The sequence below is a fragment of the Pelmatolapia mariae genome, linkage group LG16_19 (genome assembly GCF_036321145.2).
Source record: "Pelmatolapia mariae isolate MD_Pm_ZW linkage group LG16_19, Pm_UMD_F_2, whole genome shotgun sequence".
Classification (NCBI taxonomy): Eukaryota; Metazoa; Chordata; class Actinopteri; order Cichliformes; family Cichlidae; genus Pelmatolapia; species Pelmatolapia mariae.
The window spans coordinates 24,725,330-24,797,418 of NC_086241.1; the positions used below are offsets into that span (position 1 = coordinate 24,725,330).

At 44.4% G+C, this 72,089-nt stretch overlaps 2 protein-coding genes across 2 annotated transcripts; both read right to left on the reverse strand.

Moving 5' to 3' along the window:
* Nucleotides 1-1,203: 1,203 nt before the first annotated feature.
* Nucleotides 1,204-15,072, reverse strand: LOC134644488 (C-type lectin domain family 17, member A-like). Its single transcript, XM_063497573.1, has 8 exons — nt 14,981-15,072; nt 14,805-14,906; nt 14,495-14,650; nt 12,076-12,218; nt 3,738-3,841; nt 3,288-3,372; nt 2,658-2,779; nt 1,204-1,237 (listed from the first exon to the last, which is right to left on the reverse strand). Exons 1-8 carry the CDS (start codon nt 15,048-15,050, stop codon nt 1,204-1,206), a joined length of 816 nt encoding a protein of 271 aa, XP_063353643.1. The 5' UTR covers nt 15,051-15,072.
* Nucleotides 15,073-50,486: 35,414 nt separating this feature from the next.
* LOC134644198 (neurogenin-1-like) lies at nt 50,487-51,129 on the reverse strand. Its single transcript, XM_063496990.1, has one exon. It carries the CDS (start codon nt 51,121-51,123, stop codon nt 50,542-50,544), a length of 582 nt encoding a protein of 193 aa, XP_063353060.1. The 5' UTR covers nt 51,124-51,129; the 3' UTR covers nt 50,487-50,541.
* Between the last annotated feature and the right edge of the window lie 20,960 nt (nt 51,130-72,089).

Below are 72,089 nucleotides of genomic sequence, written 5' to 3' on the forward strand. Positions count from 1 at the left end.
ACGGTCACCAAATTTCAAATAACAATAGGGATGAGAAAAAAACAGTTTTGTGTTTTTCTTTTCAGGACATGGTGGTTTTTAAATCACGCTTGCATAAATTCTGCAGATGGCAAAACACACCAGTTCAGAACTCCTTCTGACCCCCTGTGGCCAAAACAAGTCATTAGCACATATCTTTAAGCTTTTGGTCATGCAGATCCAGCCACTGACATGTAAGCTCACCATTGTGTTTAACAAATATCTTTTGGAAATTCAGTACAAGGAATAAACTGAACCAAAGTGAAGACTTACGTCAGAGTCAGTGGAGTCCCATCTACCCATTTCCATGTTCCCTCTTGTTCTTTGTCATTCAAACCAATCCAAACTCCTTCTGTGGTGATTGTAGACAGGAAGTTCTGTTTAATATGAAGGAAAAACCTTTTATTTTACTTCAGAACACAGGCCCTTTCTCAATTCTAAGTAGGCGAGTACGTACTCGTGTTCTCGGCGAGACCGGACTTGCCGAGACCGCACGGGAGTACGGACTTACCGAGAACGCGAGCACGGACTCGCGATTTGTACAATTGGAACACCAGCGTACTTGATGAAGTCACAGGTCCGGAGTTTTTACTGCTGTCCCCTCTTAATTTAACTGTGATTAATATGTTATGAAGCTTAACTTTAATCTTAGCCAAACCGATTTACTCAGGAACAAATAAAACACTGAAATAAACCAAACATTAACATTTAGACGTTATCTAAGTGACTTATATATCATGTTTAACCTCAGTAACAAAATGTCTCCATTAATAAAAATAGTGTACATGTATGCCTTAATAAAAAACAAACAGGTGAGATGTTAGAACGCTTTTATTTTTATTTTAGTAGACACTCAAAAATTACAATAGACAGCTGCTGGGGTTTGGAAGAGAACTGAACAAGTATTTAAAATATAATCTGATTATTTTGAAGAAGCCTTTAGGATCTCCACGTATTAACATGCTGCTAGTTTTAGTTTGAAAATGTTTCCTCCTGAATTGAAAAATATCTGAGCCAAAGCGATTTACTCAGGAACAAATAAAACACTGAAATAAAGCAAACATTAACATTTCGATGTTATCTAAGTGACTTATATATCATGTTCAACCTGAGTAGCGAAGGACCGCGGAGAGGAGGGGTGGGGGTTGAAAACGATGTGCGGGAGTCCGCTGCTCTCGCCGGGCTCTAGTAATCCTTGACCTCCCGCTTTGCTATCAGGCTGGTGGTTAACAGACGTCTCCGAAAACATCGGAGCACGTTTCGAAATATATGATATCTTGATAAACCAAGAAGATATTTGAAGTTTACACAGCTACATTCTCGCCTGAAAATATCTTAAAAGTTTATTTTGTGACCCAGAAGTAATATTTAAAAAGTTTTTAGCCGCGCTCCTCCGCCATTGCCGCGTTTGAGTTATGGACGAAATGCATTCTGGGATATTTAGCTGTACCAAGTCCACACAAGTCACCACCGATGCATGCTCGATAAAACAGGCGGAATGAGAACACATCCAGGAATTTTTCGCATTGTCGGCTTGATGCGTACTTCGAATTGGAACAGTACTTGGTCTCCGACTGATGACGTATCACGAGTACACGAGAACGCAAGTACGCACAAGTAAGCATATTGAGACAGGGCCATAGTTTTGGTCTATGCAGTTTATTGTATCTAAAAGTCTCTTTTAAAAATCCAAAGCCAACACTAATTAAAACTTCGAATTTTCTATAATGCATTTCGTGCAACACTGAAGATACAATTAATGACAGCTCACACAGCAAAACACTCACTCATTCAAATCTTTAATTTATTTTGTCATATTTTTTTCAACAATCAAGAAGTCATTGCCACCAAAATCTCTTCATACTATCTAAATAAGTGTGGTCAAAATGTTAATATATTCTGTCAGTGGACTCTTAGAGGTGTCTGCTCATGTCATAAATCTAATACCCATTTTTACTAAAACATAAATTTTAATAAAACACGTAGAATATCACAACCAAAAATCATGTGCTGTGGAAACCAAACATAGTGCAATAGTATTCTGTAGGTTACTGGACTTGCTGTCACTCCTGCCCCTTAGCCAATGCCTCATAGCAAATGCTCTTTCCTGCAATGTATGCTGCATCCCCTGCATTCGTTAGCATCTTTTCCATATCCTGTTTTCCTTATCCTTGCTACACTGCCACACTTCCTTATTCTTCCTCTGCATCTTCTTCCACTGACAGGTTGTTTCCTCCATACAATGTCTGTCTAAACAGATTTCTTTGATACACTCTAGTACATTAAACATGTTTTAAAATTCTCATGATTTTTTTTTTTTACTTTATTTTGTGTTAACACTACAAAAAATGTATACTTTGAAATTAAAACTATTCAGCAAAAATGAAAAGGGGTTCATTAAATTCTGTATAGAATCAGAGAAATCTAATCTGTCTAATAAGTGTCTGTCTCACACTGTGACAGAATAATAGTTGTTTCAGTGTTTAAGGTCTAGATATGTGTTGATTAAATGTTGAAAGGTTAATGGAAACATTTTGCTGTTTTTCAAAACCAGAAAAAGGTATTTACATTAAAAATAGGAGCTTGAATTTCAAAATGTATTTACAGCTCAATAACACACACATACATAAACACTGTACCTGTTCTTCAGGGCTGTTAATAACCACCAGATCTGCTCCTCTGTCTCTGCAGTCCCTTCTGGCTGCATCCCAGGAACCAGAGCTTTCAGAGAGGAGATAGCAGCTATGGTTGAATCTCCATCCTACAGAACATGTTTTATCTGAATGAAATTACAGACAAGTAATATTTGAGTTATTGATTGGTCTTTTATGAACTGCATAACAATGCTTATTTGATTTCTGTTTAATTAATTAAAATCCTCCAAAGACTTGATCACAAAGATCTAAGCACAGTTTATTCACTTGAGACTCAATAATAATAATAATCATAATCATAATATAACACAAAATAAAACTTGCAATTTACTAATAAAACATTTAACAAATACAACAATGAAAACATTAAACACTAGCATAAAAAACAATCAGAAACCCCAAACAAAACCACTTATTTTGAGCCATGCTGGTGTTTTTATCTTAGCCACAAAGCCACCTCATTTTATAATATAAAACAGAGGACAATTGAAATCTAGAATTATAATCAGAGATAAAACTTCAAAACTATTAATGAATAAATTATCTTAAAGAAACTTTACTTGGATTTGGTGTTTTTTCACAGATCCATTGAAGAGAATCTGTCGAACACCAAACATCATCCCAAGACCTTCTCTCATCCTTTCTGACATAAGCACAGTCCTGTTTTCCACCATTATCAGGTTGTGTTGTTGCCCAGTACCTAGCAGGTCAGTGACAACAACATTATTTTTTTTATTATTATTGAGGAAAAAATGAGCCTTTGTCTTTGGTGTTTGTGTGAGGAGTTTTGTCAGATTGATTTTCCATCAGCAGCTTTGAGATTTTATAAACACACTGTACATTAAGATTGCCAAATTACAGATAACAATGGAGAGAATATATATTTTATTTTACTTTTACTACACAAAGTATACAGAGAAACACACAAGCACAGACTGCACAAACATCTCGACTGATAACTACTGCCTTGACTCATTGTGGCAAAAAATTTTGGAAATCTTTTGGAAATTTAAAAGTAATGAATGAACTAGTAAAGTAATGAACTAAACCAAAGTGAAGGCTTACATCAGAGTCAGTGGAGTTCCATCTACCCATTTCCATGTTCCCTCCTGTTCTTTGTCATTTAAACCAATCCAAGCATTTTCTGTGGTGATCGTAGAGAGAAAGGTCTGTTTAATATGAAGAGAAAACATTTTACTTTTGAACCACAATTTTATCTGCATATTTTATTTATAAACTATAGAATTATTTTATGTCATAAGTTGCACCTGAGAAAAAACATAATCATAGCAAATAATTTCATTTCACAGGCGCAGTTAAATTCCTCGCTCCTAAATTCAACAAGCCACATGCTAGAACATGCAAAAAGAAGCCATCACAGAAAAAGATTGTCTGCTTTGCATACACTGATATTTGTTTACAATTTGAAAAATTGTTTGCCAAATAACTATCAACATCAAAAGGAAAAACTGCATGAACTTATTATTATAAAATGTGAATGGATGTAAACTGTGCCTATGTTGCTGCCTTTGAGTGCACTTTGATCAGTCAAACACAGCTGTACACATCTGGCTGCAGAGCTTCACTGACTGTGGGTTCACGTGCCACTGTAATTCATCTAAATAATATTAAAGATTCTCTGAACAGTTAATCTGTGGACTAGTGCCTAATAAAACAGTTATAACTGTTACTATCATTTTGTGTAAATCTAAAGGGTCTTATAGCTACTAACTAATCTCACAATTTTCTGTTATTAATCGCTATTAATTGCGATGAATCGCAATTATTTGATCAATAGTCTGGCTCCAATTCCATTTTTTCAACTTTATATTTTAAGCTTGTAACAGACATTTATGCAATACAATGAAGTAAATGCAGAATAAACACAAAGAATGTATGCTGAAATTCAAAGAGAACTTTAATAGTTTTCATCAATCTTTAACACAGTGAAAACTTAAAAAACCTTCAAGGTCATCAACAGTTACTGAACCCAGGCCTAAAGGTTAAAGTGAATACCATAACAGAATACCATAACAATAAATGCACAAAACTCAGTATTTAAAACACAAAAAGACAAAGCTGAAAACCCAGAATGTTGAACGTTTTTCACTCCAAAGGAGCAATATGGCTTAGTCCTTCTTTGCACTCAGCCAGTTACTAAGGCAGACTATTTTGTTTACATTATCTGATGACAAAGAAGCACGCTTATATTGAATCATGTGACCTGAGAGTGAGCATAAGCTCTCCCAAGGCACTGTGGTTGCAGGGGTTGACAGGTACTTGTGTGTAATAGGTGCCAGCCTGGCATGTGCTCCTTCTCTCTTTAACCACGTAGGAGACTACATCAATTTTGGGCTCTGCTTTGTACAGATTCAGACAGCGGTCTATAGGGTCTTCCTCTGTATCTGAATCAGAAGAACCCAGCACACATGCACACCAACCATCTTGCTCTTCTTAGGTGAGTGTTCCTCTGTTGTCTGAGCAGATGGTTGGTGTGCATGCATCTCTGCACACCTCTCCTCTTTCGTCTTTGGAAAGGCACTTAAGGTCTTTAAACCTGGGATCAAGTGCAGTAGCGATCTTCAGCCATGTGAGATTGCTGCTGTCCCTCCGCTGAGCTAGGTCTGTGGTAAAAACCTTCTTAAACCTCAAAACGTAGACTGGGTCATCATCTGAGGGCTCCATAATCCTGAACAAATGACTCAAGGCTGACAACTCCATGGAACAGGAGACATACCGCTCTCCCCCCAGCAGTTCGGTCACATACCTGCAATAGAAAGATCAAGTCTGCATTTTTCTATCAATCACACAGAGACAAACATAAATAACACATATGAAAATACACAGAGAAGTGGAGGTGGAGAACATACTTGAAGACAAAGCTAGAACACGGAACACAAAGGTAGACACACAATCACGAGAAACAAAATGATTTACCTGCAAAGTTCAAGTAGTTCCTCCAGCTTTTGCAGTCTGTGAAGCTCCTGGTCAGTCAACATGGTCACCTTGCTGTTTTGCTGAGCCAAGATGGTGGTCAGCACAGATTTGTTTCTCTGGATCCGCTTGATCATCTCTAGGGTGGAGTTCCATCTTGTTGGAACGTCCTGAACAAGCGGTTCTGTTTGATGTCCATGTGCAGCTTGCTGTGCCTTTAATTCCTGAGCGTTTGCTGGACTATGCTTAAAATGTCCAACAATCTTGTGACATTTGGCCAGAGCCCTTTCAAATGTGCTGTCATTAAGAGAAACTGTGACCGTTCTTTGCAGAATGTGGACCATGCAGGGCATGTGTTCAAATGGAAGTAGTCTGGCGGCTGCAACCATGTTACGAGCACTGTCGGTGCAAAGCGTGGTTAGTTTGTCCCTGATTTTTCATTCGTTTGCAACACTCAGAAAATGGTCAGCACACACCTCAGCATAATGCCTCTCTTCAGTTTTACTCACTGTTAGTGCAAACGATTGTAAAGTCCAGTTGTTATCAATATAATGTGCCGTGACCCCCAAGTAATTATTGTTGTTCATCGAAGTCCAGCGGTCTCCAGTGAGAGCGACGTTCCTTACTTGCACAAGCTTACTGGACTGCTGAGCCCTCTGGTCCTCTTACAAAGCATGCAGTCTCGACACAGTGGTTCCTCTCGAGGGCAGATTGTAACATACATCTCCTGATGCAGCGCGAATGACTTCTCTCAATCCGTCATCTTCTACTATGCTAATTGGTCGGGGGGTTTTAGCTATCCAAATTTCCAAGGAATTGGTTAATTTTTCTCTCACATTTTTTGTTATTCGTCCATGAGCACCATACTACTGAAGCGTAGACTGGCGAGGTCCCATAGAGGCGGATTCAGTTGGTTGTTTTGCTCTCAGGTGATATGCCAGTGGTGAACTGCTTCTGTGGTACTTGAATTTAGCTTTGCAAACTGTGCACCTTACTCTCATTTTGTCCAACAAGCCATCAGGCAACTTCTTAAGGAGAAACTTTCCACCAAAAAGTCCGTCCTCGTCCATGCTTGCGTGTGTTAGCTATAGTAGCATGGTATCACTTCTTCTTCTAATCATTTCTGTCAGGCCAAATGCCAGCATATCACAATGTTACTCATGAGCTTCTCCAGAGCTGCTCATGAGTTTAAAGATCTTAGATTACAGGAAATTAAAAAAGAACAAAACTGTGCTAATTGCGTTAAAATTTTTAACGCGTTAAATGTTTCACGTTGATCTCAACAATTAACGCGTTAATTTTGACAGCACTAGTTTTTATGCTTTGTGATTATATTGTATCTGTGCAGCTAACCAGCAGATTTACTTTAGTCATGTCTGCTGTAGATCCATCAGTGTTGGGGAGTAACGGAATACATGTACCGCCATTACGTATTTAAAATAAAATATATGAGTAACTGTATTCCGTTACAGTTACCGTTTAAAAAGGTGGTATTCAGAATACAGTTACTTTGTTGAAATAAAGGGATTACACAGTGGTATTTTCCTGTTTCATATTCAGCTATGCCCTCTCTATCTTTGGTTTCCACGCCCCAAACAAAACACGAATTAAGAGGCTCTAATGCCTGTGTCTCAATATCGCGGCCCATGTCACCTCTACTTGCAGCCCGCATAATGACGTGAAGGAATATTTTAAAAAAATATTCACAAAAATGATTTAATATGAAGGCAATAGGCAGAGTGTTACAGGCATAGCCCTAAAGAACGTAGCCTCATGGGCAGTGTAGTCCGTGCTGCAGGGAGAATGGACTGCCATACCCGTTATGTGTCTGTGAGCGCGAGGAGGGAGAAAAAGGAAAAATATGAGCTGTCACCGAGCAGAAACGGGAGCTGGAAGCATGCAAATATAATAATAACCACTGCAGCCAAAAAGAGTGCCTGACAAGCCCAGTTGTCAGTAAGCTATTAAGACTCGGCTGTACACTTTTTTCGTGTTTTTCTCCGAAACAATAAGTTCCGTTGGAGCAGCCTTTCAACGCCTCTCTCTGTCTCTCTCTAGCAAAGTTGACCCAGACAACAAAGTAAAGCTAGTTTTCGGCTACGAGCCCGACACGGAACCCGACGTATTACCCAGAGGTCCCTTTACTACGGTTCGGAGCTGCGGACCTGTTTTATATACGCGCAGAATAGTTTTCTATAGGAGATCGCTGCAAAAAGTGCAGCCTTACCTAATGTCCACCCAACTGTTGCTCATTTTATATTAAAACTCTAGTCGGTATTGGTATGGCGAGTAACCTTCAGTAAAAGTAATAATTCACACAGCAATAGTACATTCATGTAGTTGTAAAAAGCATCATAATATAATAGGTAATCCAAAGTATTCAGAATACGTTACTGTCATTGAGTAACATAACGGAATACGTTACAAAATACATTTTGGGGCATGTATTCTGTAATATGTAGTGGAATACATTTTAAAAGTAACCTTCCCAACACTGAGATCCATCACTCTGGTCTCAGGTCTTGGACCAGCACACATCTATCTGCTGTCTGTTGTCACTGCTCAAATATTTGTTGTACAATTTTTTTTTAAGTATTAAAATTTTAGTTTGATTAATATTTTTATTCAGTAAAAAAATACATTTTTACTATAGTAAAATGTATAAATATTCTGCATTAAAACAGTCTTCAAACTCTATATAATTGTTTGGTCTTTAAATTGTACACCACAACTGAAGCTAAATCATACCACAATTTGTTAGTTGATTCATATGAATCTAATTGTGAGACATGGGATGTTCTGTGCACCGGTGAATGTACTGATTCATCACTGGCTTCACTTTAATACTGAAAAACATCTTAAAAAACGTATAATTCTAGGGCACGTTTTGAAGCACTCCTGTCCAGTTATGGTATGTGCAGTTACATATGTTTGATGCAGACTGAGCAGCTTTTTGTTCAAAGGTTTAAATGTCTGTATTTTGGCCAAAGTAAAAATTTGGCCCTTAGAGGTTCTGATGCACACTTCTTTTCCTGATCCTCGTTATGTGTTTTTTAAGTCATAAAAGCTTTGTAATACTGTACAACAGATTAATGGGACAGCTGTGACGTGGCTTCACAACTTCAGAACTTGCCTTAGATCACTCTGGTTTGTAGGATTTGTTCAGCAGTAAAGTAATACAGTGATGGTTGTTTGCATTTCCACTGCTACGCATCAAACATTAACTGTTGATAATTTGGTAAACTTTGTCTTTCAAAATGTAAACAAATACGGACACAAGCAGTGCCTATGTCACTTCCACTGTGTAACTGAGTTTAACGCAGTAACCTGAAGTGTCCATCAAGGTGACCAATCACATTAGGACCCCCCTTCTCCTTTGCACTACTGCCCCCAATCAGTCAAAAATGAGTTGATTTGCACAAGCAGGATTTCTCTCCAAGCACAAAGAGCTAAACACAAGGGCGTGAAACAGCAGCACTGTTTTGCTGAAGATAAATTTCACAACAACTCATATAGTAAATCACTCGTTAACCTGCAGCATGCTGTAAATCTTTTTCAACAATCAATAAATCCTTGTCACCAAAAACTTGTTGATGCTGTCTACACAAGCTCAAGATTTTAATATATTCTCTCAGTGGTGTTACTGCCCTGGCCATGTACAGAATCAGTGCGTGTCAGTATGTCTTGTTTGTATTGTTTGTTTTTCATATGTGTGTACTGTGCCTTTAAGAGTGTCGGCAGGCCCCTCCTTGGGTGAGCTGTTTTGAGTTGGCTTTGAGCTGGCAGCTCCTGATTGGCCCCACTATCAACAGGCTGTGTTTTGTTTTGTTTTTTCATAAAAACCTTTTTCCTTCATAAACAGGTTCATAAAAAATTTAAAGACATTTTGCTGATGCACTTTAATTCAGCAAATGTAATGTAAAATAACCATATTCATCATGGTTTTTTAACTTTATTCTGATTGTGTTAACGTTAAGAAAAATGTTCATTTTTTAATATTAAAACTATTCACCAAATAAGAAAAGAAAAACAGAAAATGTCTTTTAGTAATAGGATAAGATGGCCCCAACTGACAGCGTGCTTAGTGAATACCTCAGGCAGCAGAAACCCAAGGAAGAGGAGGAAGGCGAGGAACCATCATGGAAGGACAGGCCCCTCCATGGTATGTACCACCGGCAGATAGCGGAGGTGGCTGATATCAAGAAATGCTGCCAGTGGCTGGACAAAGCTGTACTGAAAAACAGCACAGAGGCACTAATCATGGCAGCACAGGAACAAGCTCTGAGCACAAGATCCATAGAGGCTGGGGTCTATCACACCAGGCAAGACCCCAGGTGCAGGCTGTGTAAAGATGCCCCAGAGACAATCCAGCACATAACAGCAGGGTGCAAGATGCTAGCAGGCAGGGCATACATGGAGCGCCATAACCAAGTGGCCGGCATAGTGTACAGCAGACCTCCCCAAAGTGTGGGGCGGGCCCCCAGAGCCATTGCAGGGGGGGCGCGGTATGAAAAGGGGGAGGGGGGGGGGGACAAAACGCTTGGACACTGCTAGCACGGGGCGCCTACACAAACGCAAATCAGGAGATGAAGCATTGCTGAATATGTTTCCAAACCAACTTCATTCTAAGCCAAAGACTAGAATGATGAAGCATATCTTCACTTTGGTTTCACCTGCACAAGTGCCAAGGTAGGTCTCCCCTGCAGAATTGGTTTTCCCTTCGTCAGGAGCACGCGCTGGGTTACAGTATCCCACATTCTTGATTTTTAGTTCACAAACACTTGTTGTAATGACTAACTACTCCTGACATTTTGGAGATTTTAGCTCTTTGTACAGTAAAGTTACAGCGGGATACAAATAATATCAGGCTGATCCTGCCACAATTTGTTCCCCCGGTTCAAATCACGGACAAACAGCATCCAACAGTTGTTTATGTTTATAACCCATTTTGCAGAGGGATTGAAAAATGTATTGATAGCAATGTTGAATATTATTACACAGGAAAAAAAACAACTACATGTAAAATAATCACACCGTGACGCCTCTGCCTTTCTAAATGGAGGGACAGTAGTTGCGTGTGTATATGTTAGCGTGTAAAACCTCCAGATAGTCAGATTAACAGAAACAGTATTTTGTCTCTACCTGCTATTCTGCAATTCATCTCATGTCAACAATAACGTGGCGCACAGCGTGACGTGAAAGAAGGCACATACCTTTGACGTTGCGTGACGAACTCTGTATTCCTTGTCCACACGTAAATGCAAAAAAGGAGTTTTAAAAAATCTCCGTTTTCGCTGATTCGAAACACCGTTTACGGAACAGCTGCGTTTTCAAAAATACCCGTGTAGGTGTGGAGTTAGTAGTTTATTTTCTTACTACCTGTAATTTATTGCAGATTACTTGTATTTGCTTAATTGTTTACTAAATGTTTGAGGTGTGAAATAAACTGCAATGGAGCAAAATATGGGTGTGTGTGGTTGGAGGATGTGTGTGTGCGTGTGCGCGAACATTTTTCTTGTAAAACAAAGGGGGGCCCAGCAAAAAAAGTTTGGGAACCACTGGTGTACAGGAACATCTGTGCCGAGTACAACCTGGAAGTCCCGAGGTCAAAATGTGAGACGCCCCCAAGGGTGGTGGAGAATGACCGAGCTAAGATCCTGTGGGACTTCCAGATACAGACGGACAAAATGGTGGTGGCTAACCAACTGGACATAGTGATGGTAGACAAACGGAAGAAGACGGCCGTAGCGATCGATGTAGCGGTTCCAAATGACAGCAACATCAGAAAGAAGGAACACGAGAAGCTCGAGAAATACCAAGGGCTCAGAGAAGAGCTCGGGAAGGTGATGGAGGGTGAAGGTAACAGTGGTCCCAGTGGTAATCAGAGCACTCGGTGCAGTGACTCCCAAGCTAGGCGAGTGGCTCCAGCAGATCCCAGGAACAACATCGGAGATCTCTGTCCAGAAGGGCGCAGTCCTAGGAACAGCTAAGATACTGTGCAGGATCCTTAAGCTCCCAGGCCTCTGGTAGAGGACCCGAGCTTGAAGGACTGACCACCCACAGGGGCGGGCGGGGAATTTAAAAAAATGAAATATATATATATATATATATATATATATATATGTATATATATATATATATATATAGATAGATATAAATAAATAATTACGGATGAGGGTCAGGATTCCCAAAATGAATTTAAAAAATACATCATTAAATAATTAATGAAATATGTCAATAATTAATTAATTAAACGTGTCATTAATTAAATACTATTTGAAATAAATAAATAATTTATTAAATGTTTTAAATAAATGAATAGGCATTTAATTAATTACTTAGATATTTATTTATTTAATTATTTCCATTTTAATTAATTAATTAATTAAACATTTAATTAATTATTTAATGGTGTGTTTAATTAATTTATTTTTTCACTCCTGGCCCTTCATATACATAAACACTGTACCTGTTCTTCAGGGCTGTTAATAACCACCAGATCTGCTCCTCTGTCTCTGCAGTCCCTTCTGGCTGCATCCCAGGAACCAGATCTTTCAGAGAGGAGATAGCAGCTATGGTTGAACTTGCTCCATCCTGCAGGACATGTTTTTTCTGGAAGAAATTACCAACAAATCCCAGTTCAGCAAGTTACTGAATTATATTTAAAGAACTCTATAACAATGCTCATTTGATCCGTTTAATTAATTGGAATTTTAGTACTTCAGTAGTTTTGCTTTTATCAATCACACCAACAAGAACAGTAAAGCCAGAGGGACACATTTCCTGCTGGGAAATTAAAACAGAGTGGACTGTGTGAAAAAATAAGACAATGAAAACACTCTAGACTAATTTGTGTGATCACTTTGTTGGTGAAAGTTGGACCCAGATCCAATTTATCAATGATGTACTTTTTTCATTTGCCAAATATGGTAGTGTTGTGATCAGTTTCATTTCTGATACTAAACTATTATTGTCTTGGCTGGAATGACCATGTTGCTGATGAGACTGACAACAACTATTATGACTGCATGGTGGTCAGGACTGTTGTATTAGCACTGGTGACCTGACCAGGCTGTACGCTGCCTCTCACTCCACAGCAGCTGGGATAGGCGCCAAACCTCCCAAGACCCTGAATTGGATAAGTGGAAGACAATGGGTAGATGTGTCTGTTAACCCACTTTCAGGCCTTGTGTTCACACATTGATATCTGAGGCAATGTTTGAACATCTAAAAACATTTTAGAGATAAAAGACTGAAATTTTCACGGACCTTTATTATCATCAAAATAAAAAGTCCAGCACTCCTGCAAAGAAAAGTGCTTGTATGAATGTTCGACTAGGTGAATGAGGCATGTTGTAAAAAGTGCTTTGACTGCTCAAGCAGAGTAGAAAAGTGCTATATAAGAACCAGTCATTTAGTTTTTGAGATATTAATGTTCAAACATTGCCACAGATTTCAATGTGTAAAAAAAAAAGAATTAAAAATAAATTAATGAACCATTTTTCAAAAGATATATATCTTGAAATATATGAAGCTAAATTATCACAGAACCCATTAGATATGTTCAAACTTTGAACCATAAAATTTGTATGTAAACGTGTTGGTCAAGCAGAATGTTTTAAAAAAAACATCTGATTTAAGATGGAATGACTGTAACTACCTATTCAATTCAATTCAATTCAATTCAATTTTATTTATATAGCGCCAAATCACAACAAAAGTCGCCTCAAGGCGCTTTATATTGTACAGTAGATCGCACAATATGTGATGCCTCAAAGGCATTTATGCCATTTATCTTTAATGTTTGCTTTAAAATAATTCATTTGTATGTATTTAAGTTAAAAAGAACAGTAAAAAGAGGTTGCTCTAAGAGGGAGAGTGACATGCGGTCATGCTCTGAGGCTTATCCACAACCATCCACTTGGGAACATTGTTCAGGCAACGCCGTAAGTGTATATATTTCATGATGAAGGTGTTAAAAAGGCATAAATAGCGGTATTTGTTAAAAACTATATTTTATTTGTAATTTATGAAGGTTGATTTGTACATGTTAAAAAAGGCAGTTTTGATGATCATTACTGTTGCTCAAGCTAATACGAAGATGTAAGGTCACATTTTGAGTTATTTGCAGTATTTATGTAAACATGGTCATTTTTTCTATTCTGTATTTCCTTTCAACTACAGTTTTCACCGCTTGTCAAATGAAGATTCTGAGTAAAAAGTCAACTCTACTCAGACTCCTGTATTCATTGACAGAGGTTTAGCTTGGTGTTTAATCAGAGTTGCTACACTCTGCAACAGAACACTACAACCTATGTTAAGGTCTATTTGTTGTAGACTCATTAATTTATAAATATAACTACAATTTCTATAAAGGAATCAATTTCAGCATTTTTGTACTGGTTAGATTTTGTGATGTGGTTCATGGTAGTACTACTGGGGTTAGGTTAATTGGTGAATCTAAATTGTTCATAGGTGAGAATGTAAGTGGGAATGGTTGTGTGTTTGTGTGTTTCTATGTGTTGGCCCAGCAACAGACTGGCCACCTGTCCAGGTTGTACCATGCCTCTTGCACTATGTTAGCTGGGACAGGCTCCAGTGACCCTGAATTGGATAAGCGCAAGAGAATGGCTGGATGGGAATAAATTAAATGCAATATCCTCCAGCAACTTTCTTGGGTTGACTTTATGAATTTTGAAGAATTTCAGTGAGTGCAAAGTCTTAAAGAGCCACAATCCCAAATGACAATGCATATTTGGTCTCTTAATGCAGCATTTAAGTTTGATTAATTTAAGTTAATTAAATTTCTTCTAAGTCAGAGAAAAGGAGAACAGTATTTGCTAGAGAATTGAATCACTGTAAAGACAACGGTAAATAAAAGGACTCACTCTGTTTGTACAAACTCAGAAGCCCTTCAAGCTCTTTGAGATTTTCAGAGAGGTTGGCACGCAGCAGGTCTCTTTCCTCAGTCATGACGGCAAGTTTTTTACTCACAGTGGAGAGATTTGCATTCAGGCTGTCTCTTTCCTCAATCATAATGAAGTCTGAAATAAATAAATTAGGACAGGTTTTTGAGACACAAAACATCTTGTGCATTCATACTTATACTGCTTCTGGTTTGAACATTGCTTAGTTTGTCAAATTTTATTTAGTACTCAGTGGCAGTTTGAACAATTATTTATGAAGAATCAGACTCACAGTGGACACCATGAGTGACAAATCTAGTTAGAAGTAAAACACCCAGCAGACTCCAAAACACAATGACATCTAAATAACGATTCCCCTTACAGCTCTTTGGACCTGAAAAGAGAAGAAAAAGAACTGAATTATACAACAGTAATAAGAGCTGTTAAAATAAATCTATCACTTCGTACCTGTGTGATGTGTTGACGGTTTTGGGTTGTCTTGTTCAGCAGATTCAGAATTGGCAGAAATTTCCTTCATTGCTCACAAGCAGGCAAATTATTTCCTAAATGGTGAGATCTGTAGCTCAGCGCTTGTAACCTGAAATTATCAGTGGTTTCAAGTTCTTCTTTTTTTGAACTTCCGAGGATGTCACACATTTCAGATGTTGTTGATATGATTTTCACAGCACTACTCAACCAGTAAAAGTGGATTTGATAATTTTGTATATGATAGTCATATGAAAACTAATAAAAGTTAAATTTCTTTACGCAGTTTTTTTTTAAGAACTTTAAAGTTTCAGATTTTTAAATAAAGAAAATGATCAGAGAGTTAGTAATTAAAGCTTTAGGCTTCTGACTAAGACCTTTAAGTTCTTATTTAGAAACTATATAGAAACATGCTAGATAGTATTTTTGATCACTTTTCAAAGATGGATTATTTACTGTCATTGCTGCAGAGACATTTGTATGATATGTGATTAAAAATAACCTCAACACAAAAAAGTGCTGAAAAAGGGGAGAATTTCTCTCCCTCTCTCTTACTTTTTAAAACATCGAGAAGCTTTGTATAAACATTATAATTTCTTGGAAACAGCACAAAAACAACAGGTCAGCTCCTATAAATGTTAGATTAGCACAAGTGGAAAGTGGCAATTAGGAGATCTTTATCTGATTTAGCCTTTGACCAACAGGTTGTGAGAATCCTATTTTTAACTACCAAGAGTGCCACTACCATGCTAGTAAATGGCAACAGCCTCCTGAACATAAGCAAATACGTAATACACAAATACATAGACATGGAGAGGGAAAAGGAACAAATAGGTAGAAAAAAAATGGAAAAAACATGGGGAAAAAGGCAACAAAAAGGACAGGGGGGACCAAAGCAAGAACAAAAGTCAAGTATAACCTATTGAGGCCAACAGTCTGAAGGCAATGATGAAATATTAATTCATCTGATATTCAGTGTAAGTGTAAGTGCACGTGGCACCAGGACACTCTAGACCGCAGCTCGTAAGTGAAGGGGTGGCAATGAGAATCAGCACCTCCAAATCTGAGGCCATGGTCCTCAGCCAGAAAAGGGTGAAGTCCCCACTCTGGATCAGGGATCATTTCCTGCCCCAAGTGGCAGAGTTTAAGTATCTCGGGGTCTTGTTCATGAGTGATGGGAGAAGGAAGCCGGAGACTGACAGACGGATTGGTGGGAACGCCTTGGTGTTGCCCTGGACAAGCTGGAGGAGGTTGCTGGGTAGAGGGATGTCTGGGTTTCTCTCCTTAGGCTGCTGCCCCTGTGACCCAGCCCTGGATACACGGAAGAAGATGGATGGATGGATGGATGGATGGATGGATGATATTCAGTGTTTGTGAATGTTGTGGATTAAGGTGTCTACTTGTTCTGGGTTATGGTGTCCATTTAGTTTTTCACCAGACTTCATAGCAATAGTGGATGTTTATTTTTTTCGCATGACTATATATTGTAACTCATCCAGTACAGAACTGCTGTTGCATAATGTGTCCGTACTGTGGGTGTCCTTGTTATCAAATTATGACTGGCTTTTGCCAGGAAACAATGTTTCATCACTAACATCTTGCTGTTTCCTGTAAGTCCATGCTCATCCTCCGCATTTGTGAGCAGTGTTTATTTTGTTTTGATCTTCTTAAATTCATGGAGAAACATCATATTTTATAAAAGCATTTAACATATTTAAGGACACTTTAATGTAAGCAAACCATCACACCCAATAGGCATTTCATAAAATTTCTGTGTATGGTAGAGTCTATTGTATAGACTGTATACAAATGATGTACATCACTGGGGCTGAAAAGCAAAGCGTATCAAAAAGTGCTTTTAATGCATTTCTAATGACCATGAGAGGATGACTTATCTCAGTTAGGGATGGGTACTGGTATCCGGTGCCATTATGGCACCAGTTCTGAGATAAACGGTAGTAACCAGACCTAAAAGCAGCGCACATTTCGGTGCTTTATTTTGGTGCTTTTTTTTCCTGCGATGTCATACACTTTGGATTCGAGCCAATCATTTTACCTTTTCAAGGATAGTAGGTGGGCCCAGGTACGTACGTTTTTTTAGAGCAGAGCTACAGATTAAAAATGCCCAAGGCGAAGCGGTCAAAAGTCTGACTGTACCTCACAGCAAAAGATGCAAACTCAGCAGCCTGCAACAAGTGCTTTAAGATGATACTGTGCAAAGGAGGTAACACCTCAAATCTGATGAAACACCTGGCGATGCATAGCGTTTTTTTAAAAGCCAAGAAATGCACAGTATTTGATCAAGACCTCACACTGAGCACATCTACTGCACTTGTGGTGCCTGTTATCGGATCCGGAGTTAGCAACATCCCCCAAGCCCTGCCAGCGTAGCAGAAATGATGAGGATGATGATGGCAGCAGCAGCCGTTCTTCTCTGCGTGAGTAGCTTAATGTTGTTCGTGTGTAATTTACGTTGAGTAGGCTAACCACGCTATTAAATTAATGCATGCAAGGTGAACTAGCAAACACCGTCGTAGTTACATGCGACTGTCTTCTTGTTTGATGGCAGATACTCCCTTCACTCTGGCCAAAAAGGCTAAAATGACCAAAGATCCAAAGATGTTTTTGGACAAAGTTTGTGTTTTTTCCATTGTTTAAGCACTGCTTCCAGCCAAGAGTGATACCATATATGCCCTATAGCTGCAGAAAAGGCTAACATTATTATCTTTTTACAAAAAAACAGCTAAACATGAGAGGTTTTCGGACAAAGTATGTGTTCTCCATTCTTTAAGCACCGGTTCGAGCACCGTTTAAGCACCGGGACTGTTTCAAAAGTACCGATTTGGCACTGGTATCGGATAAAACCTAAACGATACCCATCCCTAATCTCAGTGCAGTGTTAAGTCCAGTTATATAGGAGGAATATTGTGTATATTAACTGAAAGAACACATCATTGTTTTGGCGTTGTTAACAGTGTTAGTGCATTGCAAAGTAATGTGTTACTGTAATCATATTAAATTTTTCAGTAACACAGTAATGTGACACAGTATTGTATTAAATTAAGTAACTACATCGTAGCTGGTCCAGAGGCTGTCCGCGCTGAGGAAGAAGTCCAGTCAGCGGCCTAGAAGGTGACCACTGACGCCAAACCAGACATGGACGAGGAGGTGGCATGGCAGCTGCAGGACCAGACGAGGCAGGACCAGATGAGGCAGGACCAGACGGCGACGTGGCAGCCACAAATGATGGAGCAGGTGGTAGTGCTGCAGGCTGGATGGATCCCATGGACCCTCCAGCGGGGACTGCTGACAGCTGAAGCGATCCCTGAGACCCTCCAGCGGACACTGAAGACAGCTGAAGCAATCCCTTGGACCCTCCAGCGGAGGCTGCAGACAGCTGAAGCGATACCTCGGAACCTCCAGCAAAGACTGAAGACGGCTGAATGGGCCCCTTGGACCCTCCAGCGGAGGCAGAAGACGGCTGGCACGGTTCTTCAGAACCCCCAGTGGACACGAGGAAGTGCTGGCTGGAAGCCGCGGAGTGCTGGGTTGGCTCACCTGAGCCTGCAGCAGGAGCAGATGCAGGGCCAGAAGGTGTGGGGACCCCTGGCTGTATAGGTAGTTGAATAATGGCAGTTCAGTATGAGTGGCAGACTGAACTGGAGACTGAGCTAAAGACTGCACTGGAGACAGCGCTAAAGACTGCACTGGAGACGGAGCTAAAGACTGCACTGAAGGCTGAGCAGGAGACTGAGCTGCGGGCAGAGCTGCGGGTGACTGAACAGGAGACTGAGCTGAGCTAATAACCAAAGTGATGGTTGAGGTGAGAATGGAGCTGGTGGTGGAGTAGATGACTGAGCTTCAGGCTGGGCAGCTGACTGAGCTTCAGGCTCAGCAGAGAGATAAAATATTAACCATCCGTCCATTCGCTTCCGCTTAACCTTTTCAGGGTCGTGGGGGGTGCTGGAGCCTATCCCAGCTGTCATAGGGCGAGTTGCGGGGTACACCCTGGACAGGTCGCCAGTCTGTTGCAGGGCCAACACACAAAATATTAACTAAAATTCTAGAAAAAGCACATTACATAAAAGTTATAAATTGACTTGCGTCATTGAATGAAATCAGTATTTGATCCCATAAAACCCAGCCAAAATTCAGGGCATTATGCCACACAGATTGCAATCACTCAGTCAATTGTAGACAATCCTCATCTCAAATGAACACAGAATCAATTTCATTTTTCTCCATTCCAACCTCTCCAGCCTTTGGGCGAGACCAAAGAGCTGTCAAAGGGCATTGGGGACAAGATTGTCGACCTACACAGGGATGAAATGGAGTACGAGACCACCAGCAACTAGCCTGGTGAGAAGGTGACAACTGTTGGCGTTCAAATCAGAAATAGAACAAATATAAAATGACGATCTATCACCCCCGTCTGAAGCAAGATCTTCACCCCTGATGGGGATGATGATCATGAGAAAGGTGGTGGATAATCCCAAAATTAAAATTTTAATCATCTGAAGGCAGCTGGGACCACAGTCAGCAAGCACACCATTAGTAACACACTTACACCAGTGGTGGGCAACTCCAGGCCTCGAGGGCCGGTGTCCTGCAGGTTTTAGATGTGTCCTTGATCCAACACAGCTGATTCAAATTGCTAAATTACCTCCTCAACATGTCTTGAAGCTCTCCAGAGACCTGGTAATGAACTAATCATTTGATTCAGGTGTGTTGACCCAGGATGATATCTAAAACCTGCAGGACACCGGCCCTCGAGGCCTGGAGTTGCCCATCTCTGCACTACACAGTAATGGACTGAAATCTTGCAGTGCCTGCTAGGTCACTCTCCATGTACAAGCCCATCTTAAATTTGCTGGTGAACATCTTAATGATTTATAGAGAAACTTGCAGAAAGTGCTTTGAAAACCAAAATCAAACACTCTGACAGACTGATATACATACAGAAAATAATTGCTTCAAACCATTCCTTCTAAAGGTGGTTCAACAAGTTATTGAATTATAGTGTCTACTTAATTTTTTACAGGACTTCATATCATCCCTGTGAATTTTTTTAACGACTGTATGTTGTAACTCAAGTAATGCAGAGTTGTTGTTGCATAATGTGTTTTTACTGTGTATTTTGTTTTTACTGTGTGCATGCTTGTTATCAAAGTATGGTTAGCTATTGCCAGGAAACTGTGCTATGTTGCTATCTGTTAAATATCGGCACATGTGGTTATTATCATACCATGGTCAGGGTTTAATCAGCTTGCTGTTTCCTGTAAGCCCGTCGTCATCCTCTGTACTTTGAATGCTGTCAGCAGTCAAAATAACAGAGGAGGACACATTAAGTAATATTAAAAGATTTTATTCACTTTATTTATTTATCTACCACTAAAAGTAATTCCAACTGGTCCAACCAGTGCTGCCACATTAACATTACATCAAATCAAGAGTACTTAACTCCCTGGTATAACTCTCAAACGTGCACCTTAAAGCAGATAACTCGCAATTTAGAAGAGCATCATTTAGCCTGGAGAAATAGTTTGCTGCTTTGTAAGAAAGCACTCCGCAAAGCTAGAACATCTTACTATTCATCACTGATTGAACAAAATAAGAACAATCCTAGGTTTCTCTTCAGCACTGTATCCAGGCTGACAACAAGTCAGAGCTCTGTTGAGCCAACCATTCCTTAAATGTTAACTAGTAATGAATTGATAAACTTCTTCACAAATAAAATTTTAACCATTCGAGAAAAAATTAGTCATAATCATCTCACAGATGTAATTTTATCTACAGCTACTTTCAGTACCATTGATATTCATTTATAGTCTTTTTCTCCAATTGATCTTTCTGAGTTAACTTCAGTAATTACTTCCTCCAAACCATCAAAGTGTCTTTTAGACCCCATTCCTACAAGACAGCTCAAAAAAGTTCTACCATTAATTAATGCTTCAATCTTAAATATGATCAACCTATCTCTAATAATCGGCTATGTACCACAGGCCTTCAAGCTGGCAGTAGTTACCTTACCTAAAAAGCCATCACTTGACCCAGGGGTCTTAGCTAATTAAAGGCCAATCTCCAACTTTCCAAATCCTTGAAGAGTAGTTGTCAAACAGCAAACAGATCATCTGCAGAGGAATGGCTTATTTGAAGAGTTTCAGTCAGGTTTCAGAGTTCATCACAGCACAGAAACAGCTTTAGTGAAGGTTACAAATGATCTTCTTATGGCCTTGGACAGTGGACTCATCTCTGTGCTTCTCCTGCTAGACCTCAGTGCAGCGTTCAATACTCGTGACCATAATATTTCAGGTAGGCCATGCATGGAGAAATGTAAGAAAAGAAAAATATCTGAAGAAAATAGAACATTTAATGATGCCTGGGCAGATTTATTTGCATTTACTTCTGACGAGAACGGCCTAACAGTATGCCTAATTTGTAGATTGTCGATCTTCGGATCCACTTGAGCAACTATTCTCCACCATGAACTATGATAAAAAAAAAAAACGCTCACACCTCACAGACGACAGCTTACAGTCCTGTGTAAAGATGAAAGTGACTATAGCCCTTGACTATAGCCCTTGTCTGCAGACGCTATGCGTAGAGGTTCAGGAGCAGAAGTCCCATGGTAAACATATCACGGCAGACTCGACGATGTTTGCATTAACATGCTTTACAGCTTCTCTTTATTGACCACTTTTCACACACGGTTGCTGTACACATGCAGGCTAGCACAGACTTTTTTTTTTTTTTTTTTTTAAACCTGTCCCGTTTGGTTCTTTTGCCATCAGAATTATTGTCTAAAGGCGAAGAAAGATGCCCAACGGATTTACTTTACCAAATGGACCATCCCAGCCTTGCCGTAATGGTCCATTTGATTTACCTTTTATTGTTTATTTTATTTTATTTTATTTTATTTTTTTTACTTTGCTAGATACGGGACAGGGGAAAAGAAAAGGGAGAAAGAAAGAGGGGGGAAAAAACAAAACAAAACAAAAAAAAAAACAGCGGAGAAGAGGGACTGGGATAAAGGGCAAAAAACAAAAACCAACAAAATAAGCAGATAAAAAATACATATATCGATCACCTGGATCACCTGTTGAGAAAGAAAAAAGAAAACAAGCAGAAGAAAACGAGAGTAATAGAATAAACAACATCACAATGATATATGGGAATATAACACTAAATACTTAATATTAAACATTATTGTGCAGCACGTAAGATCGACAGCGCACAGTGTGCTTTGAGGTAGGAGCCAAAAAGGGTGTAGTTTGTGTGTGTGATCACCTGTGTGTACACCTGTGAGCATGAGCGCGCTTGTATTTAAAAGGTTCCTTAATGTAATGATCTGCTAGAGGGTGTGGGGGGCCACAGTCCCATCCTCCAGGGCATGAAGCAGGTATGGAGGAGATCAAAACTCCAGACATCCAGAGGCCCCCAGAACACAAGAGACCAAGGAAGACCAACAGAGGGGCAGCCACGCCACTGTCCCAGAAAGAGCTGAGGAGAGTCCCAGATGAGGGATCACTCAGCAGCCACGGAGCAGAAGCCAGGGGGGGTTGCAGTGACGTGCCCGTGAGCTCCGCCGGCAGCCAGCTGTGCCTGAGTGACCGAGCCCCAGGCCGAGAGGCCGAGGGCACCCCACCCCCGAAGTGGCCCGAGCGAGCCCCAGGTTCCAGGCCCCGATAAGCAGCCACCAAGGAGTGAGCCGGTGTGTACCCGGACGCCCACCCCCGGACACAAAGAACCACCAACGCATCGATGTCTGAGGGCGTCTGCCACCGGCAGGGGAAGTGGTGGGGGGAGATAGGCCTCCAAACCTTGGAGGGCCTGAGATGTCCCCAGAGAGGTGGCGTCTGATACCCAACCTGACATATAGACACAGACATACAGGCACACTCAAATACAAACATCCATTCCCACCCTCATGCTCTCATAGGCAATTACTCCACACTCATCCAACGTGGAGACAGACATAAAGAGACGCTGTACACACAATCACACTCCCCAAGCGTACTCTAAGAACCGGGTCTAGGTACCCTTGCCCCTGGAGGGGGAAACTGCACCCAGACCCAGGTGGTGTTACCCTTTTCCCTGCAGTGGGGAGAAGCAGACTGCCCCGACTCCGCAGCAGCAGGGAGGCCCCACACACCAGACCCCAGTCGGACGGCCAACTCCTCCTCCTAGCCCCCCCGCTCCAGCAGGCCGCAGAGACCGGGGGTGTGAGAAGACTCCAAACCTCCCTCTACCCGCTCATATGTAGTGTTGATGTATATGTGTTCTAAGGTGCAATTAAAACCCAGGAGGGCATGGAGCTACCTGCCAGAGAGCAGCAGGTAAGCGCATAGCCCCTCCTGATAGCCCTCAATGTCTAGGTGTATTTAAAATTGAGAGGTGGGCAACGACGCCAGGGGTGAGGTGTACACCCTGATGGTAATTTGGAGTCCGTGTTGTGAGCCCACCCCCAAGATCCTATATGTATGTGTTATGAGAGTGTGAGTAATGTGAATGTCTAAGTTGTGAGATAAAATTGAGGCACAGGCAGCCAGAAGGGGACAGAGGGGGGGGGATGCCTCCTCTGCACCCTGGTGACACACCCCTACCCCAAGGCCCTGCATGTGTGGGTGATTGTGGTGGAGCGGGAAGAGGGAGGCAGCTGGAGATGGGGAGGGAAGAAAGGGAGGGGCAAGTGACCCCTCCCTGGGGCCAGCTCCCCGGCTGACCCCAGTAGGCACCCCCATGCTCTGCAACCCGCCAGGGAAAGGGGGCCCAGGCCCATCCGGACCAGGGCCCAGTGCAGCAGCGCCGCCCGGCCCCACAGAGCCCGGGACAGCCCACCCGACCCCACTACAGAGAAAACTGCACCCACCCCATCATCCACTCATCTTCCAGACTACACAAGACAATAGACGCCCAGGCTGAGATCTTCCTCCACCTCTCCTATATCTCCCCCTCCTGCAGAGAGAATTCCTGAGGAGAGGAAAGCTCCTGCAAGATGTGACAACCTCCCCCACCAGTTGAAGAGTCCCCCAGGTGGCTCGATGCACTGGCGGCACCCTGCGCCAGGACTGGGCCCCCATACACCCACCCGCCCACAACCCCAGCAACACACCAACCAGGACCCGAGCCCCCGAGGCCCGGCCAGGGCCCCAGCCCAGAGACGGAGCGCCCCCAGAACCTCACGCCCGTCCCGGACCCACCCAGGGGCAGCCAGGCTACCAGGTCAGTAACCCACGTCCGTCAGCACAGACCCTCCCCTAGCCCCGCTGCACGCAGCCACGAGGAAACCGTCACCTAAGAGCCAACAGAGCCCTTAATTGGCCATGACCGCTACCCCGGGTTGAGCCCCCCAAGGAAGATGCTCCTGGGGAACCCCCCGACGCCCTAAGCCTGTCCCTACCCCCACACCAATCACAACAGTGAAGGTGGGACCAAACTATGACCCCCCAAACTATGATGGAGCTGATCAAAGGAGCCCAGAGCAATTGATCTGATGTGGTGGCAGAGGCTGTATCAAGACTAATGTAATCTAATAGATAATTTCTATACTGGTTAGAATTAAGATTATTTTTATTTTTCCAGTTCATGAGGACTGTTTTCTTGGCTATGCATAGGGCAGTGAAAACCATGTGGGCTATATTCTTTTCTGAAGTGACATTATCTAAGCTGCCCAACAAACACACTAAAGGAGAAGTTGGAATGTTACATTTCAGACACTTCGATAAGTCTTCACATATCTCACGCCAAAACTTCTGAACTGGTGGACAGAACCAAAGAGCGTGGATATAATTGTCCGGTGAATTGGTTTGGCAGTGTGAGCAGTTGTTGGTAGACGTAAAGCCCATCTTGAACATCCGATGACCTGTATAGTGCACTCTATGTAGTATTTTGTATTGAATTAATTGAAGACTGGGATTTCTAATTAGATGAAAGGTTTTTAAGCAAATCTGAGACCAGAAGTTTTGGTCTAAGTTAACTGATAAATCCGCTTCCCATTTTGCAATAGGAAGTGATATTGATTCATCTATTTTAGAAAGCATTCTGTATATTTTGGATAGTAATTTGGGGGTTTTAAGAGTAAGAAATTGAACCACACTTGGTGGTGTTTGTAGTTCAACTTGACCCGGTTTAAATTTCTTTTTTACTATGGATTTAATTTGTTGATATTCTAAAAATCTTTTCTTGTTGATCCCATATTGTGTAACTAGTCTGTCAAATGAAATAAATTCTGTTCCTTCTAGTATATGTTCTAAATATTTGATTCCTTTACCACTCCAATCTGAAAAGTTTATCATATTATTGTTTTGTAATATGTCAGGGTTGTTCCAGATAGGTGTACGTTTGCATGGGATTAATGAAGACTCTGTCAACTTCAGAAACTCCCACCATGCTGTCAGAGAGGAGCTAATGTTGACGCTTTTGAAGCATTCATGTCGTTGAATGTTTGAGCTGATAAATGGTAGATCTGAAATCTCTAGATTATTGCAAAGTGCTTGTTCTACATCTAGCCAAGGTTCATCTAAGAGGGTATGTTTTAGCCATCCTGAGATAAATTGGAGCCTGTTGGCTAAGAAGTAGTGCTGAAAGTTAGGTAGTTCTAATCCTCCTTTATCCTTGGTCTTTTGTAGTGTTTTTAAGCTTATACGTGGGGGCTTATTTTTCCAAAGGAATTTGGACATATATGAATCTAGAGATCTGAACCAATCTTGTGGCGGTTTAGTTGGGATCATTGAGAATAAATAATTTATTTTTGGTAAGACCATCATTTTTATAGCGGCAACCCTTCCCATGAGTGATATGGGTAGACATTTCCACCTAGCCAGATCGCCTTCTACTTTCTTTAAAAGTGGGATATAGTTTAATTTAGTTAGATCTGCAAGCTTGGGAGAAACATTAATACCTAAATATTTTATATTTCCCGATTGCAGTGGAGTAGAAGAGGAATTATGGAAGGAGCAATTAATCGGAAGGACTGTAGATTTTGACCAGTTAATTGAGTAATCTGATATTCTTGCAAAAGAGTTTATCAATTCAATCACCCCAGAGATATTGGTTTGTGAATTTTGGAGAAAGAGTAGCACATCATCCGCATAAAGGCTGATTTTATGTTCCACGTTCTTGCATTTTATGCCCTTAATTACTGAATTCTGTCTAATTGCTGCTGCTAGTGGTTCAATAAAAATTGCAAACAGTGAAGGGGAGAGTGGGCATCCCTGCCTGGTGCCCCTCAGGAGACAGAAGCTGGAGGATGTCTGGTCATTTGTTCTGACACAAGCTGTTGGGGAATTATATAATATTTTTAACCAGCTGATGAAAGAAGATCCAAAACCAAATTTGTGTAAAGTTGCAAATAGAAATTTCCAGTTAACTCTGTCAAACGCTTTTTCTGCATCTAAAGAAAATATTGTAGTTTCAAGGTTTTTACTGTATGAGTAGTCTATCAAATTAAGTAATCTACGTGTATTTGTTGATGAGTGCCTACCTTTTATGAAACCAGTTTGGTCAGGATGAATTAAGAGGGGGGTTATTTTCTCTAGTCTCTTCGAGAGAGCTTTGCAGATTATTTTAAGGTCTACATTTATAAGGGATATTGGACGATAGCTTGAGGGATATACAGGGTCTTTGCCTGGTTTTAGCAGGAGATTAATGTTTGCAGAATTCATATTTGATGGGAGTCTGCCATTTTCTTTGATTTCCAACAGCGTTCTGTAAAAAATTGGGGCTAAAATCGTCCAGAATTCTTTGTAGAATTCTGCAGGAAAGCCGTCTGGACCTGGAGCCTTATTATTGGGCATACTTATCAGGGCTTCCTGGAGTTCACCTGGTGTCAGTGGCGAATCCAATGCCATTGCTTGAGAGTCTAATAATTTTGGGAGAGTTATGTTGTCTAAAAACTGATCAATTTCCTTTTTAGATGGGTTTATTTGTGGTGAATACAACGTTTTATAGAAATCCCTAAAGATGTTGTTTATTTGTTTCGGGTCATATACTGTATTCCCAGATGAGTCTTGAACAGCACATAGAGTTGTTTTTTCTTTATTTATTTTTAGCTGGTTTGCTAGAAATTGACCGGATTTATTACCATGTTCATAATTTTGTAAGCGTAGTCTTTGTACTAAGAATTTTGTTTTTTTTATCAATTGTCTCATTTAATTCTAGTTTTGTTTTGCGTATTTTGTTCAATGTTTCCTGATCTTGGTCGGACGCATAGGCTTCTTCTAGTGATTTGATGGTTTTTTCTAATTCCTGGATATTTTTGTTTTCTTTTTTCTTTTTATGTGATGAGAAAGAAATTATTTTACCTCTCATCACAGCTTTCCCTGCTTCCCATAGAACAGAAGCTGATGTTCCGGGAGTGTCATTAAAGTCTAAATATGAAGTCCACTCTTTTTTAAAATATTTAATAAAGTCTTCATCTTTAACCCTCATGCTCCCCTTCGGGGCAGCCCCAGACCCCGGGGGTCTCAGAGTACCCCACCCTCAGTAGAGACCGGTGAATGAAAGTGTTAACCCTCATGCTTCCCTTCGGGGCAGCCCCAGACCCCGGGGGTCCCAGAGTACCCCAACCTCAGTAGAGACCGGTGAATGAAAATGTTAAAAAAAACCAGAATGATCATTTGGGGTCGAAGAGTGCCCCAGAGCGATTCTAATGGGTTCGTCAGGGGATCGGGAAAGAAAACGTAGCACTTGGGGACCACGCACAGAAGCTGCTGTGGCACCATGGGGGTCATTGATACCCCAGTACATGAAAATGAAGCATAATCACAATAATAATAATAATAATGATAATAATAATAATAATAATAATAATAATAATAAGAAGAAGAAGAAGAAGAAGAAGAAGAAGAATACAACACACAGATGCTTCTGAGTTTTATTTTATTTTATTTGAAATTACACTCACGATACAACTGAGGCAATCTGGAAGGCAAAATAAAAGTCAACAACGGGGTTGAATCAGCCTTTCAAGACAAACGAATCTCAGTAGATATGTCAAGAACAGGTTTACATGAAAAAAAAAGAAGGTTTACATTAAAAAAATATCAACAAACTGTCTGTGTTTCAGGCACTCGGTGCTGTACAGTGCCTCTGGTGGCTGTGAATACATGATATAAATCTCACCGTAGGATGCGTGCATTGAAAGAATCAGCCTTTTGTTACAAACGAATCTCAGTAATCTCCTTTGTAACACTCTGTGACCAGCCGCAGCTGGCCGATTTTCACCACATCCTCTCCCACCAGTTTGTCGCCCTCTGCCTCTTTTCTGAGACAGCTGTCGGTGAGAGACTCGGGCGAAACGTCCTCTTTGAAAGCGTACGCATCCCCCAGGATGGTGTTTCCGGACGCACTCTTTCTCGAGCCTGTTTTACCGACCAGAAGGAGTCTCAGTTCTTCACGGGTCGCAGAGCCTGCGGGGTTGGGGAAACGATGGTTACATTTGAATCATTCTAGAAAAAAACAAAACAAAACATGAAACACTACGTTACACTAGGCTATTCTTTTGTTATCTTTGTATCGATGTTGACAGCAAGCAGTTTGTCTACATAAAGCGAGTACCACAAGCAGCACACAACCCTGGGATTGCACTTTACCTTTGTATCGATGATGACAGCGAGCAGTTTGCCCACGTAACGCGAGTAGCACAAGCAGCACACGTCCCTGAATCCGGCCTTTGGTCGCCAACATTTTCAGTAAGCTAAGAAAAGGAGAAAGGAAAAAGAGGTGAAATTAAGGCACATTCAGGGAAAGTCTTTCAGATCAGATTACCAAGTTAAACCACACTGAAAATACGCGTTGAATAAACCATGACCCCAAACTGGTCGGTTGTCCCACGTGTTTCCCCGTAGCTACTCCGGGCGCGCACACAATGAGCCCTGGTTTCGCGACGCAGGCGTAGCAGCAACCTCCTTCTCCTCCTCACTGCCTCGTGTGTGTGTGTGTGTGTGTGTGTCTGTGTGTGTGTGTGTGTGTGTGTGTGTGTAGGAGGTACTGGGTTCCTCAAAAATGGTGGTGTTCGCGTAACCCGCCCTCCGCAGACCTAAGCGTACGCTACCGAGGCACTTGAGAACGATGTAGAGGGAGCAAGGATGAGGAGGAGGCAAGGAGTGTCTGAAGTCCAAACGGAGGGCGGTGTTCGCGTAGTAGGCAGGCCACAGAGCTGCTCTTTCACTAGCGAGGCGCTTGAGAAAGATGTAGAGGGAGTAAGGAGTACGAGGAGAAACGGAGAGCCCGAGGTCCAACTAGAGGGCGGTGTTCGCGAAACCGGCCATCCGCAGGCCTAAGCATACGCTCGCGAGGAGCATAAATGGAGGGCCATGTTCACGTAATGGGTAGGCCAAACGGCTGCTCTTTCACTAGCGAGGCACTTGAGAACAATGAGAGGGAGCAAGGAGGAGGAGGAGACACGGAGAGCCCGAGGTCCAACTGGAGGGCGGTGTTCACGTAATAGGCAGGCAAAACAGCTTCGCTTTCACTAGCGAGGCACTTGAGAACGATGTAGAGGGAGCAAGGAGGACGAGAAGCAACGGAGAGCCTGAGGTCCAACTGGAGGGCAGTGTTCGCGTAATAGGAAGGCCAAACAGCTTCTCTTTCACTAGCGAGGCGCATGAGAACGAAGGAGAAGGAGCAAGGAGGACGAGGAGCAACGGAGATCCCGAGGTCCTCACCGAAGGGGGTGTTCGCGAAACCGGCCCTCCGCAGACATAAGCGTGTGCTAGCGAGGAGCATAAACGGAGGGCGGTGTTCGCGTAATGGGCAGGCCAAACAGCTGCACTTTTACTAGCGAGGCACTTGAGAATGATGGAAAGAAAGCAAGGAGGACACGGAGGCACGGAGAGCCCGAGGTCCAAATGGAGGGCGGTGTTTGCGTAATAGGCAGGCCAAACAGCTGCTCTTTCACTAGCGAGGCGCAGGGGAACGATGTAGAGGGAGCGAGGAGGACGAGGAGGCATGGAGAGCCCGAGGTCCAACTGGAGGGCAGTGTTCGCGTAATAGGCAGGCCAAACAGCTTCTCTTTCACTAGCGAGGCACATGAGAACGAAGGAGAGGGAGCAGGGAGGACGAGGAGCAAAGGAGATCCAGAGGTCCTCACCGATGGCGGTGTTCAAGAAACCGGCCCTCCGCAGACATAAGCGTACGCTAGCGAGGAGCATAAACGGAGGGCGGTGTTCGCGTAATGGGCAGGCCAAACAGCTTCTCTTTTACTAGCGAGGCGCTTGAGAACGATGTAGAGGGAGCGAGGAGGACGAGGAGCAACGGAGAGCCCGAGATCCAACTGGAGGGCGGTGTTCGCGTAATAGGAAGGCCAAACAGCTTCTCTTTTACTAGCGAGGCACTTGAGAACGATGTAGAGGGAGCGAGGAGGACGAGGAGCAACGGAGAGCCCGAGATCCAACTGGAGGGCGGTGTTCGCGTAATAGGAAGGCCAAACAGCTTCTCTTTCACTAGCGAAGTGCATGAGAACGAAGAAGAAGGAGCGAGGAGGACGAGGAGCAACGGAGAGCCCGAGGTCCAACTAGAGGGCGGTGTTCGCGAAACCGGCCATCCGCAGACCTAAGCGTACGCTCGTGAGGAGCATAAACGGAGGGCGGTGTTCGCGTAATGGGCAGGCCAAACAGCTGCGCTTTCACTAGCGAGGCGCTTGAGAAGGATGTAGAGGGAGCAAGGAGGACGAGGAGCAACGGAGAGCCCGAGGTCCAACTGGAGGGCGGTGTTCGCGTAATAGGCCCTCCACAGACCTCAGCCTACTCTCGCGAGGAGCATAAACCGAGGGCGGTGTTCGTGTACTAGGCAGGCCAAACAGCTTCTCTTTCACTAGCGAGGCGCATGAGAACGAAGGAGAAGGAGCAAGGAGGACGCGGAGCAACGGAGATCCCGAGGTCCTCACCGAAGGGGGTGTTCGCGAAACCCGCCCTCCGCAGACATAAGCGTATGCTAGCGAGGAGCATAAACAGAGGGCGGTGTTCGCGTAATGGGCAGGCCAAACAGCTGCGCTTTCACTAGCGAGGCACTTGAGAATGATGGAGAGAAAGCAAGGAGGACATGGAGGCACGGAAAGCCCGAGGTCCTCACCGAAGGGGGGTGTTCGCGAAACCGGCCCTCCGGAGACCTAAGCGTACGCTAGCGAGGAGCATCTGAATGATGTAGAGGGAGCAAGGATGAGGAGGAGGCAAGGAGTGTCTGAAGTCCAAACGGAGGATGGTTTGGACTTCAAACCATCGAGGAGCAGACGAGGAGCAATGGAGAGCCCGAGGTCCTCACTCAGGCCCATTTACGCGTAACCCAAGGCCCATCCGGCAAAGCGCTCACCTGCGAGGAGCAGGAGAACGGAGCAGAAGGAGGTCGCAGGACTAGGAGGCAAAGAGAGTCCGAGGTCCTCACTTAGGCCGGTTTACGCGAACACTGCCGAGAAGGAGACGACGATGATGATGATGATGATGATGATCTAAAGTTGAGAGTTGTTTTTCTCCGGCGGTTCGGGGTCCTTCCAGACCCCAGTGTTTGTCATCGTAACTTACGAATGTGCATTGGGGTTGCGAAATACCCCATCGCCATTACTAAGGGGTCACAGTGTACCCACGGAGTAGAGAGCACTACCGGTCCTTACTTAGGCCGGTTTACGCGTAACTTGGGGCCCATCCGGCAAGGTACTCGCCTTCGAGGAGCAGGAGAACGGAGCAGAAGGAGGAAGGAGGACCAGCAGGCAGGGAGAGTCCGAGGTCCTCACTTAGACCGGTTTACGCGTAACCCGGGGCCCGTCCGGCTAAGCCCTACCCTGCGAGGAGAGGGAGAACCGAGGAGCAGGAGGTAGGAGGACTGGGATGCAGGAGGCGTCCGAGGTCCTCGCTTAGGCTGGTTTACGCGAACACTGCCCTCTGCAAAGCTAAGCGTACTCTAACGAGTACTCTAGCGAGGCGCAGGAGAATGATGGAGAAGGAGCAAGGAAGACGAGGAGCAACGGAGAGCCCGAGGTCCTCACTTAGGCCCATTTACGCGTAACCCGAGGCCCATCCGGCAAAGCGCTCACCTGCGAGGAGCGGGAGAACGGAGCAGAAGGAGGTCGCAGGATGGAGAGGCAGGGAGAGTCCGAGGTCCTCACTTAGGCCGGTTTACGCGAACACTGCCGAGAAGGAGACATTGATGATGATGATGATGATGATGATGATCTGAATTTGAGAGTTGTTTGCTCCGGCGGTTCGGGGTCCCTCCGGACCCCAGTGTTTGCCATCGTAACTTTCGAATGGCGGTTCGGGGTCCCTCCAGACCCCAGTGTTTGCCATCGTAACTTACGAATGTGTATTGGGGTTGCGAAATACCCCATCGTGGGTACGCTTTGACCCCATAGTAATCGTGGAGTAGAGAACATCCCTGCTCCTGTCGAACGCCGTTTTACGCGTAACCCGAGGCCCATCCGGCTAAACGCTCCCCTGTGAGGAGCAGGAGAACGGAGCAGAAGGAGGAAGGAGGACTTGGAGGCAGGGAGAGTCCGAGGTCCTCACTTAGGGCCATTTACGCGAACACTGCCGAGAAGGAGACGACGACGACGATGATGATGATGATGATGATGATGATGATGATGATGATCTAAAGTTGAGAGTTGTTTCCTCCGGCGGTTCGGGGTCCCTCCGGACCCCAGTGTTTGCCATCGTAACTCACGAATGGCGGTTCGGGGTCTTTCCAGACCCCAGTGTTTGCCATCGTAACTCACGAATGTGTATTGGGGTTGCGAAATACCCCATCGTGGGTACACTTTGACCCCATAGTAATCGTGGAGTTGAAAACATCCCTGCTCCTCTCGAAGGCCGGTTTACGTGTAACCCGAGGCCCATCCGGCTAAACGCTCCCCTGTGAGGAGCAGGAGAACGGAGCAGAAGGAGGAAGGAGGACTTGGAGGCAGGGAGAGTCCGAGGTCCTCACTTAGGCCCGTTTACGCGAACACTGCCGAGAAGGAGACGACGATGATGATGATGATGATGTGAAGTTGAGAGTTGTTTCCTCCGGCGGTTCGGGGTCTCTCCGGACCCCAGTGTTTGCCATCGTAACTCACGAATGTGTATTGGGGTGGCGAAATACCCCATCGTGGGTACGCTTTGACCCCATAGTAATCGTGGAGTAGAGAACATCCCTGCTCCTCTCGAAGGCCGGTTTACGCGTAACCCGAGGCCAATCCGGCTAAACGCTCCCCTGTGAGGAGCAGGAGAACGGAACAGAAGGAGGAAGGAGGACTTGGAGGCAGGGAGAGTCCGAGGTCCTCACTTAGGCCGGTTTACGCATAACCCGGGGCCCATCCGACAAGGTGCTTGCCTTCGAGGAGCAGCAGAACGGAGCAGAAGGAGGTAGGAGGACTAGCAGGCAGGGAGAGTCCGAGGTCCCCACTTAGGCTGGTTTACGCGAACACTGCCGAGAAGGAGACGATGATGATGATGATGATGATGATGAAGATGATGATATGAAGTTGAGAGTTGTTGCCGTGGCGCTTGGGGGTCCTTCCAGACCCCAGTGTTTCCCATCGTAACTTACGAACGTGCATTGGGGTTGCGAAATACCCCATCGCCATTACTAAGTGGTCACAGAGTACCCACGGAGTAGAGAGCTACCCCAGTCCTCACTTAGGCCGGTTTATGCGTAAACCGGGGCCCATCCGGCAAGGTGCTCGCCTTCGAGGAGCAGGAGAATGGAGCAGAAGGAGGAAGGAGGACCAGCAGGCATGGAAGGTCCGAGGTCCTCACTTAGGCCGGTTTACGCGTAACCCGGGGCCCGTAAGGCTAAGCCCTACCCTGCGAGGAGCAGGAGAACCGAGGAGCAGGAGGTAGGAGGACTGGGATGCAGGAGGCGTCCGAGGTCCTCACTTAGGCCGGTTTACGCGTAACCCGGGGCCCGTAAGGCTAAGCCCTACCCTGCGAGGAGCAGGAGAACCAAGAGGAAGGAGGTAGGAGGACTAGCAGGCAGGGAGAGTCCGAGGTCCTCACTGAGGCCGGTTTACGTGAACACTCTCGAGAAGGAGACGATGATGATGATGATGAAGATGATGATGTGAAGTTGAGAGTTGTTGCCTTGGCGCTTGGGGGTCCCTCCAGACCCCAAGGTTTGCCATCGTAACTTACCCGATCGATGGAGGGTTACAGCCGATTAGGTGCCTTTGTCCGACGCTGTGACGAGACCCGCTATAACCTGACCCCCATCCGCCCCCACCCCGAGCCGGGGCCCTGTTTCGCGACGAGACCTGGGTCTGCGCTGCCGGGGTCTGTGTGACCCCCCCCCCCCCTCCCTTTTTTTTTTTTTTTTTGGTCCAGGGCGCACAAGGGTTAAGGGATCGAGCGCCTGAAACACGGACAGTTTGTTGATATTGTAAAAAAAAATTCAGCCACAGGGGGGCGTTTTAAAAACGCACTCCCCTGTTGCGCATGTCCCTAATGGTATGCCCCCCCGTGCATCATCATTTCCCTCCGCGGATACCACGCCCATTTAAATTTTTCTCCTAGTTTCGTGCAGGCTCTATCATGTTCGTCCACAGGAGGCGCTGTACAGCACCGAGCGCCTGAAACACGGACAGTTTGTTGATATTGTAATAAAAAATACAGTCACAAGGGGGCATTTTAAAAACGCACTACCCTATTGCGCATGTCACTAATGGCTGGCCCCAAATGTAACCACATGTCGCCTGCTTTCCAATCAACTATCTGAAAGTGTACGAATATACGCAGCGATACTTTCCTGATACCTTGTTTGCGTGAGTGTGAGAGTATGGATCCTTATGATTATAACCATGAATGTTTGTAACATCTTACAGAAAGTGGCCTATGTAGCTGATATGTTGAGCACAACACACCCTTTAAGCGTAATCGCTTTCAACGCATGGAATAGTTTTCATGTATCAAAGAATCTATGCGTAGTGTTGTACAGCACTGGTGATTCAAATCAAATCAAATCAAATCACTTTTATTGTCACATCACATGTGCAGGTACACTGGTACAGTACATGTGAGTGAAATTCTTGTGTGCGAGCTTCACAAGCAACAGAGTTGTGCAAAATACAATAATGTAAAACAAGCAAAATATAAAAATGGCTAATCTAAAAAGTAATAAATATATGTACAATATGTAAAGGTATATACATTACTGAATGTGTATACTAAATATGTTTTTCTACGTGTGTGTGTTTGAGTGTGTATATAGTATGTATATACATGTTTTACAAATGAAATAAAGCAAACAATAAAATAAGATATATAAAATATACAGAGGTTGGTATGTGCAAAACAGTGGTATTTATATACAGTATGGAGTGCATAATGTTGAAGTTCCAGTAGTGAGGGTGAGGTGTCTATGAAGTGTTCAGCAGTCTGATGGCATGATGGAAAAAGCTGTCTCTCAGTCTGCTGGTATGGGACCGGATGCTGCAGAACCTCCTTCCTGATGGTAGTAGTCTGAACAGTTTATGGCTGGGGTGACTGGAGTCCTTGATGATCCTCTCCGCTTTCCTCAGGCACCGCTTCCTGTAGATGTCTTGGAGGGAGGGAAGCTCACCTCCAATTATCCGTTCAGAGCACCGCACCACTCTCTGGAGAGCTTTGCGGTTGTGAGCGGTGCTGTTGCCGTACCAGGTGGTGATGCATCCAGTGAGGATGCTCTCAATGGCACAGCGATAGAAGGTCCTGAGGATGCGGGGGCTCATGCCGAATCTCTTCAGTCTCCTGAGAAAGAAGAGGCGCTGCTGCGCCTTCTTCACTGTTTTGTTTATGTGTACTGACCACGTAAGATCCTCAGCCAGATGTACACCAAGGAAGCGGAAGCTGCTCACTCTCTCCACAGCGGCGCCGTTGATGGTGATGGGGGTGTGTACTCCTCTGCACCTCCGGAAGTCCACTATCAACTCCTTTGTCTTTGCGACGTTGAGGGTGAGATGGTTGTCTTGACACCAGTGGGTCAGGGCGCTGACCTCCTCCCTGTAGGCCGTCTCATCACCGTTGGTAATAAGACCCACCACTGTAGTGTCGTCCGCAAACTTCACAATGATGTTGGAGTTTCTAGTGGCCGTCCAGTCGTAGGTGTAGAGTGAGTACAGGAGACGGCTCAGTACACACCCCTGTGGAGCACCAGTGTTCAGTGTGATGGGGGATGAGGTGGTGCTGCCCAGTCTGACCACTTGGCGTCTGTCAGACAGGAAGTTAAGGATCCAGCTGCAGAGGGAGCTGCTCAGTCCTAGATCCTGCAGTTTCCTGTCCAGCTTCGAGGGAACGATGGTGTTGAATGCTGAGCTGTAATCTACAAACAGCATTCTCACATACGTGTCTCTCTTCTCCAGGTGTGACAGGGCAGCATGGAGTGTCAGGGCTATGGCATCATCAGTGGACCTGTTGTGGCGGTATGCGAACTGTAGAGGGTCCAGTGAGTCGGGTAGTGCAGAGCAGATGAAGTCCCTGACCAGCTTCTCGAAGCATTTGCTCACGATGGGGGTCAGGGCTACGGGTCGCCAGTCGTTCAATGAGGAGATGGTGGAGGATTTGGGTACAGGGACGATGGTGGCCATTTTGAAGCAGGCTGGGACTACAGACAGAGAGAGGGAAAGGTTGAAGATGTGTGTAAACACTCCAGCCAGCTGAGCCGCGCATGACTTGAGGACGCGGCCGGGAATCCCGTCCGGACCAGTAGCTATGAAGAATATGCATTCTTAACCTTGTTTGCTTGCGTGACCATATGTATTCTTAGGAGTATAACCACAAATGTAACCATATGTATTCTTACGATTATAACCACAAATGTAACCACATGTCGCCTGCTTTCAAATAAACTATTTGAAAGTGTACGAATATACACAGGAATACCTTCCTGATAACTTGTTTGCGTGCTTTGAGAGTATGTATTCTTATGTTTGTAACGTCTTACAGAAAGTGGCCTATGTAGCTAATATGTTGAGCACAACACAATACAAATACAGTGGTAATTGTGGCAGTGTAAGCCTTTATTTGAACCCTGTAATAAATTTCAGAAGCAAAGAATCTCAGTCTCATAATTTCATTTGGAAAGGTCTACTTCTGCAAATTCATCGCTAGATTACAAGAAAAAAAACAAGCAAGCGGAGCTGTTGTCAGTCCAAAACACAGACCGATCCTCTGTTCGACGTCTCTGATGTTTTCTCCAGTTCAGAGCAATCTCTCTCAGCTGCAGAGAAACAACAAAACAAGAAAAATGAACAACCTCTAAGTATCTGGTTGTGTTTCATGAAGTACATAGGCTTTCTTCATCCAACCAACTTTTCCCTATCCCTTACCAATCATTGTCGGTCATGCCTTTGAAAGCCTGCCCTTCGTAATAAGCCTTGGATCACAGATGCTTTATTCCCTGAAATAGTAGCTGCTTGAAATTCAAAGTCACTAAATGAAGCTCCTCTTCCTCACAACCATACACATGTACATACACATGCGGTTAAGACATTACGAGCATCAGAATAAGGCATATCCAAAGTCATCGACATGGTTTTGTGGCGAGCACCTTACTTTTTGTGCCTGTGGAAGCATCGGCTCGTCCTAACTCACATACACTTGAACCCAGAGGTGGTGCTGTCAAAAGCGAACGGTCATTTCTTGTTAAGCTGTTGGTTATTGTCACAATTTGAAACACTCTTCACTTTCTCTGAATGTATTCTCTACAAATTAACGAACGTTGCATCCAATGATTGTACAGTTTATTGTATTTTTGGAAAAAACACCACACATGCACAAAGAAAGACATTTTTATCACGAGTTTTATTGACAACAATAAAAGCGTACAAACAATATGTATCACTCATATTGTTTTTACACTTGGAGAAATCAGGGTTAAAGTGTCGTGTAACGTGTTGATTTCGTCGAGGACTTTTCGTGTTCTCAGGTGCAATACGCTGGTGTCTTCGCTCTCGGAGGTGTCGTCGTTCTCGGAGGTATCCTCGCTCTCTGCGGTTTCTTTGCTCTCGGAGGTGTCCGCATTCTCGGAGGTGTCTGCGCTCTCTGAGGTGTCCTCGTTCTCTGAGTTATCAGTCCTCTCACCGTTGTCGCCCCTCTCAGCTGTGTCGGCGCTCACAGCCGTGTCGGCCCTCCTAGTGTTGTCAGTGCTCTCACCATTGTCTGAGATCTCAGCGGCATCGGACCTCTCCTCTGTATCGGCCCTCTCAGCGGCCTTTTGAGCGGCCTCCAGGGCGCCTAGGCAGATGTAGCCTGTTATCTCTTTCATCATCTTCCACACAGGTTCTATATCCACAACACCTTCTCTCAAGACACGGGCGGTCTCGCTAGGACACTTAGCTGTAGGCTCGACCTTGGTCCTCACTGTGAAATAATGGTCCATTTCATAGGTGAACCACAGTTCGTATCCGTGCTCGGCTAATTCCACGTTGTCAGCATTTGCATATGATTTCGGATAAAGCGGATCACCTGAAGCTTTGCATAACTTATCACGAAAGTCTACGATTGTATTAGCGGTGATATAAAGATCCTTAGCATTATCGCAGTGGTCCTGAGGGTATTTGTGCACATAATGAAGCATAGCCAGACACCAACTGCTTCCGCCACCAGTCATCAACTGTATATACAGAAACCTGTTAGACATAATGACCTTGAAAGTCACAGTGAACGGATCGGCCGTCTTGGTGAATTCTGCTGGGCCTCTCGGTCAGGAAAACTCTCTCAGTCGGGACTCTCGGTCGGGAAAACTTTCTCGGTTGGGACTCTCGGTCGGGAAAACTTTCTCGGTCGGGACTCTCGGTCGGGAAAACTTTCTCGGTGGGGAAAACTCTTTCGGTCGGGAAAGTTTTGTTGTAAAGAACGGTTTGCCGTTTTGATGGATTCTGTGTAATGTACGTGAAATGACATGTATTCTGTGTGATACAAAAGAAATAAATGTCATGGCAAAGTAATACTTTGGATTTCGTTTGTTTTTTTTTCTCGACACATCCATCAACATTTTACATCTTTTACAATGTTAAAAACGATACACATACACACATACCACGGCACAACATTTCACATACCCATGATAAAATGAAACAATGAAAATGACAGCTGATCTGAAAATACCAGCCTGAGGTTGTGAAACACACTGCCTGTTTGAAAACTTCCTCATTTGGACTCTCGGTCGGGAAAACTCTCTCGGTCGGGAAAACTTTCTCGGTCGGGAAAACTTTCTCGGTCGGGACTCTCGGTCGGGACTCTCGGTCGGGAAAACTTTCTCGGTCGGGACTCTCGGTCGGGAAAACTTTCTCGGTCGGGACTCTCGGTCGGGAAAACTTTCTCGGTGGGGAAAACTCTTTCGGTCGGGAAAGTTTTGTTGTAAAGAATGGTTTGCCGTTTTGATGGATTCTGTGTAATGTACGTGAAATGACATGTATTCTGTGTGATACAAAAGAAATAAATGTCATGGCAAAGTAATACTTTGGATTTCGTTTGTTTTTTTTTCTCGACACATCCATCAACATTTTACATCTTTTACAATGTTAAAAACGATACACATACACACATACCACGGCACAACATTTCACATACCCATGATAAAATGAAACAATGAAAATGACAGCTGATCTGAAAATACCAGCCTGAGTTTGTGAAACACACTGCCTGTTTGAAAACTTCCTCATTTGGACTCTCGGTCGGGAAAACTCTCTCGGTCGGGACTCTCGGTCGGGAAAACTTTCTCGGTCGGGAAAACTTTCTCGGTCGGGACTCTCGGTCGGGAAAACTTTCCCGGTCGGGACTCTCGGTCGGGAAAACTTTCTCGGTCGGGAAAACTTTCCCATTTTCATGGATTCTGTGTAATGTACGTGAAATGGCATGGATTTTGTGTGATGCAAAAGAAATAAATGTCAAGTCAAAGTTATACTTTGGATTTCGTTTTTTTTATTATTCTCAACACATTCATCTACATTTGACATCTTTTACAATGTTAAAAACGATACAGATACAAAAGTTGACCATGATTTCCTACAAATGCCTGTGTGGCGTTCAGGACTCATATCTGGCTTAGCAATCATCATTGTGTAAGATGAACCACGGCACTTCACATACCCATGATAAAATGAAACAATGAAAATGACAGCTGATCTGAAAATACCAGCCTGAGTTTGTGAAACACACTGCCTGTTTGAAAACTTCCTCATTTTGCCTCTCGGTCGGGAAAACTCTCTCGGTCGGGAAAACTTTCTCGGTCGGGACTCTCGGTCGGGAAAACTCTCTCGGTCGGGACTCTTGGTCGGGAAAACTCTCTCGGTCGGGACTCTCGTTTGGGAAAACTTTCTCGGTCGGGAAAACTTTCTCGGTCGGGACTTTCGGTCGGGAAAACTTTCTCGGTCGGGACTCTCGGTCGGGAAAACTCTCTCGGTCGGGACTCTCGGTCGGGAAAACTTTCTCGGTCGGGACTCTCGGTCGGGAAAACTTTCTCGGTGGGGAAAACTCTTTCGGTCGGGAAAGTTTTGTTGTAAAGAACGGTTTGCCGTTTTGATGGATTCTGTGTAATGTACGTGAAATGACATGTATTCTGTGTGATACAAAAGAAATAAATGTCATGGCAAAGTAATACTTTGGATTTCGTTTGTTTATTTTTCTCGACACATCCATCTACATCTTACATCTTTTACAATGTTAAAAACGATACGCATACAAAAGTTGACCATGATTTCCTACAAATGCCTGTGTGGCGTTCAGGACTCATATCTGGCTTAGCAATCATCATTGTGTAAGATGAACCACGACACTTCACATACCCATGATAAAATGAAACAATGAAAATGACAGCTGATCTGAAAATACCAGCCTGAGGTTGTGAAACACACTGCCTGTTTGAAAACTTCCTCATTTGGACTCTCGGTCGGGAAAACTCTCTCGGTCGGGAAAACTTTCTCGGTCGGGAAAACTTTCTCGGTCGGGACTCTCGGTCGGGACTCTCGGTCGGGAAAACTTTCTCGGTCGGGACTCTCGGTCGGGAAAACTTTCTCGGTGGGGAAAACTCTTTCGGTCGGGAAAGTTTTGTTGTAAAGAATGGTTTGCCGTTTTGATGGATTCTGTGTAATGTACGTGAAATGACATGTATTCTGTGTGATACAAAAGAAATAAATGTCATGGCAAAGTAATACTTTGGATTTCGTTTGTTTATTTTTCTTGACACATCCATCTACATTTTACATCTTTTACAATGTTAAAAACGATACACATACAAAAGTTGACCATGATTTCCTACAAATGCCTGTGTGGCGTTCAGGACTCATATCTGGCTTAGCAATCATCATTGTGTAAGATGAACCACGGCACTTCACATACCCATGATAAAATGAAACAATGAAAATGACAGCTGATCTGAAAATACCAGCCTGAGTTTGTGAAACACACTGCCTGTTTGAAAACTTCCTCATTTGGACTCTCGGTCGGGAAAACTCTCTCGGTCGGGACTCTCGGTCGGGAAAACTTTCTCGGTCGGGAAAACTCTCTCGGTCGGGACTCTCGGTCGGGAAAACTCTCTTGGTCGGGACTCTTGGTCGGGAAAACTCTCTCGGTCGGGACTCTCATTTGGGAAAACTTTCTCGGTCGGGAAAACTTTCTCGGTCGGGACTCTCGGTCGGGAAAACTTTCTCGGTCGGGACTCTCGGTCGGGAAAACTCTCTCGGTCGGGAAAACTTTCTCGGTCGGGACTCTCGGTCGGGAAAACTCTCGGTCGGGACTCTCGGTCGGGAAAACTTTCTCGGTCGGGACTCTCGGTCGGGAAAAGTCTCTCGGTCGGGAAAAGTCTCTCGGTCGGGACTCTCGGTCGGGAAAACTTTCCCGGTCGGGAAAACTTTCCCATTTTCATGGATTCTGTGTAATGTACGTGAAATGGCATGGATTTTGTGTGATGCAAAAGAAATAAATGTCAAGTCAAAGTTTTACTTTGGATTTCGTTTTTTTATTATTCTCAACACATTCATCTACATTTGACATCTTTTACAATGTTAAAAACGATACAGATACAAAAGTTGACCATGATTTCCTACAAATGCCTGTGTGGCGTTCAGGACTCATATCTGGCTTAGCAATCATCATTGTGTAAGATGAACCACGGCACTTCACATACCCATGATAAAATGAAACAATGAAAATGACAGCTGATCTGAAAATACCAGCCTGAGTTTGTGAAACACACTGCCTGTTTGAAAACTTCCTCATTTTGACTCTCGGTCAGGAAAACTTTCTCGGTCGGGACTCTTGGTCGGGAAAACTTTCTCGGTCGGCACTCTCGGTCGGGAAAACTCTCTCGGTCGGGACTCTCGGTCGGGAAAACTTTCTCGGTCGGGACTCTCGGTCGGGAAAACTCTCTCGGTCGGGACTCTCGGTCGGGAAAACTTTCTCAGTCGGGAAAACTTTCTCGGTCGGGACTCTCAGTCGGGAAAACTTTGTCGGTCGGGACTCTCGGTCGGGAAAACTTTCTCCGTCGGGACTCTCGGTCGGGAAAAGTCCCTCGGTCGGGAAAGTTTTGGTGTAAAGAAAGGTTTGCTGTTTTGATGGATTCTGTGTAATATTCGTGAAATGGCATGGATTTTGTGTGATGCAAAAGAAATAAATGTCAAGTCAAAGTTATACTTTGGATTTCGTTTTTTATTATTCTCAACACAATCAGCTACATTTTACATCTTTTACAATGTTAAAAACGATACACATACACAAGTTGACCATGATTTCCTACAAATGCTTGTGTGGCGTTTGCAGGCCTGTGTGGCGTTTCATCATTGTGCAAGATGAACCACGGCACAACACTTCACATACCCATGATAAAATGAAACAATGAAAATGACAGCTGGTCTGAAAATACCAGCCTGAGTTTGTGAAAAACACTGCCTGTTTGAAAACTTTCTCATTTGGGACTCTCGGTCGGGAAAACTTTTTCGGTCGGGACAACTCTCTCGGTCGGGACTCTCGGTCGGGAAAACTTTCTCGGTCGGGACTCTCGGTCGGGAAAGTTTTGGTGTAAAGAAAGGTTTGCCGTTTTGATGGATTCTGTGTCCTGTACGTGAAATGGCATGGATTTTGTGTGATGCAAAAGAAATAAATCTCATGGCATCGATCTAAGGCTGAGGGTTCAAAGTTTCATTAATGAGAAATTGTTTCAGTGGGGATAGCATGTCAAAGCCGACCGAGAGTCCCGATCACGAAAGGTTTCCCGACCGAGAGCCAGTCGGGAAAACGCTGCCGGTCGGGAAACTTTGTTAATGTTATATTAGATGATATTGTTGAACAGGAGCTAAGTACCTAGTTCTGAAGCCACGCGTTGGGAAAACGCCGCCCATCAGGAAAGTGCTGCCGGTCGGGAAATGCTGCCGGTCGGGGATGTCGGTCGGGAAAGTGCAGTCCATTGGGAAAACTCTGTAAGCGTGTATGTGTGCGGCTGTTCTGCTCATCTCATAAGACACAAAGTTAATTAAAGAGTTTCAGTTGGGCAACTGGACATGGCACATAATTATCCGCATGACCAGTGGTATCAGAAACCCAGTTACGCGGACCAAAGAAACCGCAGCGTACCTTCTGTACTTTGGAATGTGCAACAAAGGAGAGAATATGAACTCAAACAAGCTCAGCGACACACAGCGAAACACAACTACAGACCCGTCGCTGTTCCGAGAGAAACAGCAAGACAGGACACCAGCGACGATGTCGTTCTCCAGGCAGATCGCTTCCCACGTAAGAGGCCTAGGAACGTGATTGTGGTAAACAACCAAAAAGAGAAATATCTTCGTTTGGACAGAAGAGGTTTTGAGCAGGAGCGAAACCACAACCGCCAGGAAAACTGGCCGGCCGCAGGACCATATCCAATTAAAAGGAATAACAACCGTGTGTACTGCGAACCGGATCGTGTAGCAACTAGACCAGTCGACCAAATAAAACGCGATAGGTGGCAGTACCGCGAAAACGACAACCAGCAAAATATAAGGGATGTCCACAGTGATAAAAGAAAACCACTCTCATCCCGAAGGCTGCAACAGACCACCAGAGAGGTCAGATGGAAGAAACCCATCTCCATCAAGCACCCCGTGCCTACCTCGAGAGTCAGTCTAGATCAAGAGAGCATCAGAATTAAACCTCAACAACAGAAACAACGTCCCAAGAATGATGCGAGACAAACAAGCCTTACACACACGCGTGCTCCGCCGGTGAAGACTTGTAGTTCAAAGAGACCATGGAGAAACGAGAAACAGTTCAACAGCCCACAAACCACTGACTCCGACGATGAGTCTGATTGTGACAAGGAACAAGAAGAAATGCAACCTGTGCAAAACGTGCGTTTGAGTTCCTCTGATTCCAGTTCATCGAGTTCGAGTTCGTCTAGTTCCTCAGATTCCGATTCCTCTGAATCAGAAACCAAAGATGCACAGAGACCACCATATTATCCTGAAAGAAATAGTAGTCCGTGGAATGGAATAAAACGTACCAGCCCTGCTTCCTCTGTTAATGTCACTCAGACCTCAGCGGAACGTACACAAAATCCCCAAAACAAGTACGATGCACTGACAAACACTGCTGAAAGAAACAGTAGTCTGTGGAATGGACTAAAACGTAACAGCCCTGCTTCCTCTGTTAATCTCACTCGGCCCTCAGCTGAACGTGAACAAACAGCAAAAAACAAGTGCCATTCGCCGACAAACAACACTCCAATAATGAACGCACAAAAAAAAGCTTGCGTGTCATCACGTAACCCATCAGCTCAACAATCTCGGATAGAGCACAAGAGCACCAACAACAGCCAACACAGCCAAAAAAAGAAACAGAAGACCAAAGTCACTTCCTGGCCAAGTTCCCTGGCAGAAGGGGCCAACCAACAAAACCTCAAAAACACTACCAATGGACCCCCCTCACCAGGAAAGCCTGTGAACAGCCCCCCACAAAGTACTCCTAACAAGAAGAAAAGTAAGGGCGCCTCCTCACCAAGTACAGGTGTAAGCGTCCCATCGCGTAACCCTCAACGGGTGAGGCTGAAACGCTGGAATACAAAAACCAACCAAACACCCTGTAAAAGAACAACGAAAACCAAACTTGTGGTAACTACAACGCCTCCGCAAAAAACACAGTGTGTGCTCAGCAAGTCATCACCCACTGCACCAAAAGGCCAAATGGAGAACCTCGACTTGAAAATGGACAAGATTCCTCCTGAGATAGACCCCGCTGAAACAGCGCACGAAACCACCACCATTGGAGATACTCAGGTCCATGATAACACTGAGATACAGATGTTGCGCGATCCAAAGGAGGACGCTGATTGCATATCCGAGCGTCACGGCGAACCCGCACTTGGAAACTGCGAGACCGGCAGTCTAGCCCCGCTTCAAGGTGATATGCCAACTGAAGGCGGTCACAACTCGGGTCACGACATCGACTTGATCAGCGCTGCAAAAACCCAAGCGCTAATCCAGGTGTTAAATAACAATAACCCATCATACCTGTCAGAAGGTACCTCACGACAAGTTACAACGCAGCAGCAACAAAGCGCAGGTCCAGAGTCTGCAGATCTCTCAGCTGAGGAGACAATCAGAGCCAATGAAAGTTTGTAAGTCAATCATTTTGCATAACATAACCCAACTGATCTGTATCAAAGGTAAACTAATGCTGTTTTTAAAAAAAAATTGTACAGGTTCCATAACAATAACCCATCATACCCGTCAGAAGGTACCTCACGACAAGTTACAACGCAGCAGCAGCAACAAAGCGCTGGCCCAGAGTCTGCAGATCCCTCAGCTGAGGAGACAAAAGGAGCCACTGAAAGTTTGTAAGTCAATCATTTTGCATAACATAACCCAACTGATCTGTATCACAGGGAAACTAATGCTGTTTTTTTTAAAAAACAAATTGTACAGGTTCCACGTAATGGATGAGTTTCAAGAGAGCGCTGCGTACATAAATGACACGCAAGAACATTTCACCCCACTAAATGGTCCACAATTTGCCGACGTGCTCGTGTCGGTAGTGGAAGGGACCTGTAACGCTTATAGTAGCAACGACCAACAAGCCTCGTACCTCTTGCCACTGCATAATGCAGAACCTAGCGCGGATACTCACACTCTGATGATCAGCCATGAAAACTCAGATGGGCTGTCAGTCGAACCCAAACAAACAACCCCCTTTGAAGAACACGTTGGTAAAACAATAACAGAAGAAGCCAGCTCGCACATCCACACCGGGGATGAGTTGACCACTAAAGCATACCGACAATCACCTTCCGACACATCCTTCCTCCCAAGGCTGTCCCGGAGGAGTCCAAATGAAAACTTCCAAGACTGGAACCGAGAGTATCGTGAATTCCTGCAATCCATACTTGAAATGGTGCAAAAGTCCATCAGATGCACAGTCTGCGAATGCACATTCAACAATACTGTACTCTGCAGTAATTACATCATCAAGTTAAACCGACCAGTTCAGTGCGCCTGTGGTTGTGTGATATGCTCACTGTGTTACACCAAAGACCGAGGTTGTGTTAAGCACAAGATAGTATCAAAACGCGCTACTGTCAACGTTACAGCTAGTCAGCTGGCTAACATAGCTGAAGCCGATGCTCAGTGGGATCTACAGCTAGATAACACAGCTCCATTTAGGACCGAGATCAACAGAAGCGTACAAGATATTATACACCTGCACCGCAGCGCTCCCACCGTAGACGAATTGAAACAAGGTTAGTTGTGAAAGTGTTGTCTTGTGTGTCTATGCTATCCACTGCGAGCGATGTTCATATTTTCGTATGTTTTCTTTTTTTTTCTGTTTAAGCTTTCGAGAGTTTGATCAACGCACAAGATGTGACGGCCTTCAGGAACTGGCTCAACTCCCCCATGCCGCTGCAGTCGGCGTACAGATACGTGTGTATACCGCACGTTCCAGGCTTCTGGGATCACATCGTGGTGGGATGCAACGTGCCCAACACAGAAGCTATCCTAGCCTCTGATGTACACACACCAAGATTGTTTGATGTTAACATGGGTGCCGTAGACTTTCATTGGTGTTGTTTTGTATTCGTTGACCGCGTTATCCTGGCCATGTGGTGCTCCACGAGAAATAATGACACTGGTGTCATCCTACTGCCAATCACCGACAGAGCCGACAATCGAGTACGGACTTTGACATCGTCTAAGGAGTTTAACTCTATGGTGTACTATCTACATAGATGGGTTTGTGTGAATTACGGCAAAGGAACGTTAGACCTTGTCAAGGTCGTATTCGATTGCATGCCTTCCGAGAGTCCCACTTTTGCTCATTTCATCTCTATGCTCGCAGCTAAAACTGGCATGGATGCAACTGTGCCTCAGATTAAACAGCAAAGAACAGAGACAGATTTAAGCTATGCCATTGACCTCAGGTACCCAGAGCAGCTATTTAGTCAACCCCCTGACTATCTGGATGGAGATCCTAAGATCGACATCACACACGAGTTTGGGTGTAATCGTGTTATGGCACTTCATATGCCTCAGGTCTATACTTGCAATGATGACTTACTCAGACCTCTGTGATAACTGGGAATTGTTGAAAGTGTTTGTTTGTAATTTTGATATGGTGCTCGTAATCGTGTTACGGTGCTTCATATGCCTAAGGTCTGTACTCACTATGATGACTTACTACTGGGACCATTGTGATAACTGGGAATTGTTGAAGTGTTTGTTTCTGTTACATTTCTCGTCAATGATGACTTACTACTGGGACCACTGTGATAACTGGGAATTGTTGAAGTGTTTGTTTCTGTTACATTTCTCGTCACGTGTGTACTTTTATCTAACACTGGTGTACCTTGGGAAACTTTTTTGTACATTTACATTTCAATAATGTGAAATCACCATATATGAACTTTGTTAGTGTTCACAGAATGTATTATCTAAATCATGAAGCTTTTACTTGTTTCTGTCTTACACGTATTTTGATCAACACTGTAGTCGAACTCTTGATGATGGGAGGGATCCGAGGTCATTATGATACCCACCAGAAGTATCCAGTTCATAAGGAAAGACCGTCATGTATAACATTTTATATTTCTTACAGCAGGTCTTACTGGATGTCTTACATCTCTTGCACTTGATCTCTTTTGTTTTGTATTTTGCACTGCCTTTTACATTTACATATATGCCTTGCATGTCATTAAAGGTGTTACAAGAACTCTTATATTGTATGGTTGTTTGTACTTGACGACAAAAGCCTTGATCGTGTGAAACATGCGAAGTACACGAATGTGTTCCTCTGAGACAGAGGACCATGACAAAAGCTACTACGCTTTATAATTCTGGATGGTACACTGAACAGCATCACATTCACTGACACGGGCACACATCTTAAATCTGTGCAATACACAAAATCTACATACATAGGTAAAATTGCGCTCTTGCGTCGGGCAACATACTGTCGGTTGGGAGATTATCTCTTGGTCCGGATATTATTTTTTTTTGTTTTGGTCTCTTATGGGGTATGCATATAAAATGTCAGCACAGCACACAACTGAACAGTTATATCATTCAACTTCACAAGAGTTAGTTGGTGTACGCCTGGATCATCTACTGTAGTTCTGGGATGGAACTTTCATGGAAATTTCGCATCTCACACTACCTGAGCAAAAATCGAAATGATTTCGAGTGGTTATTGAAAACACTGAGTGAAGACCAAGGATGTCTCAATGAAAAACAGCAGGATTTCGTCAAGCGTGCGTTTAAGAAACACAAACATGAGACTGAGCACATGCTACATCCCGAGTGTCTGATCTCCAAACTGTCCAGGTTCATGGGCACAAAGGATGCAGAAACGATGATCATGGGCATGTTTGAATCATTAAAAACCGATGCTGTGACATCACACAAGGATTACAACGTCACATGTCCTCTTGAACTGAAAATCCAAGGAGAACTTGACTACATCGATGAGAAACAAGCGTTGTGTCATGTGTTCTCCATGCTGAGCGCGAATGAGCTATGTCGAGTGAAGAAGCTGTTGTCATGGAGGATTGTGCAACGAGAGGCCAGCATTCCCTATGGTACTATGGAATTGATGAGCAGCTACCAACTGGCTGAAAAGGTCACAAATCACTTTTATGGCATGCACAAATGTATCATGTTCGCGATCCTAATCCTTTTGGATCGCAAGGATCTGATGCCGGGGTTGGATATCCCGGAGGAGACACATCTGGTCATCTGGGAAAAATGACTGTTGTGACAAACATTTGCTGACATTGTTACGTTTGTACCAAGAACCTGTGGTGACATGAATGAAGACTGCCTGAGAAAGGACCAAGGACTCTATCCTTCGCATGAATCAGATTTCGTTTCATCAAAGAAAAGCGGTAGCAAGAGAAACCATTCTAAATACCGCAAGGCCATAACTAAGTACCACAGAGAAGCTCAACCCGTAAAGTTGTCTTCTTATGATTCCGATTCAGGCTCCGATTCACCGAAGACTCGACATAAAAGACACAGACCGAGCGCCGACATTTCTACATCCATCTCACCTCAACCAGGCTGCAGCTACGACGCTGAAGCAGAAGTTTCCGAGGCACCCCCGTGCATGACTGCGTGTTCGGAGTCTGACACAGACCCCGATACAGACTCTTACGATTTTCATGTGAATATGTGAGTTGGTCCACTATGTCAGCTGTGTCTAGGAAAAGAAAAACGTGCCCTGGTCCACAGAGCAATGTCATGATAAAATATTCAGAGTCTCTTGTGAGAGGAATGGATGTTAGTCAAATATCAGAACCTTGTTCAAATAGAGTACCCACCGCAATGCATTCGGATTACGGGGAACCCGAGGCGAAGCGTGTACGCTCGACCGATGATAATGTGATTGTCAAATACCTCGAAGAAAAGTAAAGAGCTTGCATGTCATATTAACATTTGCTGGGTTTTTTTGTGTGTAGCTACGCCACAATGATGTGAGATAATAAAACAAGACAAAAGACCTGGTTTGTTTGATTGTTATCATTTATTCACATGCAACAGGTTACACTACACTCATGTGGTTCATAACATACATGGTTTATTCACAAGTAGGTAGTAGTCGTAGTAGTAGTGATATGCACATCAGCGTGTATCGTCTCATTGTTGTCAACCTACAATATCACAACTGGTGGTTACACTACACTCACATTGCTTATAACATACATGGTTTATTCACAAGTAGGTAGTAGTCATGCAGAGAGAGGGTGTGTGTGTGTGTGTGGAATACATAATGAATGCGGGCAGCTCCTTTCAGTCTATTGTGGGAGCGTTGAAACTCGATTTCCACGCTCTCTTTTCTGCAGAATCACTTTACTAATTGTAAAATTGACTTTTCACCTCCGACACGAAAACAGAAAAACTGAGACTGACTGTAACCTGCAGACTGTGGGGGAGAGAGAGGGGAGAGGGGAAAGTGCAAAGGTTTTTGGAGAAATTTACAAAACCCAAAACTAATAATAAAAAACAGATCAAATTCAGTTCCTCTCATTTCCAGTCCATCCGTAGAAGCACGACGATGATGATGGTGATGAGGAGAAGGAGGTGTGAGTAAGGCAAATAGCGGCTCTCAGTCTTATTCCAGCGGGACCTCCGGGCTCATGGATCAGTAGATGCCCGGCACGAAGCTGCGGAAGCCGTACAGCGCGTCCTGCCGCAGGCAGCTGTAGTCCTCGGGGACGGCGGGGCTGCCCGGGCTGGATGCGCAGTAGGCCGGGGAGGAGGAGGACGAGGAGCCGCTGGAGCTCCAGGAGCAGGCATCGCTGCCCGGGCTAGGGGCCTCGGCTAGGCACGGGCTGAGCAGCACGGGCGGCTCGCCGACCTTACCCGCCTGCAGGTCCGCGATGCGGATGGTCTCGGACAGCGCCCAGATGTAGTTGTGCGCGAACCGCAGAGTCTCGATTTTCGTCAGCTTCGTCTCGTCCGGGAATGAGGGCAGCACGCCGTGCAGCGCGTCCAGCGCGTCCAGCGCGTCGTTCAGGTTGTGCATGCGGTTACGCTCGCGGTCGTTGGCTTTCTTCACCACTTGCACCGTCGCGTCGCTGTGCGCGCGACCGCGACACCGCTGCTTCTTCTGCTGCTGCTCGGGCTGCGGGGACGCGCAGCGCGGGCCGCGGGACTCCTCGTCTTCGCTGTGCGGGAAGAAGTTGCAGCTGTTGCTGTCGATGTCGGAGTAGAGCGAGTCCATGACTGCGGGGAGAGGAGAGGAGGCGTGAGGGATCCACGCAAGAGGAATTCACCTGAAGTCTGTGGCAGTTCGGAGCGGCGCGCGTGTCTCTGCGTGTTTTCTGCTCTGGATCAGCTCGTGCGATCCGGTGAGCCTGGCACACGACCGGCCTCAGCCCGCTTATATAGCGTGCTTGGGACAATGACCGGCCCCCTGCCCCCGCGCCCCCTGTGACCCCCCCCCCCGGCCTGGCATTAGCGCGCAAGATGAGGGGATGAATGCTGCGGTAGGTCTGCCCCGTGCCGCGGGAGAAGCTCATTAACATAATGACGCCCGCGGTGTTTGTCCGCCCCGCGCAGAGAAGCGTGCCGGTAATCACGGCCAGCCAATCAGAGCGCGCGGCCGGCCACGCGAACTACACGCAATGCCCCCCCGCGAGACAGAAAGAACCAAACCCACTACGAGAGTTTAAACCAAAAACATGAAAAAAGGTGGAAGAAGAAAGCAGAGGCAGAGAGACCTCCACCTCCTCCACCCCGCCGGGCTGAGACACGCTTCGGAGAATCCATCCATCCATCCTCTGCTCACTCCTCCACAAACAGAAAGAGGAGCAGCAGCAGAAGGAGAAAGGAGCTTCATCCTAACAAAGAAAACTAGTCCTTTCTACCCGGAAGTCTTCGTCACTGTTCGGCTTTTTCCTTAACGTGAAGAGAAACGTCTCAAAGTTTAACTTGCACCTGCTCATTCTGTGCACCTCAGCAGCCATACAAAAAAACTACTGTTCACCTTTAAATCCGACAGACGTGCAACTATGAAGCCTTTCACAATAAAAGTCTGACCACCAACAGCTTTTAAACATAATTATTATGTGCTCCGGACCCCGGGGGTCCCAGAGTACCCCTGGGTCGCATTTCACAGGCCGAGCATCAGGGTTGGCTCCCGCGTGTGGTAACAGACAATACGGTGAAGCGACACGCAAGCTACGCGAAAGCTGTGCTCTGTCCGTGTCCCAGCCTCCACCACACTCTGTTCCGTGTGTGTTTTGCACAACACCCCATCCCCAAAAAAAAAGAACCAACCCAATATCAATCCCGGCCTAATGTTACTTGTTGTACTAGTCAGCATTGTACTTTGTGATATTTCACTGCCCTGCATATATAAAGATTGCATACAATTTCACCTTGCTTAATTTGTTTTTGTTATTTTTTTTTTTATTCAGCGCATGAGACTCAATTTCAGACCCTCTCCATGAGACCTGCGCCTGTGTTCATGAGCTTGTGTTCATGAGCCTGTGTTCATGAGCCTGTGTTCATGCTTATCACACATCTGTCCTCCACAAGCCAGGGAGTTTCGCGTAATACAAGCGCTATCCTTTCACGTCGCCTTCTCCACTGGGTCGTATTTCACAGGCCGCGCATCAGGGTTGGCTCCCGCGTGTGGTAACAGTCAATACGGTGAAGCGACACGCAAGCTACGTGAAAGCTGTGCTCTGTCCGTGTCCCAGCCTCCACCACACTCTGTTCCGTGTGTGTTTTGCACAACCCCCCCCCAAAAAAAACAGAACCAACCCAATATCACTCCCGGCCTACAATTTCACCTTGCCTAATTTGTTTTTTTTTTTTTTTATTCAGCGCATGAGACTCAATTTCAGACCCTCTCCATGAGACCTGCGCCTGTGTTCATGAGCTTGTGTTCATGAGCCTGTGTTCATGAGCCTGTGTTCATGCTTATCACACATCTGTCCTCCACAAGCCAGGGAGTTTCGCGTAATACAAGCACTATCCTCTCACGTCGCCTTCTCCACTGGGTCGTATTTCACAGGCCGTGCATCAGGGTTGGCTCCCGCGCCCCGTACACCCACGTTTCCCTCCCCGGATGCCACTCCCGTTTCAATTTTTCTCCTAGTTTCGGGCAGGCTCTATGGCGTTCGTCCATGGGAGGCCACTGTTAACCCTCATGCTCCCCTTCGGGGCAGCCCCAGACCCCGGGGGTCTCAGAGTACCCCACCCTCAGTAGAGACCGGTGAATGAAAGTGTTAACCCTCATGCTTCCCTTCGGGGCAGCCCCAGACCCCGGGGGTCCCAGAGTACCCCAACCTCAGTAGAGACCGGTGAATGAAAATGTTAAAAAAAACCAGAATGATCATTTGGGGTCGAAGAGTGCCCCAGAGCGATTCTAATGGGTTCGTCAGGGGATCGGGAAAGAAAACGTAGCACTTGGGGACCACGCACAGAAGCTGCTGTGGCACCATGGGGGTCATTGATACCCCAGTACATGAAAATGAAGCATAATCACAATAATAATAATAATAATAATAATAATAATAATAATAATAATAATGAGAAGAAGAAGAAGAAGAAGAATACAACACACAGATGCTTCTGAGTTTTATTTTATTTTATTTGAAATTACACTCACGATACAACTGAGGCAATCTGGAAGGCAAAATAAAAGTCAACAACGGGGTTGAATCAGCCTTTCAAGACAAACGAATCTCAGTAGATATGTCAAGAACAGGTTTACATGAAAAAAAAAGAAGGTTTACATTAAAAAAATATCAACAAACTGTCTGTGTTTCAGGCACTCGGTGCTGTACAGTGCCTCTGGTGGCTGTGAATACATGATATAAATCTCACCGTAGGATGCGTGCATTGAAAGAATCAGCCTTTTGTTACAAACGAATCTCAGTAATCTCCTTTGTAACACTCTGTGACCAGCCGCAGCTGGCCGATTTTCACCACATCCTCTCCCACCAGTTTGTCGCCCTCTGCCTCTTTTCTGAGACAGCTGTCGGTGAGAGACTCGGGCGAAACGTCCTCTTTGAAAGCGTACGCATCCCCCAGGATGGTGTTTCCGGACGCACTCTTTCTCGAGCCTGTTTTACCGACCAGAAGGAGTCTCAGTTCTTCACGGGTCGCAGAGCCTGCGGGGTTGGGGAAACGATGGTTACATTTGAATCATTCTAGAAAAAAACAAAACAAAACATGAAACACTACGTTACACTAGGCTATTCTTTTGTTATCTTTGTATCGATGTTGACAGCAAGCAGTTTGTCTACATAAAGCGAGTACCACAAGCAGCACACAACCCTGGGATTGCACTTTACCTTTGTATCGATGATGACAGCGAGCAGTTTGCCCACGTAACGCGAGTAGCACAAGCAGCACACGTCCCTGAATCCGGCCTTTGGTCGCCAACATTTTCAGTAAGCTAAGAAAAGGAGAAAGGAAAAAGAGGTGAAATTAAGGCACATTCAGGGAAAGTCTTTCAGATCAGATTACCAAGTACACCACACTGAAAATACGCGTTGAATAAACCATGACCCCAAACTGGTCGGTTGTCCCACGTGTTTCCCCGTAGCTACTCCGGGCGCGCACACAATGACCCTGGTTTCGCGACGCAGGCGTAGCAACAACCTCCTTCTCCTCCTCACTGCCTCGTGTGTGTGTGTGTGTGTGTGTGTCTGTGTGTGTGTGTGTGTGTGTGTGTGTGTAGGAGGTACTGGGTTCCTCAAAAATGGTGGTGTTCGCGTAACCCGCCCTCCGCAGACCTAAGCGTACGCTACCGAGGCACTTGAGAACGATGTAGAGGGAGCAAGGATGAGGAGGAGGCAAGGAGTGTCTGAAGTCCAAACGGAGGGCGGTGTTCGCGTAGTAGGCAGGCCACAGAGCTGCTCTTTCACTAGCGAGGCGGTTGAGAAAGATGTAGAGGGAGTAAGGAGTACGAGGAGAAACGGAGAGCCCGAGGTCCAACTAGAGGGCGGTGTTCGCGAAACCGGCCATCCGCAGGCCTAAGCATACGCTCGCGAGGAGCATAAATGGAGGGCCATGTTCACGTAATGGGTAGGCCAAACGGCTGCTCTTTCACTAGCGAGGCACTTGAGAACAATGAGAGGGAGCAAGGAGGAGGAGGAGACACGGAGAGCCCGAGGTCCAACTGGAGGGCGGTGTTCACGTAATAGGCAGGCAAAACAGCTTCGCTTTTACTAGCGAGGCACTTGAGAACGATGTAGAGGGAGCAAGGAGGACGAGAAGCAACGGAGAGCCTGAGGTCCAAATGGAGGGCGGTGTTTGCGTAATAGGCAGGCCAAACAGCTGCTCTTTCACTAGCGAGGCGCAGGGGAACGATGTAGAGGGAGCAAGGAGGACGAGGAGGCATGGAGAGCCCGAGGTCCAACTGGAGGGCAGTGTTCGCGTAATAGGCAGGCCAAACAGCTTCTCTTTCACTAGCGAGGCACATGAGAACAAAGGAGAGGGAGCAGGGAGGACGAGGAGCAAAGGAGATCCAGAGGTCCTCACCGATGGCGGTGTTCAAGAAACCGGCCCTCCGCAGACATAAGCGTACGCTAGCGAGGAGCATAAACGGAGGGCGGTGTTCGCGTAATGGGCAGGCCAAACAGCTTCTCTTTTACTAGCGAGGCGCTTGAGAACGATGTAGAGGGAGCGAGGAGGACGAGGAGCAACGGAGAGCCCGAGATCCAACTGGAGGGCGGTGTTCGCGTAATAGGAAGGCCAAACAGCTTCTCTTTTACTAGCGAGGCGCTTGAGAACGATGTAGAGGGAGCGAGGAGGACGAGGAGCAACGGAGAGCCCGAGATCCAACTGGAGGGCGGTGTTCGCGTAATAGGAAGGCCAAACAGCTTCTCTTTCACTAGCGAAGTGCATGAGAACGAAGAAGAAGGAGCGAGGAGGACGAGGAACAACGGGGAGCCCGAGGTCCAACTAGAGGGCGGTGTTCGCGAAACCGGCCATCCGCAGACCTAAGCGTACGCTCGTGAGGAGCATAAACGGAGGGCGGTGTTCGCGTAATGGGCAGGCCAAACAGCTGCGCTTTCACTAGCGAGGCGCTTGAGAAGGATGTAGAGGGAGCAAGGAGGACGAGGAGCAACGGAGAGCCCGAGGTCCAACTGGAGGGCGGTGTTCGCGTAATAGGCCCTCCACAGACCTCAGCCTACTCTCGCGAGGAGCATAAACCGAGGGCGGTGTTCGTGTACTAGGCAGGCCAAACAGCTTCTCTTTCACTAGCGAGGCGCATGAGAACGAAGGAGAAGGAGCAAGGAGGACGCGGAGCAACGGAGATCCCGAGGTCCTCACCGAAGGGGGTGTTCGCGAAACCCGCCCTCCGCAGACATAAGCGTTTGCTAGCGAGGAGCATAAACAGAGGGCGGTGTTCGCGTAATGGGCAGGCCAAACAGCTGCGCTTTCACTAGCGAGGCACTTGAGAATGATGGAGAGAAAGCAAGGAGGACATGGAGGCACGGAAAGCCCGAGGTCCTCACCGAAGGGGGGTGTTCGCGAAACCGGCCCTCCGGAGACCTAAGCGTACGCTAGCGAGGAGCATCTGAATGATGTAGAGGGAGCAAGGATGAGGAGGAGGCAAGGAGTGTCTGAAGTCCAAACGGAGGATGGTTTGGACTTCAAACCATCGAGGAGCAGACGAGGAGCAACGGAGAGCCCGAGGTCCTCACTCAGGCCCATTTACGCGTAACCCAAGGCCCATCCGGCAAAGCGCTCACCTGCGAGGAGCAGGAGAATGGAGCAGAAGGAGGTCGCAGGACTAGGAGGCAAAGAGAGTCCGAGGTCCTCACTTAGGCCGGTTTACGCGAACACTGCCGAGAAGGAGACGACGATGATGATGATGATGATGATGATCTAAAGTTGAGAGTTGTTTTTCTCCGGCGGTTCGGGGTCCTTCCAGACCCCAGTGTTTGTCATCGTAACTTACGAATGTGCATTGGGGTTGCGAAATACCCCATCGCCATTACTAAGGGGTCACAGTGTACCCACGGAGTAGAGAGCACTACCGGTCCTTACTTAGGCCGGTTTACGCGTAACTTGGGGCCCATCCGGCAAGGTGCTCGCCTTCGAGGAGCAGGAGAACGGAGCAGAAGGAGGAAGGAGGACCAGCAGGCAGGGAGAGTCCGAGGTCCTCACTTAGACCGGTTTGCGCGTAACCCGGGGCCCGTCCGGCTAAGCCCTACCCTGCGAGGAGAGGGAGAACCGAGGAGCAGGAGGTAGGAGGACTGGGATGCAGGAGGCGTCCGAGGTCCTCGCTTAGGCTGGTTTACGCGAACACTGCCCTCTGCAAAGCTAAGCGTACTCTAACGAGGAGCGTGACAAGGATGTAGAGGGAGCAAGGAGGACGAGGATGCACGGAGAGCCCGAGGTCCAACTGGAGGGCGGTGTTCGCGTAATAGGCAGGCCAAACAGCTGCTCTTTCACTAGCGAGGCGCAGGAGAATGATGGAGAAGGAGCAAGGAAGACGAGGAGCAACGGAGATCCCGAGGTCCTCACCGAAGGGGGTGTTCGCGAAACCGGCCCTCCGCAGACATAAGCGTACGCTAGCGAGGAGCATAAACGGAGGGCGGTGTTCGCGTAATGGGCAGGCCAAACAGCTGCACTTTTACTAGCGAGGCACTTGAGAATGATGGAAAGAAAGCAAGGAGGACACGGAGGCACGGAGAGCCCGAGGTCCAAATGGAGGGCGGTGTTTGCGTAATAGGCAGGCCAAACAGCTGCTCTTTCACTAGCGAGGCGCAGGGGAACGATGTAGAGGGAGCGAGGAGGACGAGGAGGCATGGAGAGCCCGAGGTCCAACTGGAGGGCAGTGTTCGCGTAATAGGCAGGCCAAACAGCTTCTCTTTCACTAGCGAGGCACATGAGAACAAAGGAGAGGGAGCAGGGAGGACGAGGAGCAAAGGAGATCCAGAGGTCCTCACCGATGGCGGTGTTCAAGAAACCGGCCCTCCGCAGACATAAGCGTACGCTAGCGAGGAGCATAAACGGAGGGCGGTGTTCGCGTAATGGGCAGGCCAAACAGCTTCTCTTTTACTAGCGAGGCGCTTGAGAACGATGTAGAGGGAGCGAGGAGGACGAGGAGCAACGGAGAGCCCGAGATCCAACTGGAGGGCGGTGTTCGCGTAATAGGAAGGCCAAACAGCTTCTCTTTTACTAGCGAGGCGCTTGAGAACGATGTAGAGGGAGCGAGGAGGACGAGGAGCAACGGAGAGCCCGAGATCCAACTGGAGGGCGGTGTTCGCGTAATAGGAAGGCCAAACAGCTTCTCTTTCACTAGCGAAGTGCATGAGAACGAAGAAGAAGGAGCGAGGAGGACGAGGAACAACGGAGAGCCCGAGGTCCAACTAGAGGGCGGTGTTCGCGAAACCGGCCATCCGCAGACCTAAGCGTACGCTCGTGAGGAGCATAAACGGAGGGCGGTGTTCGCGTAATGGGCAGGCCAAACAGCTGCGCTTTCACTAGCGAGGCGCTTGAGAAGGATGTAGAGGGAGCAAGGAGGACGAGGAGCAACGGAGAGCCCGAGGTCCAACTGGAGGGCGGTGTTCGCGTAATAGGCCCTCCACAGACCTCAGCCTACTCTCGCGAGGAGCATAAACCGAGGGCGGTGTTCGTGTACTAGGCAGGCCAAACAGCTTCTCTTTCACTAGCGAGGCGCATGAGAACGAAGGAGAAGGAGCAAGGAGGACGCGGAGCAACGGAGATCCCGAGGTCCTCACCGAAGGGGGTGTTCGCGAAACCCGCCCTCCGCAGACATAAGCGTATGCTAGCGAGGAGCATAAACAGAGGGCGGTGTTCGCGTAATGGGCAGGCCAAACAGCTGCGCTTTCACTAGCGAGGCACTTGAGAATGATGGAGAGAAAGCAAGGAGGACATGGAGGCACGGAAAGCCCGAGGTCCTCACCGAAGGGGGGTGTTCGCGAAACCGGCCCTCCGGAGACCTAAGCGTACGCTAGCGAGGAGCATCTGAATGATGTAGAGGGAGCAAGGATGAGGAGGAGGCAAGGAGTGTCTGAAGTCCAAACGGAGGATGGTTTGGACTTCAAACCATCGAGGAGCAGACGAGGAGCAACGGAGAGCCCGTGGTCCTCACTCACATTGACGAAGGCTAGACCGTCCCATTTCACAAGCCTCTCACTTCCGCACTTCTCGTACTTATAGTACGCACCGTACGTAGTACGAGTAGTGCGCGTACTTCAAGCGTACAGACCCTGAATTGGGACACAGCCCAAGTTGTTTCTAGTTTCAGTTAAATCATTCCTGTATTGTTTTGCCCTCCAGGCAGGGGTGTCCCAGTAGTTCTGACGCCATGCAAAAACTATTGACTGAGTACCACCTTAATATTAGTGAGGTTGTATAGCAGTGCTGCATTTGTATGCAACACAACACAACAATAGAGGATGTCAAGGCGATAGTATACCAAGTGCTTGGTCTATTGCTTTTTGCCAGACTCTGGGACCACGATGTTGGTTTTTGTACAGTCATTTCCATCGTTGCCAAGTTTCAAAAATGGCTGTTTTGATTACTGCAAAAGAGTCACTGTCATGACTTATTAAGTGACAGCACTGACTTGCTAATCCGTGGTACAAAAGTTGTCTGACATCATTTACCATGCAAAACAATGCTTCAAATCCCTGGACTTTCTGCCTCTCTGGCACTTTGGCTACAGACTCCCATCAGCCTGGTAGTAACTGCTCTCTTGCAAAGTAACAGTGGAAGAACCTTTGTATGCTGCATCCCCTGCATTCTTTAGCATTTTATAATATTCTGTTTTTCCTATCTTTGCTAAACCACCACATTTCATTATTCTTTCTTTAAATAAGGACCCATATAACCCATAAAATTTCTGTCTACGCAGATTCCTCTTATACACTTTAGTTCTATAAATATGTCTTAAAATTTGCATATTCATCAAAGTTTTTGAAGAATAAAACTATTCAGCTAAGACAAATTCCATAAAGAATCACAGAAAAATGTCAAGTACAATAAATATGATTTGAAATGCTCAGATTCAGAATGATTTTTTTTAAACTCGATCCAGAATTTGGTAACACTAAGAAAACATTTTTTTTGAAGTGTAAAACTATTCAGCAAAGAAAAAAATGCTTCACTGAAGTCTATATAGAACCACAGAAAATGTCTGTTAGTTGTTTTCTACACTGAGACAGAATTACAGTTATTTCAGGTTTTTGTGTTTAGATATGTGTTGATTAAACGCTCATAAGAAACACTTTTAGGAAGAAAAAAATAAGAATTTGAACTATTGTGTTTATTTACAAACACAATAACATACTGTACCTGTTCTTCAGGGCTGTCAATGACTATCAGATCGGCTTCTTCGTCTGTGCAGTTCTTTCTGGCTGCATCCCACGAATCAGACCTTTCAGATTGGAGATAGCATCTATGATTGAACTTGTTCCATCCTACAGGACATGTTTTGTCTGGAGGAAATTAAAAACAGCATGTCAGGAAAAGCTCCTTTAGGAACTCTATTACGATGCTCATTCAATCTCTATTTAATTTCAATCCTCCAAAGTCTTGATCACAAAGATCTTTGCACAGTCTATTCACTTACTGACTGTTATATTTGTCTGTTTGTATTTAACATGGTGACAGTTTTAATACCTAATTTATTTTATATTAACAGAGAACAGTTCCACTCCCATAAGTTATTCTAAAAACAAAGTGTGTGGGACGCATTTCCTGCTGAGGATTCAAAAGATGACATGAACTTGTTTTGTTTACCAAAAAAAGTGATGTGCTGTGACCTATTTTCTCCCACTAAAATGTTATGGTCTTGGCTGGAGTGACCACGTTGCTGATGATATGGTCCCTGCATGATTTAACCTGCCCTGAGCAGCATGGTGGTGTCTTGCACTTTTTCCTCAGGGCAAGAAGGTCCTGGTCTCAAATCCAGACATCTGCCCAAGACCTGTGTGAAGTTTGCATGTTCTCCCTGAGCCTGCATGGGTTCTTTCTGGGCAATCCAGCTTCCTCCCACAGTCCAAAAAGAAAAGTCCAAGAAATCTCCAGTAATGGTATCTAAGTTAATTTTATAGAATGTTTGTGCTGATGTCAAATTTGTCAGTATAGAAATCTATTGTAATATGTCAATCTTTTTCTGTCATTGGGAAATTATATGCATATTTAAAATATATAACGTTTATAATTAATAATAATAATAATAATAATAATTTATTATATTTAATAATTTAAAATTTTATAGAGTTCAAATAAAGAAAGTGCTAATTTCACTCAAACTTTATTGCTTTAAAGTTTGAGACTAAATGAGACTAAAGTTTTTCCTAATTCGTGCAACCCTGACTTTCCACACTGACACTGTTACATACTAAAATTGCCAGTTTTCATATGTCAGTGAACTACAAGGGTAAAAGCCTGATAAATCTTTATGTAATGTGATTAAACCTACCTACCACAAATGAATTTAAGATACCGCAACAACTGAAAATGTCTAGTAACTGGGTAAAACTGATGAAAGGTGAAACATGTAGTTCAAAAGAGATATGATAGTGAATAGATGCATCCCTGCTTAAACACAAATCATCACCAAATAGAAGAGCAACTGAATAGTTAACAGTTTTAAAGATATAGAGTTAAAAAGGAGAAAATACAGGAGTAAGAAAACTCGCAGCTAACACAAACACTTCAGCTTTCTTTTGTGCTCACTGATCAATGGTCATTACAAGTTGCATATTAATGACCATGAACCTGACCTGAAGGCCCATTTTTAATCAGTGGCACTAGTTTAGGTCATTATTGATAAAGCTGGGGAAACCTGCAGTCAGCTGAGACTGAAGAAGAAGTCACTTGGATCAGTGACAAAAAGATTCTCCCACTAAAAACGCTACGTCCAGATGAACAGAATCAACTTTCTGGGGTTTAATGCTCGCTGTATTTGTTAAATGTTGTTTTGCTACAATGAAAGTTTGCACATGAAAACTTGATTAAAAATGAATAAAATTCATTAACAAACATTAAGTTCTATTTTGGATTCATAAAGTTTTGAAATTAGTAAATAATGTTGGTACAGTCATTTTGTTCAGTCATAACTTCCTTATAAATGTGAATTTGTAATGAGTATAAGATGCACTAATGAAATTAAGCTGTATGTTGAAAAGCATAGATGCAAAGGTATTGACAGTTGTTCATATAAATACATATTGATAATGATTCCCAATAGTAATTTATGTTAAGCAGGAAAAAATTTGCTAGGAAACTGAATCACCGAATTCCCGACTAAAGCTTTTTACAAAGACAAAACATTTCATACAACTCACACTGAGTGGAGAAACATAGCAGCGTTTTCAGCTCTTTGGTCTTTTCAGTCAGCAGGTCTCTCTCCTCAGTCATAGAATAAAGTTGTTTCTTTATTTCTGCCAGATGATCAGCTGAATCATGTAAGCAGTTATGATCTGAAATAAAGGTAAATATTCATATATTTGAAACTCAAAAGACCTCATGCATTCATCCTGAGACTGTTTCAGATTTATTTTAGAGTTAAACAAAAAGTTTGCCTTTGAAACATGTTACATATGTTTGTCAGTTTTATACTGGAGTGTGAATAAAGAACCATTATTACTGTGATCTTGTCATCTTAAAATTATTTATACATTTTGAACTTGTGAGACTTCCTTGATTTGAATGTTACCATGTTTGTTAAATTTCAGTAGAATTTCATTAGAAAAATATTTATTATTTTGGGACTGAAAATTAGAAGAAATATTGATGAACAATCCAACTCACAGTAAATACCAAAAGTGATCAGTCGAGCCAGCAGGAAAGCACCCAACAGGCAAAGAGAGAGAATACCAACTAAACAGAAACTCCTCTTAGAGCTCCTTCGACCTGAAAAGAGAAAAGGGGGGGGGGGGGGGGGGGGGGACCAGGAATCTGAAAATCCCCCAAAATATACAAGAGTAATAAGAGATATGAACAAACCTCTTCCTGTTTCTGTCACTTCTTTCTTATCCGTGGGATTTGTTGAAGATGTTGGGTTATCAGGTTTTGATTGTTGATACTGAAGTTTCTTTTTTATCAGGTTGGTACAGTTATTGTTCAGTTAGGACATCTTAGTTTCACTCCAGCGCAGCATGTGATACTTAAAAGTTACACTTTCGCTATTAGAAGCTGCTCATGATTAAAATAGCCGTCCGTTTACTTGAATTGCTCCATTCTTAAATATGTCTCTTTATCTATTTTCCTACCACATTGATTCTACTTTCTTCTGTCTGTTCCTCACGCTGTTGTTGAAAATGTGATTCCTCCTCCTGCAATTTTTCTCAGCTAATGCTAATAACAGCAGCTTGCTGTGACTGCAAAGGCTTACTAGTTCGCTGACATTACTGTCGACAGTGCGGCTGCTAACATGTTGCTTCATTTTTACACATTTTACATCCATTTCAAGTTTATTTTAAGAAAAGATAACCTTTATCTCTCTCACAACTTTTCTAAGAGAAAACTAAAACTAGATGTGAAAAAACATTTTAGTTCCAAATTATTTTGTGACCTTGGAAAGAAAAGAAAAGAATTTTTTTTTTAGATGTTATCATTAGTTTTACTATCTGCTAGTTTGGTAAAATACTGTGCCTGATGAAGCATAGAGGGATGTGTTTGAGATGTTTGATATCTACTAGACTGAGTCAAGTACTTGCAAAAAATATGTACCTATGTTTCAATTACAGTTACAACTAGAGTACAAATTGGAAACTCTAGAATGTTGTTGTTTTTGCATTAAAATATATACAATCCACAATGGATGGAATAAATGGAGCGTTTCCTCAGGTTTTAAGTATGAGATCACTTAGCAGTTTGTTTATAAAGGTGTAAACACATGTAACATGTTTTGTTTTGGGGGGTTTTGTATGTAAGATGTGAAAGGAAGTGCATGTCAAACAGACTGTGGTAACATACACTTGTGATTTAAACTACAAAACTTGAAGTGACATTAAAAATGGTTATGGACCTTTCAAGTGTTAATAACTTGAGCTCAAAAGAAGGCATGAATTCAATGATAATTTTATATAGAAAGCCCTCCAGATTTTTTTTTAATTAGTTTTTCAGCACTGAAAAAATACAAGGGCTCAAAAAGGCTGAAATAAAAACCTCTACATACCCCGTCTTCTGCCGTTTCGCTCAGATACTTCTGCGGTGGTTGAAGAGAGCAGACGAATGAAGAGGCAGCAGATGAGCAGCAGATGTGAAGCAGAGACCGCCCACTTTCATCACCGGAAGATCGGGCCGAGGGAGGGCAGCAGCTGAGGAGGTTCAGAGACACTGAGGGTCCCCAAGAGCCAAGTCCCATATTATGGGGGCGCACGGTCTGGGGCTTGCTGAGACCCCCACCCCTTATTTTATTCTATCGATCACTGCCGATCTCTCACCAACTCTGCTGGGTCGATCTTACTGCTTACTATCTTCTGTCACAATAAGCTGAGTGTAACAGGCAGAGTGAGGACCCAGAGTGCAGGACTCTGAGACAAAACTGAATTAAAAGCACAGCTTTACTTCTCCAATTACAAAACACAAAGGCTTAACTCCTGTGTGGTGTTCAGTTTGACACGCATACACAGAGACACACCAAAACATGCCCGTGCACACATACGCAGACACTAACACACGCACACACACACACACACACACACACACACAAACAAAATGTTACACTGTTTTAATTTAAGCACAGAGAAGCTTTTTGCTCTCACTTTCCCACACTCTTTACCCTCCATCATGTGCTCAGGACAAGTTAGAAATTAATTTATTCTGATTCTGTGAATCTGAAGATGGCCTTCACTTCACTTCACACCAGTGAGAGAGTTCCCCTGCTCAGCTACTAATATAATTCGGATGATAGCAGGGCCCACAAAATTTGAAGCGAGCCATGTTTAAGATATCAAGTCATCCTTTCTGCTGCTGATTCCGACTCAATTCCGAGATTTATTCTGGATATAACCAATCCTGAGGGGTGTAATGGAAAATTTGTGTTTTTACCTCATTTAACCTTGGTGTGTAGTATGCAATACTGCCACTAATGGTTCTTTTACAGCAACACTCACTACTGTATTATTATTGTGGTTTTATGATATCTGCAAATCACTGCATTCTGTTTTAATTACATTTTGGTTTAAATGGGATATGGATTTATATTTGTGTGAGGCAAGAGTAGTTGAGAATTGCCTTTTAGATGCTGACTGACTGTGTCCACCCATCTTCTCGCCCCTCTGGTGCTTGGTGCTAGCCTCATTAAATGTTGCACAGCTCAAAGACTGCAGACTTGCAAATCATTTTGCCATTTTTTTTTGCCAATTTCAAAATAAAATAATATTTTCAAAAGTCCAGTTTTATTCCTTTATGGGGAAAAATCCCTTATTACAGGTGGCTAAGTGGAAAAGAAATGTCAAAGAAGCTGTGGTGCCAGGTTTAGGATTTTATGAAATAAACCAACATTACATAAAACAACATTGTCAAAGCAAATGGAAAATTTCCTTAAAATTATTTCAAATTATATACACTCTCGCTGCATTCTGTTATTTAGCCATGCTGTTATGGCCAAGACGGAGCACGAGGAGGTGGGTTCTAACGAAGCTCCTGTGGGCCTGGGCTCGCTGAGGAGTGGCTGCCTCGGAGTTCAGGGCTAAGAAGAGAGCCAATGGCATGAAGAATAAGGTTCGGTGCAGCTATATAAGGAGGAAAACGTGCCAAGTGAGAGGGGACATCTTTGTGAGGCGCTGAGGCTCCCAGCTGGTTTTCTGTTGTATGTGTTTTATGATTGCCAATGTTAATAAAGCCCGAACCTCTGACATGGACTGGGGCAGTCTCTGGTGTTACTTCCTTACATTCCTTGCCGAACCGGGTGGTAACACATGCTGAATAACAATGTTTTAATACCCACTGAACCACACTGAACTCAGACTAAACTCAATTCAATTCAGTGCTAACAATTATATAATTGATGCCTCTAGAAATCTGCTGAGCAGTTCTTTTGAACCTAAAAACAAGGCAGCAGCATCTTGAAGCCTTTGTTGTCTTTGTTTGGCTAAACACACTAATGGCTCAGCCCACCACTGAATTTATTTCTGGAGAAATGGAGCAGATATTATGTTCCTTGGGAAACTTCTTTATCAGCAATGCAGACAGCAACCAATTTTTTTATTGAAATCTGTAACAAACCAGAAATGTCTAAATGCAGCTATTACAGTTTTTGCCCGTTGCTTGAACACATTTTGCAAAACTTCGCTCATTGTGCCAAAACTCTAAACACAAGTAAACATGACACAACACTGGGAAATATACCATTCACATCTGTGCCAAATTGAAACTCTACCCTCAAAACCTAAACTCTGCTAACAAAACCTAACATTCCTGTGTCAAAATGTAACTCTGTTGACAAAATGACACCTACTTGCATCATATGCAAACACTTTCAGATCAGGGGAAACACACTAGTCTACTTTATATAAAACACTGCAGCCTTTTATTTTCATTGTTTATTCAGAAGGCATATTTTCAGGAGACACATTTCAAACAACCAAAAAAGCAAATAGGCCTACTCAATATTGTACATTGCAGTACCATGAAGTCAGATAAAGCAAAAAACAAAAACAAAAACATGATACAGTAATAGAAAAAACACTATCATGTAAACACAAAAAAAATCATGACAATTGTGCATACGTGGGCTCATGGATCCCGCCGTCTGTTGGCGTCCTCCCCCAGAAGGTCTTCCAGTCATTCTAGAGACATACAACCACATATTGTCATAGGTTTGCTTATTTTTCTTACAGTACTTTACTGTATATACTGTATCATCCACTGTACAACACTGTACTTCATATAGGTATGTTTCACAAAAACTACGACTTTGGCTGCAAAAGGAGCATTAGCACCCTGCAATATCCTGTACACTTGATATGGTAATGTGACATACTGTAGAACAGTGCTATGAAAACCATCTGAGTAGAGTAGAAGGTGGAGAGGTGACGACATACCTGTTTTCTAGTCTGAATGTTCGTATTACAGATGCCACTGTGAAGCGGCTTAGATGTGGGTGGACTCTCTGCCCAGCTTCCCTCATGGTCAGGCCATGGTTGATGACATGGTCCACCAAAGTTGCTCTTATGTCATCACAAATATGGGTCCGTGCATGGCCTCTTCGACCTCTTCCTCCTCCTCCTCCTCCTCCTCCTCCTCCTCTTCCTCTTGCTCTCCCTCCATCCATGCTTGCAAAGTTCTTGAAATGGCTAAACTGAGGGCTTTTTGTAGTTGGCTAATTGGTGTTCAGTTTTGCAAGTAAGTGCATTCAGGTATGTATTTGAGTGGTTGCAATTACCCGATGTGTTTTGTATTTTGGATACATGTGTTTTCCAAATGGCACCCTGAAATTTCATTTTTGAACGAAGTGTCTTATGTATGAAATAGAGTGTAGTATGCAGGACCATGTGTGTTGCATAAAGGAGTAAGTGTGTTGCATAATTGCAACTAGAGTGCAAAGCAGCGCTTTTGTTTAAGGAATGGGTACATGTGTTTGAGGTATGGTAACAAAAGCTTCAAGTTGTGTTACTTTAGTCTAAGCATGGGTTTATAGTGTTCAAGCAACGGGCAAAAACTGTAATGGGACTATGTTAGTGTTTTACATTACAGTTTTTGCCCGTTGCTTGAACACATTTTGCAAAACTTCGCTCATTGTGCCAAAACTCTAAACACAAGTAAACATGACACAACACTGGGAAATATACCATTCACATCTGTGCCAAATTGAAACTCTACTCTCAAAACCTAAACTCTGCTATCAAAACCTAACATTCCTTTGTCAAAATGTAACTCTGTTGACAAAATGACACATACTTGCATCATATGCAAACACTTTCAGATCAGGGGGAACACACTAGTCTATTTTATATAAAACACTGCAGTCTTTGATTTTCATTGTTTATTCAGAAGGCATATTTTCAGGAGACACATTTTCAAACAACCAAAAAAGCGAATAGGCCTACTCAATATTGTACATTGCAGCACTGTACATTGCAGTACCATGAATTCAGATAAAGCAAAAAAAAAACAAAAACATAATACAGTAATAGAAAAAACACTATACTGTAAACACAAAAAATCATGACAATTGTGCATACGTGGGCTCATGGATCCCGCCGTCTGTTGGGGTCTGGCCACAGGACCTCATCGACATCGCAAGCAATGTCTTCTCCCGCTAGGCACCGGGGAAAATATCCCCTTGCATGTCGAAACCATCCATGGATTGCTGTCACCTGAATGTCGCCGCAGGCCTGTTCCATTGCCTGCAGAAGAGGCATGCGGGCATGTGGTTGGCGGTCATACACACGCCATCTCCAAGCCGAAAAAAATTCCTCTATAGGGTTTAAAAATGGTGAGTAAGGGGGCAAGTATACCACTTCAAGTTGATTGTGGTTGGAGAACCAGGCCTGGACCAGAGCAGCCCGATGGAAACTGACATTATCCCATATCACCACAAACCTGGGCTGATCTGGTCTGTTCTGTACAACTATATTATGGAGAGCATCTAGAAATGTGAGTATATGTTGGCTATTGTATGGACCTAGTTTTGCATGATGATGCAGAAGCCCTCGAAGGCTTATGGCGGCACACAATGTGATATTTCCCCCGCGCTGCCCTGGGACGTTCACAATTGCCCTTTGGCCAATTACATTACGACCCCGTCGTCTTGTTTTGCACAGGTCGAATCCAGCTTCATCAATGAAAATGAATTCATGAGGCTGTGCAGCTCCATCCATGGCCAAGATTCTCTGTAAAAAAAAGAGAACATATTACTGTACTACAGTGCTACACATACAGAACCCTCACCCCATCACACAGGTACCTGTGTAGCTCTCAGAATGGATCCATGTGGTACTGATATGGTACATATTCAGCTGCTACTGGATTTCACCAATACTGTATTGTAAATGTAAAGGACAGTTACACTTACCCGTACATATTCAGCTCGAAGTCCTTTGACCCTGTCACTGTTCCTCTCAAATGGGACTCTGTAGAGCTGCTTCATGGTGATGCTGTGTTTTCCCAAGATGCGTCTGATGGTGGTGATGCTCACATGGTTTATGTTGTTGAACACTTGCCTGTCTGCAAGTATTTTCTTTCATAGCTGGTGGAGACGGATGGCATTGTCTGCCCTCACTAGGTCCACAACGGCAAGTTCCTGCTGTTGTCTGAACAGGCGTTGGCGTCCTCCCCCAGAAGGTCTTCGAGTCATTCTAGAGAAATACAACCACATATTGTCATCGGTTTGCTTATTTTTCTTACAGTACTTTACTGTATATACTGTATCATCCACTGTACAACACTGTACTTCAATATAAGTAATCATGGTATGTTTCACAGAAACTACCACTTTGGCTGCAAAAAGAGCATTAGCACCCTGCAATACCCTGTACACTTGATATGGTAATGTGATATACTGTAGAACAGTGCTATAAAAACCATCTGAGTAGAGTAGAAGGTAGAGAGGTGACGACATACCTGTTTTCTAGTCGGAATGTTCTTATTACAGATGCCACTGTGAAGCGGCTTAGATGTGGGTGGACTCTCTGCCCAGCTTCCCTCATAGTCAGGCCATGGTTGATGACATGGTCCACCAAAGTTGCTCTTATATCATCAGAAATATGGGTCCGTGCATGGCCTCTTCGACCTCCTCCTCCTCCTCTTCCTCTTGCTCTCCCTCCATCCATGCTTGCAAAGTTCTTGAAATGGCTAAACTGAGGGCTTTTTGTAGTTGGCTAATTGGTGTTCAGTTTTGCAAGTAAGTGCCTTCAGGTGTGTATTTGAGTGGTTGCAATTACCCGATGTGTTTTGTATTTTGGATACATGTGTTTTCCAAATGGCACCCTGAAATTTCATTTTTGAACGAAGTGTCTTATGTATGAAATAGAGTGTAGTATGCAGGACCATGTGTGTTGCATAAAGGAGTAAGTGTGTTGCATAATTGCAACTAGAGTGCAAGGCAGCGCTTTTGTTTAAGGTATGGGTACATGTGTTTGAGGTATGGTAACAAAAGCATCAAGTTGTGTTACTTTAGTCTAAGGATGGGTTTATAGTGTTCAAGCAACGGGCAAAAACTGTAATGCATACACTGTGCTTCTGTCATTCTTCCTTGCAGAAACCTTGTGCAAACTTCCTCCCCATCATCACTTCTACCTCGTCAGTCAGGCTTCATTCAAGCCTCCATCTTCATCTCCACACTAGCGTCTAGACACAGAGGGATCCTGCCCTAATCCCTGTCAAAGCTGGGATTCCATCAGCTGTGATGGCCATCAGAGTCTAACCGCCAAAAACCTCAAACTCAATTCTGTACATCAATAAATCATGTTCACTTCCTTCTAATGACCTCCTTGTGGCATTCCAGCATGTGACAATTAAAAGTCACCCTTTAGCTATTAGTCACTCATGATCAAAGTCACCATTCATTTTACCTGAATCCTTGAATCTCTCCTTTCCTAATTATGTTCCTCCATCTATTTTCTAACTATGTTAATTTCAGCTTACTCTCTCTTCCTCATACTCTTGTTTGGACTGCTGTCCCTCCTCTTGCATTTATCCATGGCGAGTGCTAACAACAGCAGACTCCTGTGACTGCAAGGGCTTGTTACAAGTTGTTGCTGGTACTGCTTGTGAAAGTGTAGCAGCAGTAGCCCCGACAGCTAACAAGTTAGTTAATTTGACACATTTTGCTTCAGTTACTTTTAGTTTCAGCCCTGGTTTCAATACACAGCTGCCTTAAGTGAAAAACAGCTTTCCCACATAGCACTGACTGAAGTTTAGCACAACAGTCCCCTCTAGTAGAAGTGCTTGTGGTTACTGTTTAAGAGGTGCCAGATTATATATACAACAAACCAACATGAGCTTTAAAGATTTTCAGTTTCAAAGCAAAGCAGCAGTTCACCAAAATTATTTTAAAGTATACTCTCTTATACTCTGTTGTGTTTTATCTTAAAGGAACTTTTTATGGATTTCACTCGTTGTATTTCTCCATGTTCCTTCGTCGCTTGTCTTCATGTTCCGTGTTCCCCGTCTCAGGTTGTAATGTTCCAGGTTTCTGGTCCCAGGCTTTTGTTCCTTTGTATCATTTTTAGTTTCTCCCAGTTTATGTTTTGTTTCAGTTTTGCCTCTGCCATGTTCAGCTTTTGTTTGTGTTTAGTTTTCCTCACTGTAAATAAAACTCACTAGCAATAAGTCCTTCGTCAGTGCCTGCACTTCGGTCCACACTCCTCTCATCTCCACACATCGTGACTAGGGATGGGTACCGGTGTCCGGTGCCATGATGGCACCGGTTCTGACATAAACGGTAGTAACCAGACCGAAAAGCAGCGCACATTTCGGTGCTTTATTTCGGTGCTTTTTTTTTCTGAGCCAATTCTAGCCAATCATTTTACGTTTCCGAGGATAGTAGGCGGGCCCAGGTACGTACGTTCTTTTAGAGACGAGCTACAGATTAAAAATGCCCAAGGCGAAGCGGTCAAAAGTCTGGCTGTACTTCGCAGCAAAAGATGCAAACTCAGCAGCCTGCAACAAGTGCTTTAAGGTGATACTGTGATACTGTCAAAGGAGGTAACACCTCGAATCCGATGAAACACCTGGCGACGCATAGCGTTTTTTTTTTAAAGCCGAGAAATGCGCCATGTTTGATAGCTTGCTGCGAGACCTCACACCATGCACATCTACTGCAGGTGTGGTGCCTGTTATTGGACCCGGAGTTAGCACCATCCCCCAAGAACCCGAAGAGTAGAGTCCTGGCCCCTACTAGCCCTGCCAGTGTAGCAGAAATGATGACGGATGATGATGGCAGCAGCAGCCGTTCTTCTCTGCGTGAGTAGCTTAATATTGTTCGTGTGTAATTTACGTTGAGTACGCTAACCACATTATTATATTAACGCATGTAAGGTGAACTAGCAAACATCATCATAGCTACATGCGGCTGTCTTCTTGTTTGATGGCAGATACTCCCTTCACCCTGGCCAAAAAGGCTAAAATGACCAAAGAAAAAGTGGAAAACAGTTAAACATGAGAGGTTTTTGGACAAAGTTTGTGTTTTTTCCATTGTTTAAACACTGCTTCCAGCCAAGAGTGATACCATATATGCCCTATAGCTTCAGAAAAGGCTAACATTGTTATCTTTTTACAAAAGAAACA

What these genes read in the sequence shown, in the direction of transcription:
- LOC134644488 (XM_063497573.1), bottom strand. Translation starts at nt 15,050, where the DNA reads ATGAAGGAAATTTCTGCCAATTCTGAATCTGCTGAACAAGACAACCCA. An exon ending in AGAGAAGGTCTTGGGATGAT is followed by an intron (nt 2,780 to 3,287) that starts GTTTGGTGTTCG and finishes CATGTTCTGTAG; the next exon opens with GATGGAGATTCAACCATAGC. An exon ending in TTAACAGCCCTGAAGAACAG is followed by an intron (nt 1,238 to 2,657) that starts GTACAGTGTTTA and finishes GTTAACCACCAG; the next exon opens with CCTGATAGCAAAGCGGGAGG.
- LOC134644198 (XM_063496990.1), bottom strand. Translation starts at nt 51,123, where the DNA reads ATGGACTCGCTCTACTCCGACATCGACAGCAACAGCTGCAACTTCTTC.